This window comes from Alligator mississippiensis, chromosome 15 (assembly GCF_030867095.1).
Source record: "Alligator mississippiensis isolate rAllMis1 chromosome 15, rAllMis1, whole genome shotgun sequence".
NCBI lineage: Eukaryota > Metazoa > Chordata > Crocodylia > Alligatoridae > Alligator > Alligator mississippiensis.
This window is the reverse complement of record NC_081838.1, coordinates 27,644,298-27,713,617: the sequence shown is the minus strand read 5'-3', so window position 1 is coordinate 27,713,617 and position 69,320 is coordinate 27,644,298. Positions and strand designations below refer to the sequence as shown.

At 53.2% G+C, this 69,320-nt stretch overlaps 2 protein-coding genes and 2 pseudogenes across 5 annotated transcripts; 2 read left to right on the top strand and 2 right to left on the bottom strand.

The window, feature by feature from the left end:
- Positions 1-4,560: 4,560 nt before the first annotated feature.
- LOC132245835 (zinc finger protein 24-like) lies at positions 4,561-12,274 on the bottom strand. Of its 3 annotated transcripts, XM_059718945.1 has the most exons (7): positions 11,100-12,274; positions 10,329-10,724; positions 8,210-8,427; positions 6,903-7,592; positions 6,568-6,778; positions 6,034-6,218; positions 4,561-5,542 (listed from the first exon to the last, which is right to left on the bottom strand). In XM_059718945.1, exons 4-7 carry the CDS (start codon positions 7,254-7,256, stop codon positions 4,829-4,831), a joined length of 1,464 nt encoding a protein of 487 aa, XP_059574928.1. In that variant the 5' UTR covers positions 7,257-7,592; positions 8,210-8,427; positions 10,329-10,724; positions 11,100-12,274; the 3' UTR covers positions 4,561-4,828. The 3 variants fall into 3 exon arrangements, with proteins under 3 accessions (XP_059574928.1, XP_059574929.1, XP_059574930.1); XM_059718946.1 differs by lacking the exon at positions 10,329-10,724; XM_059718947.1 differs by lacking the exons at positions 8,210-8,427; positions 10,329-10,724; positions 11,100-12,274 and adding an exon at positions 7,812-8,198.
- A 120-nt stretch (positions 12,275-12,394) lies between these two features.
- Positions 12,395-30,409, top strand: LOC132245825 (zinc finger protein 883-like; annotated as a pseudogene).
- Positions 30,410-37,512: 7,103 nt separating this feature from the next.
- Positions 37,513-48,227, bottom strand: LOC132245838 (zinc finger protein 391-like). Of its 2 annotated transcripts, XM_059718953.1 has the most exons (7): positions 47,076-48,227; positions 42,270-42,487; positions 41,781-41,876; positions 40,869-41,561; positions 40,534-40,744; positions 40,000-40,184; positions 37,513-39,508 (listed from the first exon to the last, which is right to left on the bottom strand). In XM_059718953.1, the coding sequence occupies exons 4-7, from the start codon at positions 41,223-41,225 to the stop codon at positions 38,894-38,896; spliced, it is 1,368 nt and encodes a 455-aa protein (XP_059574936.1). In that variant the 5' UTR covers positions 41,226-41,561; positions 41,781-41,876; positions 42,270-42,487; positions 47,076-48,227; the 3' UTR covers positions 37,513-38,893. The 2 variants fall into 2 exon arrangements, with proteins under 2 accessions (XP_059574936.1, XP_059574935.1); XM_059718952.1 differs by lacking the exons at positions 41,781-41,876; positions 47,076-48,227 and having other exon boundaries at positions 42,270-43,089.
- A 97-nt stretch (positions 48,228-48,324) lies between these two features.
- Positions 48,325-64,095, top strand: LOC132245828 (zinc finger protein 708-like; annotated as a pseudogene).
- The last annotated feature ends 5,225 nt before the right edge of the window (positions 64,096-69,320 follow it).

The window sequence follows — 69,320 nt, the reverse complement described above, 5'->3', positions numbered from 1 at the left end:
AAAATCAGCAGCTATAGTGTTAGGGTCTCCCCTTACCCTTGCTGTTCCCCATGCTGTCTCTGCCTTGTTAAATCACAGGAAAACTCAACACTTGTCCTCTCAAAGGTTATCTTCTTATGAACGCACTATTCTAGCTGCCGATAATGTTACTATTGTTCGTTGTAATGTTTTAAGCCCTTCTTCTCTTTTACCTTTACCGCACAATGGAGATACTCACTTGTTAAATCATGACTGCATTACTCAGACAGATCAGGTATTTACCCCAAGTCCAGATCTCACAGATACACCTCTAGTTAACCCTGATTGTATTTTTTTCGTAGACGGCTTATGCAAAAGAGACACGACTGGGCAACTTTGTGCTGGTTTTGCCGTATGTTCACCACATGCAGCCATTGAAGCTCACAGTCTTCCTGGTATCCAGAGTGCGCAACCCGCTGAACTAATAGCATTAACCCGTGCTTGTATTCTAGCTGAAAATAAGTCTGTTAATATTTATACTGATTCCCATTATGCCTTTAAAGTGTGCCATTCCACAGGTCAGATTTGGAAGCATCGTGGATTCCTTACCTCTTCTGGGTCTCCTATTTCTCATGCTCCTTTAATGAATGCCTTGCTGGATGCTATTTTACTCCCTAAACAGATTTCCGTTATGCACTGTAAAGCTCATACAGGAGGTTCTGATGCTGTGAGCCAAGGAAATGCTTGTGCAGATAAACATGCGCAGCATGCAGCCCTTGATGGTACCCCACTTGCCATTCCCTTTTGTCCAGTCCTTGATCTCTCAACCTCTAACATTTCTCTTCTCCAGGATGCAGCTCCAGAATCCAAAAAACGTGCGTGGCTTTCTGCCGGCTGTACCTTACATTCTGATACCTTGTGGAAGTCTCCTGACGGGAGCATCATTGCCCCTAAAACCCTTGTCCCTCATCTTGCACGCGCATCCCATGAAATAGGACATGCGTGCAAAAGGGGGGTAGCAGAAAACATTTTAAGATACTGGTATGCACCCACTATACATGCAGAAGCGAAAAGGATCCCACAAACTTGTGCGATATGCTTGCAACATGGAATTAGCAAACCCACATATGTCCAGGCTAGTGCCACTCCCTGGTCTTATGGACCAATTCAAAACTTTAGATTTCATTGATTTACCGCCTAGCAAAGGGTTTAAGCATGTCCTGTCATCGTGTGTCACTTCAGTGGGTGGACAGAAGCTTACCCCACTAGAAGAGCAGATGCAGTCTCTGTAGCAAAGAAATTAATGACCGAATTGATTCCACGATTTGGCATACCACTTACATTAGATTCAGATCAGGGACCGCATTTTACTTCTCAAATCCAAAAGGTTCTTAGTAAAGCTTTAGGATTTTCATGGAAATTTCATACAGCCTATCATCCAGCAAGCTCAGGGAAGGTAGAATGCATTAACCGAGATATTAAATCAAAATTACCCAAACTTCGTAAACAAACTGGACTTTCTTGGCCTGACATTCTTCCGATTGTGCTAATGCACCTCAGGAACATGCCTAATAGAAAACATGGACTTATGCCATATGAAATTTTATTTGGTAGACCTATGGACGTGGGTTTAAACCATGTCAAAGAGATTAAAGCAGTAGATCTGTTAGAAGGTCATGAAAGTGTGTTAAGTTATTGCAAAGGACTCATAAAGACTCTCAAAGCTTTATTTCCACAGGTCAGTGCAGCTTTACCCATTCCAACTGATGTACCCTGCCATGCTTTGAAACCTGGTGATTGGGTCCTAGTAAAGGAATTTCGCCAAAAAGACTGCCTGCAACCTAGGTGGAACAGACCCTATCAAGTCCTGCTAACCACTCATATGGCCATAAAGGTTGATGGAAAGTCTGCCTGGATCCACGCATCTCATTGCAAAAGGACATTAACGCCAAAGAAAGAAGAACAAATCAACCCAGAACCAGCCCAGTTGGAATTAGATCCCACTCAAACAGAAACTGAGGAAGAAGGTCTCCAAGAAACGAGTGCGGATACCCCTCACCTTGCTGAGCCCCCTCACAACTATAACCTTCGGCCTAGAAGACAAGCCAAGAAAAGGTAACTGCTCAGTGCTATTAACACCAAGGTGAACTCCTAGACAACGAAACCCAGAAAAATTGCCTGCAGAGGCAAGCCAAACAATACTTGCCAACATGACTGCTAAGTTTATTATGGCTACAGTGCTACTTAATTTAGCTGTATTAGGTGCCCCTAACGCATGCCTTGGTCTGCTACAGAAGGTATCAATAGCCCTAAACGTCTCAGATTGCTGGGCGTGTGGTCTTAGTTCTAGGGCTTATAGTGAAGGATTTCTTATGATACCTCGCCCCTTGAGTTTAGAAAATGTAACTGTGCGGTGGGCAGACCCAAATAATGCCACTTGGACTGATGCAAGGTACCTTAGGGTGATTCCTTTACAGGGAGAAATGTGTTGGGTACGCAACTACTCCCAATAAAATTTTTATTCAGTGGGAAATAGTAGTTGTAAACATTATGATATGGGAAAAGGAGTGTGGATGAACAGTCATACTAAAGAGAGAACATGGTGCCAAAGTTTTAATGGATGGTATAACCCATATAACCAGACTAGTGGAACTGGCACAATATCTCGCAAACCAATTAAGTGGTCACATATCACCATATGGGAATGTTCTACTTTAGGAGGGCATTGCTATAGAGATGGCACCATAAAGTCAGCATCTCCTGACAGTTTGGGAAGGCCATCTCCTATTGGAGGTCGGTTTACCCTAGACTGGCATGAAGGCTCTTTTAGTAATAGCCAGGCCCTGCAAGGAACCTACTGGGTATGCGGGACTAAAGCCTACCATCAACTACCGCCAAACTGGTTTGGATCTTGTTATCTAGCCTGGCTAACCCCTCCAGTCAGAGCTACAAAGGTTCTGCCTCCAGGGCATCACCGAAATAAAAGAGAGAGCCCCGAGCAAGCAGATTGAGAACAAGATGCGATAGCTACCCTTGAAACTTATAAAAACCCTTTAACCATGGGAAAATTAATTGGGTGTTCTGTAGCAGGAATAATTCCACTAATTACTGGTCCAGCTAGCTCCTGTTTGGGAAGATATACCCTGCGACTACAAGCGGTAGTTGAAATATTGGCCCAAGAAACTGAAACTGCCATAGCCAGTCTGGGAAACACTATAAAGATCATAGCCCGAAATCAAGATAATTTACGACTAATGGTTATGCAGAACCGATTAGCCTTTGACTATGTTTTGGCATCTGTCGTGGGAGAAAACTCCCTGGTGTTCGTTGCCTAGCTGGCTTAGAGACCAGACAACGCGGGTGAAGGGGTAACTGCAGTTTATTTACTCGAGTAAAGGCCATAAAAGAGCAAAGAGGCAAAATGGCCCCGACTTAAGGGTGAGGCTGTCTTTTATACCTTTTCTAACAAAGAAAACTACAAGGTTATTGAATATGCAATACTTATGGTAATCATCTCCTTACATGGTGCATTACAAATCTCAGTACTTTTCCAAAAGAAAAAAGTTAGTGTTATCTTACACATTCCAATCTGTTTTCCTGTACTCCGCTGTACCATCTTCTTCCCTCTGGGCCCCCCTTATCTTATCTCACTCCTAGCTGCAGCTGGTACTCAGTACACAGACTTAATTTCTGCTTTTTTTCTAACAAAATGGTTAAGGCACTTGACACAAGAAAATGGCTGGCTTAGCTATCATTCTGTCTTGTGGTCAGCAACATTGCTAGGCCACAGGTCATGCCTTGTGTTTAGCTACAAAGCTAATACTATTTAATAATCTAAATTATTGTTAACTTAACAGTATGCTACAGAAAACTCTTTTATTTCAGGGTAAAAACAAACTTGCCCATCACAATCTGAAGGGGGTGCCTGCGCTGTAATAGGCCAAGAGTGTTGCACTTATGTAAATAGTACTTTTGAATGAGTAGAAAACCAAGTTCATAATGCGATGGTTCATGCTGCAAAAGCTGCTGAAGCAGCCTTCGATCCCAAAGATTCTTCAGTAGATTGGTTTGCTTGGTTAGATCCTAGGGGATTATTCAAAGGTCTGCTTGGGAAAATAATGTCTGCTTTGTGTATGGTTTTAATTTTAGGGTTAAGTTTGTATGTGATTGTGCAGCTAGTTTTAAGTTGCACAAAGTTGTGTGTTAAAAAGGCTGAACAAACTATCTCATGTATTTCCAAAGAAACGGTTAAAAACATGGTGTTAGAACTAAGAAATAATGAAATAGAGCTAGAGAAACTATGGACAGACGTGTGCCGAATAGAAATAGAGTGGTCCTCCTTCGGAAGGATCAAAGGGGGGAAATGAAGAGGAAAAACAAAATGGTTCCAGTCTGCCATTTTGTTTGTGAGCGAGTCATGTAGCCTCAGGTATGACTAGATCCTGCTCCTGAGGGTTAGGAACAACCCCTGGATTGGGGTAAATCCTCTGGAAAGGGAGCAGGCTGGGAAATCACAGAGATCGGCCATGGACAGTGTTCTGGGACGCAGACTTCAACCCTTTCACAGCTCTGGAGAGGACATAGAGACCAACCACAGGGATATCATGTTAAGTTATGAGGCTTTATTAGCAAGGAATCTGTTATGGAGAATGGGATGCAGGGAAGGAGGGCCGGGGTGGTTGTGATGAGGGGATGAGAAGCAAAACTTGCCAAACTGGACTCATGGGCTGGCAGCAGCAGCTTCTTGCAGACCCCGATGGGCATGTGCAGACTTGGGAGAGGGGTGATGTGATGGGGAGGAAAGGTGAGGTCAGGGAATGATTCCCTGACAATAAATGCCCTCCTTCCTGCAAATCAGGAGCCTCACATATCAGAATCCTGGGACTAGGAGGGAGGGCAAAACTGGGGTTGGCCAAGGAGAGTCCCTGGGTTTCACTTGGAAACAGTTGTCTTGGGGAGGGCACCTATTGTGAAGGCACTGGCTTTTAGAGAAGGATGCGGATGGCACAGGCTCCGAGGCTGATGCAAAGATCATCTCCTCACACATCCGGAGCATAGATGTGGCCTCTCTTCTGTGTGGATGAGCTGGTGCTGGATGAGGTGGGAGAATTGCATAAAGCTCTTCCCACCCTCTGATCACTGATGTGGCTCCTTTCTTGCGTGTATAAACTGGTGCCGGGCCAGGCTGAAGAACTGGGTGAACCTCTTTCCACACTCCAGGCACCGATGTGGCTTCTCCCCTGTGTGAATACGCTTGTGCTGAGTCAGGCTGGAGGGGTGAGTGGAAGTCTCCCCGCACTCTAAGCACCGATGTGGCTTCTCCCTCTTGTGGATAAGCTGGTGTTTGGCCAGGATGGAGGACAGGTTGAAGCGCTTCCCACACTCTGAGCACTGATGTGGCTTCTCCCGTGTGTGCATGAACAAGTGCCTGGCCAGCATTGAAGCTCTTCCCACACCTGGTGCAAAGGTATGGCTGCTCCCCACTCTGCACATACTGGTGCTGGGACAGGTCTTGCACGCAGCTGAAGTTCTTCCTGCACTTGTTGCAGCGGTGTGTCTTCCTCCCTGGGTGGATATGACGTTGCTGAGACAAGGAGAAGAAATGGGTGAAGGTCTTATCACACATGGCACAGCAGTAGTGATTCTTCCCCCTCTGCACATGTAGGTGCTTGACCAGGCCTGAGGGCCACAAAAAGCTCTTCCCCATTTGGTGAAGCAGTGGGGGAACTCCCCAGACTAGATGTGGAGGTGAGCAACCAGGGGAGAGAGGCAGCTAGTGCTCTTCCTACACTTAGTGCATACATGGGGCTTATCTCCCTGTGCTTATCTATGAAGAGCCAGAAGTGATGGGAAGTTAAAAGCTTTTCTGACCTTGGGGCTGGGATAGGCTCTGCCTCTGTTCTTGGTAGAGAGCGCCTGCTTCCAGATGAAGCTCTCCCCACTTCCTGGGCTGGGATGCAGTGCACCTTTCCAGCGGCTCTTTAGGTCTCTCAGCACCACAACTTCTTCCCTGCACCCAAGGCTCTTTCTAGGCTCTGCCCCTTCTCCACTGGCACACCCAACTGCAGATGGTACCTTGTTCACCGCTACATTCTCCTTCTGCTTTCGGGGCTTTCCCTGACTCTTATGCCGTGGCTCCTTCTCAGGTCTCAGGGAGTCCATCTCGCCCAAACTCCCTGGGGAAGTCTGCGCTGGCTCCAGGTCTGCAGGCTCTTCCACAGGAGGTTTCTCCTCACCTCTGCTCAGCAGCCAGGCACCTCCTGCATGGGGAAGAGAAACTCCAGATCAGTGCCCAGGCTGGCAACTACTGCAGAGTTTAAAACAAAGTTCCCGGGAATCATGGATGTGGTTGGTCACAGGATGAACATGAACCACCAGTGCGATACTGTAGTCAACAGAGCTAATAGCAAACTGGGGTGCATTAGCTGATGCATCGCAAGCAGGGCTAAGGAAGTGATACTTCCTCTCTAATTGGTGCTGGGGACACCTCAGCTGGAGTACCGTGTCCAGTTCTGGGTGCTGAACTTCCAAAAACACATTCAAACCTCTCCCTCTGCACACAGGACAGACACCCAAATCCACAGCCAGGCCTTGCATCTGGTAGCTCACCTGAGTACTGGTGAGACTGAGGATCCTCTTTGGAGACCTGAAGTGGCTTGTCCAGGGGCCCCGGTGTTTCCCTCTCTCCTGAGTCCTCCAAAGGCCTGTCCACACATTCGGCCTTTGGCTGCACTGGCCAGGAATCACCAGGTTCCTGTGATGCCGCAGCGGGATGCATATTGTCTGAGGACACCTCCTCGGCTTTTACACTCACTATGACCTGGAGACGAGATAAATATATCACTGGGAAGCCGGGATATGGGAGAGACGGGGCTGGGAAGGAACATCCCCCAAGCACATAGGGATGGGGACTGCAGCATCCATGATCAGGGTCAAACACTCACCTGCAGCTTCTCCTCCTTCTGCCCCAGCTTAAACCCCTTGGCCAGGGTCACGGCCTCAGCGCAGGTCTCCACACCATGCCCCCACTGCCAGCTCTGCATCTCCCGGGGCAGGATGGCCAGGAACTGCTCCAGCACCACCAGCTCCAGCATCTGCTCCTTGCTGCGGCGCTGGGGCTCCAGCCAGCGCAGGGCGAACTCCCACAGGCGGCTGCAAACCTCCTGCGGCCCCATGGTTTCCATGTAGCAGAAGCCCCGGAAACGCTGGCGCCAGGTCTCTGGGGTGGGGAGGTCGTACCCCAGCTGTGGGGTCTCTAAGGGAATCTTGGTCTCAGGCGGGGGCCGCATGGCCTGCATCACCTCCTGTCCCTGGATCTCCTGGCGTTGGACCGACTCCTCCTGCTTTATTGGCCAAGGTGCTGACCACCTTGGGGAAACCCTCCTCACCCTGGTCCCAGTCTGGACCACAAAAGGGATTTGCTCTCCCCCTCAGCTCCTGCCTGGAGATCTCCTGGGTCCTGCTCCTTCAGCTTCACTTCAGGCTGCGCAGGGAAGGCCCACGGCTGCCACGGGCTCCAGCACAGCATCCACCGTCTCCCCAGGAAAGGCCTCACTCCAGCCGGGGGCCTGGGCTCTTGCTCTCCCTGCACTCACTCACGGTGCCTCCCGACAGCATCCAGGCTCCAGGGCCGCCTGTGGGAAAGGAGAAAGCACAGATTGCACCGTGTGATGGGAGGCAGGGACTGAGACCCTGCCCCAGCCCCGAGGTCTGCCCAGCCCTGATGCCTCGACAGTCCCCTACTCAGAGCAGCCTTAGGGTCATTCTTGCTTCTCCTCTTGCCCTGCACAGGATGCAGGGACCAGGATGGATCCAGAAATGCCCCAACCACAGCTCCCTGTCTATCCCCTGACCTGACTTCTGCCTTTGGCTTCTGTGAGTCCTGCAGACCGGAGGGGGATCATCCAGAAAACATCCGTTCTGGGGATGCATCTTTTCCCAGTCAGACCCTGATGGCAAGAGATTGGGACTGCCCTGGCGCTGGCTGGGCTGCACAAACCCTCTGGAGTCCCACTGCGCACACCCTGTGTGCTTCCCAGGCCTGGCTGTGCTGACCTACCCAGATGGGCTTTCTATTTGGATCCCAAACCTTAACATGCTCTGTTTGAGCTTCCCTTGAAGCCAGCCCAGACATCGGGGAGCCTTCGCATTTCGGGCTCTGACCCAGCCCTTGCAGTCCCACCCTCCCGGCTCTCTGCATTCCCACTGCCCAGGGTCTCTCTTTCACTTGTCTCCCAGAAAGGGACTTTACCTCTCTTGCAGATGAACTCTGGGCACCGGGAGTCCTATGCAGCAAAGCAGGACGATCCTGCCCAACACAAGAGCAGGTAGAGGTCTCCTCTGCTTCTGCCTTCTGCTTTCCCCCTGGTGTCCCTGGGAGTGTCTTTTCCAACAGTCCCTCCTGGGTGTGCCGGAGAGGGCAGGGCTCTCCAGGTGCTGGGGCTCCTCCTCAGTGCTGCTCTGCTGTGTCTTCATATGCAAACCAGCCCACTGTAATCTTGGTGGCCCCTTCCCCAGGAGCTGAGTTACCCCTCCCTTTCCTTCCCCGGGTAAGTCACATCAGCCTTAACCCATTCTTTCCCATGGTGACAGCAGAGGGCACAAGAAAGGGAAACTGAGGCAGGGAACACCAACGTGAAAACCCCACAATGCACCCAACAGATGATAAGAGCAACCTCTAGTGTGGGACAGGCCCAGGGGGTTTCCTGTCTATTCATGTCTACTAAAGCCCTCCTTTAGTCCAGGCGGATATAGCCTTCCATGCTTGGTGGGGGGTGATTTTTTAAAGAAATGTTTCGTGCTCCAATCCAAAAGAGCCCAATGAAGTCCAAATCCATGAGTCGGTCCAGAACCATAAGAGGGGGTGGGGGGGGGGGGTGTGCTGTCAGCCCCAGGAGCACATCGCAGCTGGGAGCAGGGCAGGGGGTCGGGCAGGGGTGCCCCTCTGCGGGCAAGTGACACGGGGTGGTGGTGCCCCCATGTGCGGGCCGCACGCATGCCCCTGCCCGGGGGAGGCTGGCACCGCTCCGCGCCCGACGCGCAGCCAGGGCAGGGAGGGGGCGCGGGCTCGCACGTGGCCGCTGCTGCCGCTTGCCCGGCGGGCCGGGACGGCCGCATCCTCCGCAACCTCCCGCTGCGGGCGCGGAGCTGTGCTCGGCGCTGTGCCAGCGGCCGCGGCAGCATGGTGGCAGCCATCCCCGCCACCCCACGCCCAGCACTGCTCCGCAGCGGGAGGTTGCGGAGGCTGCGGCCGTCCCGGCCCGCTGAGTAAGCGCTTGGCAGCGGCGGCCTCGTGCGGGCTCGCGCCCCCTCCCTGCCCTGGCTGCAGCGTGGGGCGTCGAGCCGCGCTCTGGCCGCATGCCAGCCTCCCCCTGCCCCTGGCTTTTATCCTTCTTGTGGGCTCCGAGGGGGCTGTGAAGCTTTGCTGGCCTGTCCTGCCAATAGCCCACACCCAGACTCACTCTGCCTCATGCCTTGCTATGGGGAGCAGGGAGTCTCCACACCCGCAAATGGCCCATTCATCAACTGGCCCATTGTCAGGTGCTGGAGAGCCTGCCTGGGTGGGGACCAGAGCCAGGGGTGGGGATTGCTCCTGCCCTCTCCTGACCAAGTGGCTCAAGCTTCTTTTTAAAGAAATGTTTCCTGTCCCCAGCCAAATCGAGTCCAAATCCATGAGTCAGTCCAGACTCATAAGTGGCCCTACACCCGGCAAACATCTTCCACTCCTCACCGGGGGCTTCAGATACTTCCAAAGTCTTTTGGCAGCATCCTGGGTGCAGGCCCGAACCCACATTCCCCAGGTCTCCCATGGAGCAGCAAGGTGCCGAGCCCCCCCACTTGCAGCCGGGCTCAGCTTTTCTTGCCATCTCCAGCAGGTAGTTGCTGCTGTCTTGCGAGAGACAGCCCTGAATTGGGCGTTTGCGTTCTGTCTCCCCCACTTTTGTTGTCCCCAAAGGACAGTGAGTTCGTGCCCAGTGCACTTGTGCCAATAAACACACAGGGGTGAAGGATCCAACTTAATCTTTATTTCTGCTCAGAAAGTGGTGCTTGGCAATCGTTCGCAAAGCAAGCACCCCCACCCAAGTGGGCATCAGCCTTACATAGCTACGTGACAGGTTAAACTTGCTGATGTGATAAATTGTGCAGCAAGCCCAGCAAGTAACCCCCCTTCCAACTCCCCCCCAAGTAACCCCCCTTCCAACTCCACCAGGAGCCTCGCTGATATGGCCTCTCCTTCTAGCAAGGCCAGCTATTAAGCAACTATGCAACAAGCGATCTCCCCCAGCCTAAACAACCTACTCTATGACCTTGGTTAGATAAAATACTTTTTCAAAACATACAGCTGTTCCCAAAGTATAAAAAAAACCTACTATAGTTTCAAGGGTACTCATCACTTTCTTGCCCTCTCGCTCCGAGTGCTTCTGCACCTTGGACTCTGGGATGGTTTTGCTGGTGGTGGAACTGCCCGGGGCTCCGGCATTTGTCCTGGCAGCACTCCCCACCACCGAGACCTTCAGCACAAGTGTGGGGAGGCTTCCAGCGGGAGAGGAGGGTGCCCTGGACGCCCCGACCCACTTCCAGTGCTGCACCGGAGGAAATGTGGCCACAGCTCTCAAGGGGCAAGCCACCAGAGCACGAGCAGCCAAGCTGCTGGTGTTGCTAAGCTTGCTGGAGGAGGCTGGCATGCAGAAGTGTGAGTGGCCAGCCAAAAGCAAGTGCCAGGGGATGGATTTGGACCCACGCTTCCAGACAGACACCAGAACTCCCTAAACAAGGGGAAAGACCTTATCTGAGCCTAGTGCCTTAGATGTCTTGGGCACCCTGACAGCATAAGAAGCTTTAGGTTTGCTTTGCCTTGAATTGTCCTGCTTGTCACGAATAGGGGGTTGATTCCCCCTTCTCCCTGTTCTGTGCCCCCTGGCAACATATAGGGGGTGCACTTCCACCCCCCAAGATTGGCTGTGCACCCCTGGAAGCACCAACCCCAAAACCGGAACTGCCGGCGGAAGTGCCCCTCCTTGACATGCACACACATTGTGATCTAGGAATAAGATAAGTGTGTCACTGCGGCATCAGGATCTGGGAGCGAGGGGGCTGGGAGGGAACGCTGCCCGAGGTCATGGAGGTGGGAACGCTCTCACCTGGGGTTTTTCAATCTTCCTCCTCAGCCAGGGCCTCGGCCTCGGTGCAGGTCTCCACACCGTGCCCTGACTCCCAGCTCCGCATCTCCCGGGGCAGGATGGCCAGGAACTGCTCCAGCACCACCAACTCCAGCATCTGCTCCTTGCTGCGGCGCTGCGGCTCCAGCCAGCGCTGGCCGAGCTCTTGCAGGAGGCTGAAAACCTCCGGCGGCCCCTCGGCTTCCAGGCTGCAAAGGCCCCTGAAGCCTTGATGCCAGCTGGGTCTCTGGGGTGGGGAGGTCGTGCCCCGATGCCAGCTGTGGGGTCTTTGTGGGAAACTCGGTCTCAGGCGGGAGCTGCATGGCCTGCATCACCTCCTGCCCCCGGATCTCCTGGCGTTGGACTGGTTCCTCTTGCGCGGCGTCCAGATCCCTGGAGGAGGCAAGGAAGAGACCAGGGTCCCGGCCTACATGGATGACTTGAACGTCCTGTGCCAGAATAAGTGTTCAGGAGGAAGATCCCTGTGGCACACACAGGTCTACGAAGCGGCAGCAGGGGCCAAGCTCAATGTGAGCAAAAGCACCTGCCTGGCCACGGGCGAGCTCGGGGGCCTGGAGTCCCCGGGGGGCTCGGTCCCCTGCGAGGGGGTCAAGGTCCTTGGGCTGGAGGTTGACGCAGAGCTGAGCGGAAGAAGAGCCCGGGAGAAGGAGGCCGAGGGGAAGTAGGGGGTGCAGGGCCTTGGGGGGCCCTCCCCAGAGCCAGGAGCCGAGGGACCCCGAAACCCAAAGACAGGTGGCAGCTTGGGGGACCCCGAGACCCCCAGAACTGCACGTGGGGGGACCCCGAGACCCAACCGGAGCGGGCAGCATCACGGACCCGACACCCCCTGACCTGAGCCCCGCCGGGGCCGACACTGGGGAGCCCGACACCCCCAGGGCCGGACCCGACACCCCCAGGGCCAGCAGCACCGCGGCCCCCTCGCCCCGACCCGCACCCCGTCCCCCAGCTCGGGCCGGGGCGCTCGGGTGCCGCCCCCCGCACGGGGCAGGGCGCGGGGGGCCCGGTCCTGGGGCACGAGAGAAGGAGGTGCCCGGGCCCCGCTCCTGCCCCGGCCGCCACCCCGGCCCGGGCGGCACAGCGGGGTCGCGGGGCACCGGAGGGGGGGCGGGCCGGCGAGCGCGGCAAGGGGTGCGGGGCCTGGCAGCAAAGGGTTAACGGGGGGGGTCTGCGCTCCGCTCCCAGCAGCCCCCGCGGCGGGTGTGTGTGTGCCGCGGGGCGGGGCGGGGCGGGGCGGGGCGCGGAGTGGGCGGGGCGGGGGAGGTGTGCGGCCGGCGGCGGGAGCTGTGCCGGGGCTGGCTGGAGCCGCGGCAAGGAGCAGACCTGGCGCTGGTGGTGCTGGAGCAGTTCCTGGCCGCCTGCTGTGGTGAGCAAAGACCCTTTTCCCTGAAACAAGCTAGTCTGTCTGTTCAGAAGATGTCCCGGACCAGAGGCCCTTGTTCAAAACCCGAGGTCGTGCCCTCGGTAAATGCGTGTTATTGCCAGACAGCGGTCATGTGCTCCGCAAATGTCTGTAACTCTGCTGTTTTGCTCCCCAACGCTTTAACGGCTGCTTAGCTTCCGCAAAAAGTTTTAAAATCAGCTAGTCCAAAACTGATTGTGTTAAGGCAGCATTGTAATTCTGTTGCTTACGGAAAAGGACCAGACTAAGTAAAAGCACACACCTGTCAAGTTTTCCCCGCCTTTTCCCCTCGTAGGGCAGTGCTCTGTATCACTGCTGCCTTATCTTCTGAAAAAGTATAAGAAGGTCCTGTAGTCTTTGTTTGGGGCCATTTTTTGCCTCTTTGTTGGCTATGGGCATTTGCTCGAGCAAATACACTGCAGTAAAAGCCTTTATCCGTGTTGCCTGGGTCCTACGCAGCTAGACAGTGGACTCCGGGGAGTTTTCTCCCACGACACTGCCACGGGAGATGCGGAGCTGGGAGTGAGGCTGCGGCATGACCGGGGCCGAGGGGTTTCACCTGGGGCAGCAGGAAGAGACGCTCCCTGTGAAAACGTTTCACCCTGATGCTGCTGTGCCCGTCTCCGTGTGTTTGGGGGATGTTCCCTCCCAGATCCCAGCTCCCCGGTGACATATTTATCCCGTCCCCAGGTCACGCCGAGTGTGAAGGTCGAGGACGTGTCGTCGGACACGATGCAGCCCACAGGGGCACCGCAGGAGCCTGGTGAGTCCTGGCCGGAGCAGCCATGGGCCTGTCCTGCTGCAGAGTCCCCTGGACCCGAGGAGACCGGGGAGGTGTCAGCAGACAACAGCTGCTCAGGCTGGTGCCCCAGACGAGGCCCTTCCCCAGGAGCAGGGAAGGAGCGCTGGCTCGACCCTTTCCCGCAGCCGGAGGCAGCGTCCCTCCGTGGAGAAATCTCTCTGCTGCAACATTTTGATGGGGTCAGCGCTCCAACACATCAGCGGTTCTTGTTCTCCAGGAAACATTTCACGTGCCCTCTAGAAAACTGGCCTTGCATTTCCCCTCCCCCTCCTTAAACGTGCACGCTGATAAACCCTCAGGCATCCCTCGAGCTTCTTTCCCAGGGAGCAATTTCCCAGCAGGCTCTGACGTGGTGTGTTCACCACCCCACGCTGGGACAGAGCTGTTGGGGCTCATCTCCAGTGTCATCCCATGGAGGTCTGTTAGGAAGACCTATGGGATGTTGTGTCTTTCTTCTCCCCCTTCTTCCACACTCTGAAGTCTACATTTTCCTTAGTCCCAGGCCAGTCCAGGAGACGAGCAGGGCTTTCCCGGTGCCAGCAGCACCAGGGCTAACCTGTGCACTCTCTTCCCACCCGCAGGTGCTTGCACCCTGAGCAGAGCAGAGCAGCAGCCTCCTGAGGCGGGGCCTGGAAACCTGGAGCTGCAGAGGACTTCCCCAGGGAGACTGGAGGAGAGGAGGTCCCTGACACCTGAGCCGGGCCAAGTGCAGAGGGGGCAGGGCAGGCCTCCAAAGCAGGAGGAGAGCTGGGAGGTGAGCAGGGCACCTGGTTCAGTCGTGGGTGGGAGCACAGCTGGGGCAGAGCCCAGGACGAGCCAGGGGTGCTGTAAGGAATGTGAGGAGTGGAGAAGACCTGAAGAGAGACAAGCCTGCGGTAGTGGAGGTTGCAAATGCACAAAGCTGGCATTGGCGCAGGAGTGGGTACAGTAGCCGATCCAGTCGGCAGCTGGACTCCATTTCCCAGCAGCCCCTGCCCACATGGCTGGGGCTGGTCTCCATGGCGACCCTGGCCCCAGCTGTGCTGTGAGAGTTCAAGGGTGGGGTTGCCATGGAGACAAGCCCCAGTTGTACTGGCAGGCATCAGGGCAGAGCAGGGCAGCTTGCTCTGGAGCCAAGGCAGGGTCTTGATCTGTAGCCTGCGTGCTCCAGGCAGCGGCGCACAGGCAGGGGATTGAGCTCTGCCCTTGCTGCAGGCCAGGCTGTCACCCCTGCAGGGAGCCGGGGCAGAGCCGCGATCCCCTGTCCGCACGCCCAAGCAAACAGAACGTGATGAGCTGGGCTGAAGCCAACACGTGAACTCGTGTGTCCACAGCGACATCCACATCACGTTTCAGCTGAAGACTGGGGAATGGTGTACCCGTACCTGTCATGGCTAAGATTGCAATTAGTTGTAGCACAGAGTGATTGCAGAGAGGGCTGTGGGGGCTGGAGGCAGGTGGGACGGGAGACACTGATGGTGTAATGCTTGTGACTGCAGGTCCGGGAGGTGTTTGAGGACGTGGCCGTGTATTTCACGCGGAGGGAGTGGGAGCTGCTGGAAGATGACGACAAGGTGCTCTACCAGGACCAGATGCTGAAGAATTTCAACACCCTCGTTTCCCTGGGTAAAGCTCTGGTTCTTGTTTCTCCTTGGAGCTATGTGAGCTCTGGAGTTTTGTAATTGTCTCCCTGTGTTTCAACAGTCTCATCCTCATGAACCTTTGGCTGGAGGTTTCTATCCACTTCGTCCCCACTGCTCTGTCAGTGATCAGGCTGGTTTCACATTTCAACCTGATATATCCACCTTCATTTGATCCAGCCGCCTTCACTTGCGTCTTCCCCATTCTTATAACTCCTGGTTCTTCCATATGCAGCAGTTTCTTGCCAGCGTGATTTCCCTTTGCCGTTTCAGTGTGTGCATATCCTCTCCAGTTGCTGTTTCTTGGAGAATTATTCTGATTTCCTCCCTGCCTGGCCTAGCCTGTCCTCTCCAAGCACATTTAACAATCCTAGCATGCTCAGTTCTGTGAGATCTAAATCCCCTTTCTGCTCTCGTTATGACCCAGCAGAAGTTAACAGAAAGTCTTATTGGCCCCTGTTGCTACAGCAGTGGCTGGTGCATTTCCTCAATTCTTCCTCTAGTGACATATGTACGTGTGATGTAACTGAAGTATTTCTACCGGGGGGTCACTGGAATTGTCTGTCCACATCCCTTCCTAACATGTTCATCTCCATAGACCAGACTGTCTGGCTTTGCTGTGTTTCTGTTAAGATCTGTGCTCTCCAGCCCTCTCTGCCATTCTCAAAAGTTTTCTTGTACTCACGCTGAAAACCCTCTGCAGACCAGATGCCCATCATTGTGATTAAAAAAAACTGGGCTATCTGCAAGACCTAGTAAAAATCATTTTCGTTTCCAGAGTATCTCTAATACAGGGGCTTGTTCTGGATTGTGCGCAGGGTTGAGATACTTACCTTTTATTAGGTCAGTTTGCTTTTCTGATACCTCCTTTTCTGAATTGGTCCCTCTTCCCAAAGAAGTCGCATTGTCAGCCACTTGTCCTGTATGCTTTCACTGGCTCCAGTCTCATTTTAAACCTTCACTCAGCTCATTTTCACTCCTTTTGCTGGAATTACACTGGTAGCATTTTTTAAATCTAATATAATAAAGGGCTTAGTCCGTCTGTCCGTCCGTCTGTCCGTGAGGGTCTTGGAGCACTCTGAAACAACCAGTCAGAATGCTCCAAGAGCGTTATGGACAGAGGGGATGGAGCGGGGGCCCTGCTCCTGGGAGGTGGCGGCAGTGCGGGCTGGTGGGTGGAAGCGCTCCGTCCCCACCCCCATCATTGTTGACGGCCAATTCGCTCATCTATCCATACATAAGTGTGTTCAATGTCTCTTCTTTTTGGTACCTTGAAAGTGTAAAAGCTTTATCGTTCTGCTCCCTAGTACATCACGGATCACGACATCCATTTGCCTGTCCCTGGTGACCCTGTCAGTTTTAATGCCCTTTCTAAACCAGGAGTGATTGGTGCTTTGTTTCCTATGACAATCCCTCCACCACCTGGGTGACAAGCAACATCATCTGTTGAAGGCTTCTGCCTGTAGTGGCTTGTCTTTCACCTTAAATGCCCATTTTCCCATGTCCATCAAGGCCCTAATAGAAACGTTATGTTCATCAGATCGATTCCCCAAATCCCAGCTGGTTATTCTGCATCCAGTATCCAGTCACAAACCCTCTTTAACCACTGCCCCAAACAGGATATCGAGGTCCTGCACCTGACTTAATCTGCAGCATCCAGCAAGGACAAGTGGAGCTCTGGGTCTGTGATGATGAGGACTGTGGGGAAATCTCAGGATCAGACGACCTGCTAGCAGGTGAGTTGTGGCCCTCCTCCCTACTCCCCTCTCAGTAATGCTCCATGCCCAGAGCCCCAGGGGATCCTGGAAAGTGCAGACCTGCCCTGTGCTACCATTCCAGGGTGCTGACCTCAAACACAGTATATTATGGTGTAATGTGTCCAGGCAGGTGTTATTCCCACTTCCTGAAATTCAGCAATGTGGAGACAAGTAACTGTTACTTTCTTCTCCCTCTAATGACAGATTTTAGGGGACAGTCAGGTTTGCTGTCTTGATTTTTTCGACTCAGATTTGGTTTCCCTGGGCTCCTACAATGTTAAGTTTCCATTTTCAGTCAACAACGTAAGAGTTGATTCCCCAGATCCAGGTAGCCATACCTGTGTAACAGGATCTCCCAGAGCATGATGGGATTTGTAGTCCCACATGGAAACCAGCATGGTATGCAGAGGCTCTGTGTAGCCATTAGTGCGGGGCAAGAAAGAAGCTGATGCTTTCCCTGGCTTCCCCTGGTGAGGTTGACCTAGTACCCAGGAAGTGTTTCATCATGGTCTCAGGCTGCATGAAATGGCTCCATGGCACGGGTGAGATACAGAAGCTTTCAAGTTGTGGGTGGAAGTGAATCCCCCATGGTTTGCACCAAAATTGCCACCTTTCAGTTTAATCTCTGGAGCCCTGAGTGTCATGAAGCCCAAAACTCAGCACTGAGTCCAGGCTTGGGTTCATGTCAAGGCCTTAGACCCGGTGCAGACTCCTGTGACATGGAGGCCACCTGAGACCTGTCAGTGGAGGAAAGGTCCATGGGCTCATTCCCTGCACCAGACCTTGCTCTGGAAGCAGGCAGGAAGTATAGCCCTGCTCCTTTCAGAAGAGAGCAACAGCTGTAAGTCCTCCCCTCCTCCTCAGGCTGTTAGAGCAAGGCGCTATTCAGGCACTGTCCTGACGCACATGTCCTGTACGTACTTGTGCTAGCAGGGTCTGAGGTAAGAGGCCTGAGAGCTGGGCCAGAAACCCTGAGAGTCCAGCTCTGAACTCCACCGAGTAGGGAACATTAGCTGGGCACAGGGACCTGCCCCTCCCTCGCCCCCAGCACTTGGGGTTTTGGCAGGAAGACCTTGTTTTCTTGAGGGAACCCAAGCGCTAGGTCCAGGCCTGCTGTGAGGTCCATCCCAGCAGAAGACATAGCAGTGTTTGCCCTTTGCCAGCAGGGCACTGTCTAATCTGGAGCTTTACTTCCCCGTGCAGGAGGTGCCTGGCTGCTGAGCAGAGCTGAGGAGCAGCCTCCTGTGGAAGGGCCTGCAGACCTGGAGCCAGCATGGACTTCCCTAGGGAGTTTGGGTGAGGTTGGCTCCTGGAGACCTGAAAAGGAGCAGTGGCACACGAGTCAGGGGAGGCCACAAAACCAGCAGGAGAATGTGGCAGTGAACCAGGTACCATCTGCACTGGAGCATGAGAGTGGAGAAGGGGCAGAGCCTAGAAAAAGGCCTGGGTGCAGGGAACACTTTGTGGAGCTGAAAGACCTAAAGACCTGCTGGAAAGATGCACTGCATCCCAGCCAAGGCATTGGGAAGTGGCTCAGAGGAAAGCAGGAGCTCCCTGCCAAGCAGAGGGGCAGAGCCTACCCCTGCCCCAAGGTCAGGAAAACCTTTAACTGTTCATCATTCTTGGCTCTTCACAAGATAAGAAACCAGGGAAAAACCCCCTGCATGCACCAAGTGTGGAAAGAGCTTCACCTGCCTCTCTACCCTGGCTGCTCACTGTCAGTCCTACGTGAGGTTATTCTGGGATGCTTCAGGCTGAAAGACACCCAGAAATATTACCATTGGGCAAAGCACACCCAAGGCTTGCAGGGTCTGTGTGCCTTGGTCTGCACAGACCCCATCAGAGACCAGTGCTGGGATGGTGGCAACGTTACCCCAGGCTTGCGGGTGTTCCCCAGGAAGCAGGACATCCAGCTGTAGGCATCCCATGTGAGACTGCTGAAGCTCGGTTTTTGGGTTGGCACAATGAGGAGGGTGGCTCTGAGTAGTAGCACGCTCTACTGTGCCGCCACAGCCGTCACCCATTTTTTCTCCCTGTCTTTGCACCAGCACATCCACCTGGGCAAGAAGACACACTGCTGCACTGCGTGCTGGAAGAACTTCATTTGCTGGCAAGACCTGTCCCAGCACCAGTGTGTGCAGCACTGCTGCACCAAGTGTGGGAAGAGATTCAGGCAGCTGTCCAGCCTGGCCAGGCACTGGTGCACACACACAAGGGAGAAACCACATCAGTGCTCGGAGTGTGGGAAGAGCTTCACTCACTCCTCTGGCTTGGCTCAACACCAGCGTATCCACACAGGGGAGAAGATGTATCATTGCTCAGAGTGTGGGAAGAGGTTCACTCAGTCCTCCAGCCTGACCAAGCATCAGCTCATCCACACGGGGGAAAAGCCACATCAGTGCTCAGAGCGTGGGAAAAACTTCACCCAATCCTCCCACCTGACCAACCACCAGCTCATCCACATCGGGGAAAAGCCACATCAGTGCTCAGAGTGTGGGAAGAGCTTCACCCAACTCTCCCACCTGGCCCAGCACCAGCGTATCCACACAGGGGAGAAACCACATAAATGCTCAGAGTGTGGGAAGAGCTACGCTAGGTCCTATGGCCTGGCTCAGCACCAGCGTATCCACACAAGGGAAAAGCCCCATCAGTGCTCAGAGTGTGGGAAGAGCTTCACTCGCTCCTCCATCCTTGCTCAGCACCTGCGTATCCACACGGGAGAAGCCAATTCGGTGCTTGGAGTGTGGGAAGAGCTTCACTCAGCGCTCCCACCTGGCCCGGCACCGGCGCATCCACACAGGGGAGAAGCCATATCAGTGCTCAGAGTGTGGCAAAAGCTTCAGCCGGTCCTCCCACCTGGCCCGGCACCAGATTATTCACATGACGGAGAAGCCATATCAGTGCTCTGATTGTGGAAAGGGCTTCACCCGATCCTCCTACCTGACCCAGCACCAGCTCAGCCACACGGGGGAAAAGCCACATCAGTGCTCAGAGTGTGGGAAGAGCTTCACCCAGTTCTCCAGCCTGGCCCAGCACCAGCTTATTCACACAGGGGAGAAAGCACATCAGTGCTCAGACTGTGGGAAGAGCTTCATTTATTTCTCGTACCTGACCAGACACCGGCTCATCCACACAGGGGAAAAACCACATTGGTGCTCGGACTCTGGGAAGAGATTCACCCGATTCTCCCACCTGGTCCAGCACCAGCGTATCCACACGGGAGAAACCACATAAATGCTCAGAGTGTGGGAAGAGCTTCAGTGGGTCCTCCCACCTGGCCCAGCACCAGATTATTCACGTGAGGGAGAAGCCATATCAGTGCTCAGAGTGCGGGAAGAGCTTCAGCCAGTACTCCCAACTGGCCCAGCACCAGCTTATCCACACAGGGGTGAAGGCACATCACTGTTTGGAGTGTGGGAAGAGGTTCACGTCCTCCTCCAGCCTGGCTCGGCACCGGCTCATCCACACGGGGGAGAAGCCACATGGTTGCTTCGAGTGTGGGAAGAGCTTCAGTCAGTCCTGCAACCTGGCCAAACACCTGCTTATTCACACGAAGGAGAAGGCACATTAGTGCCCACAGTGTGGGAAGAGCTTCCCCCACTCTTCTACTGTTGTTGTCTCCAAAGGACAGTGTGAGTTCGTGCCTGGTGCCACCAAGTCCCCTCTGAGTCATCTTTTCTCCAGGCTGAACAGTCCCAAGTCTTTCAGCCTCTCTCACATGACCTGGTCTCTAGGCCTCTAATCCTGCACGTGGCCCTCCTTCGAACTCTCTCGAGCTTCTCCACATCCTTCCTCAAGTGCAGCGCCTATAACTGGATGCAGTTCTCCAGCTGCGGTCTCACTAAGGCCAAGTAGAGCGGAAGGATGACGTCTTTAGACTTGCTCGAGATGCCTCAGGAGATGCATGGGAGTGTTTGATTAGCTCTGCCAGCTACAGCATCACACTGGTGTCTCATGTTCATGTTGTCTGTCATGACACCCAAGTCCCGTTCAGTTGTGGTGCCGGCAAGCGTAGCACTGCCATGCCTGTAAGTGTGTTGTGGATTATTTCTCCCCAGATGAAGCTGTAAAGGAACCCGTTTTTTCTTGGTGGCCTCCCTTCTTGGAGTCTGCCCAGCCCCACCTCTGGTTTCCAACTCTGGCTGCTGGATCCACCTGGTCTCCTAGGTGATGCCAGTGGGAGCGGGGGACTCGGTCTTCCTTTGTTCCAGCTTCCTGCCCAGATACTTGGGAGGCACTGGTGTCTCCGCCGGGGTGGGGGCATTGCTGATGTTGCTCCAGCTAACTAGCCTGCATCAGCCGTGCTCTGAGGATCCTGGTTTTTGGTTGGAGCTTAGTGATGAGGTCAGAAAAGTGATAAAAAGAGGTCGCTGTCTCTTGGGAGAGGCAGACATTTTTGGGGATGCTGAAACAACCAGAAGGACTCCAGACCTCCATCAGTCTGTGGATGGACATGTAAGTAACTTACCTGAAATTTAGCCAGTAATTTAGGATTAAGTGAACTAGACATGTATCAAACGGGCCAACGAGCCCATTCTGTTTTGCTCAAGGTGTTGTTTTTCTAATACTCTTCTATCCTGTACTCCTTCCCCAGTCTCCCTCGCTCAGATTCATGAAAGCTATCTGTTCTAGCACACCTAGCTGCGAATGCTTGAGAGGAGGGACAGGCCTTTACACTCCTAGCACAGCTCGGTGGATTATTACCTGAAACCATTCTGGGTGGCTCCAGGCTATACCAGCTATACTACCAGTGGGAAAAGCACCCCCAAGGTCTGCAGGGTCTGTCTACCCCAGGCGGCACAGAGTCCTAACGGAGCCCAGAGCCTAGGGGATGGCAGTTATTACCCCAGGCTTGCAGCTATGGAGTTGGTTGGATGTAAGCACCCCAGGGGAGACACCTGAAGCATGGTTTTGCTTAGGCACGTGAGGTGGGTGGCTCAGCGTAGTAGCACCTCCTACTATCCCACCACAAGAGTACTTTGCATTTCTCTGTATTAAACAACAGCAGGTTGAGGTCTGCCCACTTCACAAGCCTGTCCAGGTTGACCTGTAGTTCCAATCTGTCCTGGGCCATGACCACACTCCCCCATAGGTTGGTATCGTCAGCGAACTTTGCCAGTTTCTTTTAATACCCAACTTGAAATCATTGCTGAGCATGTTGAAAAGCACTGGTCCGAGTACTGAGCCCTGAGGGACACCACCGGTCACCTTCCAAAGTCCTTTTTGAAATCCAAGCATATGGCATCAACCTCATTTCCTGTATGCAGTGGAGAGTTACCTGATCATAGAAGGAAATGAGGTTGGTCTGGCACAACCTGCCTGTGACAAAGCCATGTTGGCTGCCATTTGGAATACTACTTTCTGTTAGCCTGTTAGTGATGGGCTCTTTGATAATTTTCTCCAGGATTTTACTGGGGATTGAGGTCAACCTGATTTGCCTGCAATTTCCTGGGTCCTCCTTTCTTCCTTTCTTAAAAATAGGCACCACGCTGGCCTTCTTCCAGTCTCCTGGGACCTCTCCCAAGCACCATGAGTCTTCAAATAACTTAGCCATAGGTCATGCAATGACATCGGCCAGTTCTTTTAGCACTCTTGGGTGTAGTTCATCTGGTCCTGCTTACTTGTAGGTATTTAGCCTTTGTAGGTGCTTCTGCACAAGATGTATGGCAAGTAGGGGAGGGTGATCACCCCCACCATGATCATGCTGTATCCTGTCAAGCAGGCTAACACCTTGGACTTGTGGCATACCGACATGAAGTATTCATTCAGGAGTTTGGTTTTGTCCTGAGTGTCGGTTATCAGCCGTCCCATTTCATTTATCAGGGGCCCTGTGCTTCCCTTGGGGTTTTTTTTTTGCTGTTTGTTTGTTTTTTTCACTTCCTACATATCTAAAGAAGGACTTCTTGTTGTCCTTGATTCTGGTTGCCAATTTGTATTCAGTTTGTGATTTTGCTGTCCTGATCTGCTCCCTACAGATGTGGGCTGTTGCTGAATATTCCTCTTTGGTAGTTATTGCAGACTTACATCCTCTGTAGGCTTCTCATTTTAATTTCAGGACGTCTGTGACTTCCCTGTTGAGCTCTTCTGCTGCCTTTCTTACAACTTCCATTGAGCTTTTAGGATTAATTCCTTGAGGAAGAGCCACTCTTCTTGTACTCCCTTCCTCATCAGACCATAGTCCCGCAGGGCCTCGCCAACCAGTCTCCTGAGCTTGTGAAAATCAGCTTTTCTAAAATCAAGGATTTCTACCCTACTGGTCGATTTCCTTGACTTATGGTACATGGAGAAAGTGATTATCTCATGGTCACTGTCGTCCAGTTTCCCCTTGATCCTCAGGTTACTCGGTAGATCATCTCATATGGCCAGAACCAAGTCTAGGACTGCCTTGCCCCTCATCTACCTGTAGACTTCCTGACTTAGATAGTAAGCGTGAGAACGCTCAGCCAGATCCGATTGCTTATAAATCTTTCATTTCACGAGATGTCTGGGTAGTTGAAGTTACACACGATGACCGTGCTCTGAGAGCATGCAACCTCTGCCAGTTCTCTAGAGAATTCATGGTCGAGATGTTCCTCTTGGTTCGGAGGTCTGTAATAAATTCCTGAGAAGGCTCAGCCAGATCCAAACAACTCCTCCACCCTTCTTCCCAACATCATCCTTCCTGTACAGGGTGTATCCCCCTTTGTGTGTGGTCCAGTCATAGGTGGAGTCCCACCAGGTCTTTGTAGTCCCTATGAGGTCATATTGATTGTTGGTTAGCAGGAGGGCTAGTTCCTCCTGCTTGTTTCCCATGCTTCTCGTGTTAGTGTACAGGCAACAAAGCCTGCCAGTGGAGGCCCTAGGCTTCCTGATGAGCTGTGGGATAGTCTGTCCATTGGCCAGTGTCAGAGAATGTTTCCTATTGTACCCTGAGACGTTGGTTTTGAGGTTGCCATTTCTCATGCTTGTGCTAGTAGCTGCCGGTCTGTCCCCCAGTGATCCCAGTTTAAAGCCCTTTCCAGGAGGTCCGTCATTCTAGCCAAGAAAAGCTGCTTCTCCTTCGGCACGAGGTGGATGCCATCTCTTCCCAACAAGCCGCAGTCCCTGAGGTGCATGCCATGGTTGAAGTAACCGAAGCCCTCACACTAACCCCATCGCCGGAGTCTTCTCTTTACTTCTCTGCATCTATCCCTCCTGTATCTGTGGGCCACCACTGGGAGGACTGAGGAGAAAACTACCTGTGCCCCCGACCCCTTCAGCCAAGCCCCCAGAGCCCTGTGCTGTCTCATGACCCAGGGTTGTTCCTGGCTGTCATCCGTGCCCATGTGGATGAGGAGCATGGGGTAGTGGTCGGAGGGCCAAGCAAGTTCTGGGATCCTTTCAGCCACATCCTGGATGCGAGCCCCTGGGAGGCAGCAGACCTCACAGGTTAGGGGGTAGAGACCTCATTAGGGGGTGTACTGTATATAGACGGGACTGCATAATAACTCAAAAATAAAGCCTCACTCCTTTATAGTGTGTGTGCGTGTGCGTGTGTGTGTGTAGGTTTGTGAGGAGGTGTGGCTGTGTGGGGGGCATAGGGTATGTTGTGGGGTTGTATACGTGGAGGGGTTGGGGGTCAGGGTATGTGTGTGTGTAAGGTATGTGGAGTGTGAGGGAAAGTGGGAGTGGGGTGTGAGGACCTCCACACACTCCCCACATGGTGTGTAGCTCCCGCTGCCTGGAGCAGCAGGTGGTGGGTGGGGAGCCCAGGGAGCTTGTGCCCCACGCAGGCACTGGCACCTGGAGGGCCACGGCTCTGGTCACCTCTGCAGCTGGGGGTCAAGAAGTGCACCTTGCCCAGCTGCCTCTATCACGGGCTCCACGCTGTGCACCTGCAGCTCCTGCACTCGCAGCAGGGAAGCCCCGCACTAGACTCTAGAAGGGAGCAAGGGGCAGGGCTCCGTCTACTGGTGGGGTCCACTGACCCACACAGATGGAGGTAGGAGAGGCAGCTGCGTCCAGCGTGGGAGCTGCAGGCACGTGGACCGCTATAGTGGGGGCAGCATTCTGCGGTCCCAGCATTGCAGCTGGAAACCACACGCAATGGCATGGAGGGGGCCAGCCCGGCCAGGCACCTCGGCAGAGCACAGGTCCCAGCTGCAATGCCAGGACTGCAGAACGCAGCAGGAGCCAGCCCGGTCCCTGTGGTTCCCAATTTGCTCCTGCTGCTACCGGCCCTGAGACCGGGGATCCCACGCTTTGGCTCACTGCCACTGTCTCCCACTCCCACCCCCACCCCCCCTGCCACTGCTGCCTTTCCCTGCCACTTCCCTTTCTTCCCTGCCCACCACCACCACTCAAATCCCCTGCCCGCCTGCCCACCACTCCACCGCCTGCCTTCCTCCCTCTTCGGCAGCACGTGGATCCCAGCTGAAGGGCAGGGATCGAATGGCACAACAGGAGCCAGCTGAGAAACCTGTGCCAGGCTGGCTTCTGCTGCACCAGCGACCCTCCCTTGCCCTCCACCCCTTCTTTTCTGATGCAACAATCTCCAGGGAGGGATCCAGGAGAGCCTGCTCCTAACCAGACACTCAGACCCCACAGTCGAGCCCTGTGTTCAAATTGGACTAAGTGAAATGTACTGGTACTGCAGGAAGACAGAAGAGGATGGCTGGAAAGAAATGGCAGACCTCATCTGATGGAGAGGGGTCTGGCATAGACTTTTTCTGGAGTAGACCCTCTGAGGAGGGCAGTGGGTGGGGATATGGGTATGAGGGTCCACAGTTGCACAGTGCTGTAACCAGTTGGGTATGAGGGTCCGCAGTTGTGCACTGTGTAACCAGTTTTTTAGTGTGCTTTGATGTGCCAAATGAATCACAAGGGCTACTTGAAAGTGTTGGAGATATCTATCTATCTATCTATCTATCTATCTATCTATCTATCTATCTATCTATCTATCTATCTTTGCAAAAAAAAAGGAAAATCACAAGATATATGTCAAGATTTCAAAGAGGAAAGAAGTGTGAAGAAACATGCTCACCTGTGTCAGACTTTCTTACTTCTTTGCATCAACCATGGTAAACACGTTTAAAAAAAAAAAGTTTGATTGTCAGTAAAAACCTTACAATAAAAAAAATTGTTGAGTTGGCAACCCTGCTTGACAGCAACAATGGTTTTACACTGCTGTCCCCTCCAACGAGGGGTCCCCTACTTATCCCTACCCCCTGATGTTCTGGACTTCACCCTGTACCATACTGTCTAACTCAGCTCAGCCCCCACCCTACCCCAATGTCTGTGCACCACTGCCCGGGCACAGACACCCCAAAGCAGCTTACCTGCAACCCAACCATACTACAAGCATCCTGGGACACTGCAGCAGGAGCACTTGGCTGAGAGAGCATTCCCTGCAGGGTGCTGTGCTCCCACTCAGACACCAGGTACCACTTCAGTTTTCTGTCGGTGGGAGCTCTAGTCAAGCTGCAGCTGTTTATTGTTTTTACTGAGAGCTACAGTGTTTTTCCTGACTTTACTGACTGTCATTCTTAGCCCTATTTTTTAATGGCAGTCAGTATACTTTGTGACAGTTTGCAACGCTGAGCAGGACTCAGCACAGCCTTACCCTGCACCTGAACAGCACTAACTGCAGATAAAAGCCCAGGGCAATAGGAAGGTGAGAGAGGATTAGAGCTCTTGCATGCACAGAGCTACCATGCACACCCCACCACACCTACAAACCATCCCCCACAAGCCCCACTACTGTGCCCACCCTCCCCCAAAGACAATTACACACCCCATACACACTGCAGCCACCCACACTCACCCACAAACCCCACACTCACACCCACACACCTCTGGGGGAAACCCCACTCACTGCTATATTCACATACCCCACCACACGCACGCACCCATACACACACTGCCAGCCACCCTCCCCTTCCACACACCCCACAAACCCCATACCCATCAACAACCCCCCCAAGCCCACCCACCCACATCCACATATACCCCCACACCCCATATCCACACATCCACAACCCCTATAAACCCCCTACCCACCCCCACACTCACCTACCCACACATTCCCATACTCCCCCCACCCCACACCCCCAGTATGCAAAAGACTTGATTTGGGGCTATTATGCAATCACCTGTCTATATACACAGCACAAAAATAAGGACTTAAAAAAAATAAAATTAAAATATGTTATTGTGGCTGTTTGAGATTTGTATATAATTTCCCTCCCCCGTTCCAAGATGGTAAACCCCCTTCCCAAAAGGAGTACTGGGGGCAACGGGAGGGACTTCCCAGGGCAAAGGTCAGGGGTTAGGGGGCAGGACTTCTGGTCCCAAGATGGTGACCAGGGGGCAGGGTGTTTGTCAAGGAGTGGGGCCACCCTGGCGGCTCTCAACAGCTCACCAAACCTCATTCAGCGGCCCTCCAGCCAAAATAATTGCCCATCTCTGCTCCAAACTCTGTATCCCTCTGACACAACCAGCTGTGGGAAACATGAAACATTTGAACCCCACAGTCTGTGGCAGTCCGGTACCTACCTGCAGACTTTGGCACCATCTCCCCACACCGCTCCCACAAGTCTTGTCCCCTCTCCCCAGTCAGTCCCAGGTCTCCTCTCTCTCTCTGTCCCAAGCTTCGCTGCTTCCAGGCAGCTGCCCCTGCTCCATCCCTGCTCCAGTCACCAGTTCCCTGAACCATGCAGCATTCCCTTCCTTAGGCAGCCACTGAGATGCAAGGACCTTTCTCAGTGCACCTGGCTTTGGGCTGAGCCTGGCCACCATGGCCAGGCAACTCCAATTACCGAGGGAGATAGACAGCCCACTGCTCCTGTCCAAATCACCAGACTGCCTCCCAACAAGACCCTGCCTAGCCCCCTACTGCTGCACCTGGAGGAGACCCAGCTCATCACATTCCCCGTTTCTGCCTGCACTGATGCGTTCTTCTCTACTGGTGCATCTTCGTGAGACATTTACTGTGGAGTTGACTAGTTAGTTGTGCAGTAAAGGTCTCCCATCTACACATAAACCCCTATTAGGCTGGAGTAAGTTGACTGACTCTGGAGCGGAGTAGTACTTGTAAATATTAGTACTATTCTGCTGCAGAGTTTTTTACTCTGCGGCAGCGCATGTGTAGAAACTCCCATGGCTGGTCGGGGAAAGAAAGTGCTTCAGTGTGGGGGCTGCTGTTGGCTTATTCCACGATGAATCACCCTCGTGCCCCAGTCAGCCCCTCTGCAGCGTGCTGAGCCAGGCGGAGCATCCCCAGGCTCGCAGGCTGATGCTTGGGGGCCTCTGGCAGCTAGGGCTGCTCCGACCTGGCTCAACATGCAGTGGTCCCACGTGCACAGTCAAGCAGTGCACCTGGGAGCAATAAACGCCAGAGCAACACGCTCCGTAGTTTATTGCTTCACATTTATTACGCGTGTAGATGCGCCTTGTTTGTCTGGCTTTAAAGGGGTGAAATAACAAGTGTGAAGGTAAAACTGGGCCCAGTCCGACAGGGGCCAGAGCTTTCCCCAAGTCTCAGCTGTGTCAAGAAGTCCTCTGAAGTGGGCTGGGAGAGGCACACACCATATGTGGGTGCTACAATACTCCTAGCGAATGCCCATCGCAGGGGCATGGCACTGAGGCAGAGGGCACTGGTATAGGGAGCGCAGGGCACCAGGTAATGTTCAGAGCTGTGCCCACTCAGGGCACTTTCCCTAGCCCAGGGCGTACTGGACAGTTTCTCTGGCTCTTGGCTGGGAGGGGAGAACGGTGCCACACCTCCCCTGCCCGCTCTTTGCTAGCACTGCACCGGTTCAGATCCTCCGACTGCCGGCCACTGTTTCGGGACCAATACCGAGAGGCAGCGCCGGACATTGGTGCATTTCCCAGTTGTGGGGTGCTTCTCAACTCTTAAAACCCACTGATTTTGAGTTGAGATTTGGAAATGGGCTAACGTCTGAACGTCATCGTTTCACAGATGTTATGGTTGGAAGGGACCTATTCAACCATCGAGTCTGACTCCCTGCCCTGGGCAGGAATGAGTGCTCAGGTCAGACGACCCCAGCCAGGTGTCTGTCCAATCTCCTTGTAACACCTCCAAGGAAGGGGACAGCACCACCTCCCTTATTTCATGTTTTGGCAACCCTCACTGTAAAGAATTTTTTCCTGATGTCCAATCTGAATTTGCTCTCTTCCAGTTTGTGGCCATTATTTCTAGTTACCCCAACAGGCGCCCGGGTAAACACTGGATCCCTTACTTCTTGCTGCCTGTCCCCGCCCCTCAATGAGTTTCTAGGCAGGCACAAGATCACCTCTCAGCTTTCTCTTGCGGAGACTGAGGAGGTTCAGGTCTCCCACGCAGTCCTCATAGGGTTTTTTCTGTAGGCCTTTAACCAGACAAGTGGCCCTCCTCTGGACCCTCTCCAGGCCATCCACATCCCTCCTGAAGTGTGGAGCCCCAAACTGGATGCAGTCCTCCAGCTGTGGCCTGACCAGTGCTGCACAGAGGGGAAGTATCACCTCCCTAGACCTGTTTGTGATGCTCCTACTTACACAAGACTTCCTATCCCAGCTATTCCTCACCTGTCCAAGTGTGATGCCGTCACCCGGACCGAAGCACAATACAAGCAGTCCACAACTTACAACATTTCAAGTTACAACATTTGGCACTTACAAGATTGACACCGTCTTAACTTTCTGACATCAGTTTTGACTTTACAACCTTTGATCCGACACCAGCCACGCCAACAAGTTCACTGCGTCGCCCATCTCCCTGGAGAACGTGTCCAAACTTCCTTGAACACTTTCTTTAAGAAAGCAGACAAGCCTCCAGACAAACCTGCAGCCAAGACTCCTGAGAAGACTCCACCCAACAATCCTTCAACAAGTCCAGCAAAGTCACCTCAAAGAAGTCCTTCCAAATCAATATGCTTGCTATTTACCATATAAATACATTAATGTAATGATATAACTCATCTATAATTGACTGAGTACAAAATTCTGGGTTATTTTTAGTGAAAATAGGGTATTGGGCCTTGGTTCAGGAACCAATCCTCCATTTATAACATTTTTTCCTATGGAAAAATCTGTTCCGAGTTTCAGCTTTTCGACTTAAGACACGGTTTTCAGGAACCAATTGTGTCGTAAGTGCAAGGACTGCCTGTACTATCATGTAAGACAGTGATTGATTAGGTAGGTATTTAATATTAGAGAGTTGTGGAAATCTCAATTATGCAATTATGTAGGGTGAGAAGTGTGGAATCAAAAAAAAATATGGCTTAAACTTTGATTATTTGAGTTATAAGATGACATAACCACTTTGTGGAGAATTGCTGGCTCTGTACAGTAGAACAGATAAGGGAAAGTGTTTGTTCTTTGTAACTCCTCTGCAACTGCTTCGCTCACCGCGGCCTTGAAGATAGCAAAAAGTATGTACAACTCTGATTTCCAGGTGCAAGAAGGAGGTTTGTGAACTAACCTCGCCTCCCCCATTAGTTCCCATCCTGATTACAGCAAAGAAATAATGAAGTCATATTATAGCCGCTTTTCATGCTAATTTCACTATATGATGACGTGAGTTGTAAGCGACTATTAAAAAGTATATAAGCCTCCTGATTTTGCTCTTGGGGGGTGGGGGACCCCTTCCAAGTGCTTGGGAAATCCATGTCACTTTGGAGTCCCCCCTACAGCTGTAGTTTCTTTTGAATAAAAGCTTCTGCTGACCTGACCCAAAAGTACTCTCGTGTGTTTCCACGACAGAAAAAAGAAAAATTTCTTTCATTCATCCTTTCTTTCACAGAAAGCAGGGGCACATTAGTACTTAGGAGGCGTCGTAATGATTTCCAGTTTGTATTTTTGACAGAAGTGAAAACGAGGATCTCGAGTGATTGGATGAGGGACCATTGTTCTGGGCTTGATTATGTTAATGACTGCTGTTGTTGTTTGTTTGTTGTTACAACTGCGTAAATAAAAGCGTTGGTATTGCACAGAACACTAGTGTGTGCTGCAGACACCCTTTGGTGCTGGTGGGATGGTGCATTGCAAGAGAGGATTGCAAGAGGTGTGGGCATGGCAGGGCAGGGCAGGGTGACATGGGTGGGGAGGGTGACATGGGTGGACCACCGGTTTGTGGGTTTACAAAGGGCCAATTCGAAGTGCAGAGACTGGACAAGAAGTGCGGACAAGTGCTTCTGGCTGGGGCTGGGGCTGAGAAGCTGTTGGGTGGGGGGACGGGGGGACGGGGAAATGAAAGTCTTTTCTCCTGCTGGGACCTTGGTGCTCCCCTGGGTGGGCATCCCGCAAAGTCCACCAAGTGTCCCAGTGCTGTGAGCTTCCCCCTGATTTGAAGACTGAAAGAAATGTCTGGCTGCTGGGCAAAGCGACTTTGGATGCTTGCAAAGAAAGCTAACATTGCAGGGAGCCAGTGGGACACCCCACATCTGTGAGGGAGAAAGATTGTCTAGTGCTGACAGAAGTTTGTGGTGGGGGGGGACTTGGTTTCAAAGAGATACTTGGCAAAAGGTTGGTGATGCCCTGGGTGGGCACCCCCGAAAGTCCCACCCATGCCCCAGTGGTGTGTGCTTGCCCCAACAGTGCCCTGAACCGATGAGCTGTCAGCAAAGAGTGGCCTTCAGAGGTAGGAGCCAGGGAGGCTGGGGCTAGGAAGCAAAGCTGGGGGGCTTGAAGGGGCTTCAGGGAGCACCTCGGTTTTCCGCTCCTGTGAAAGGGGCGCAGGCAGGGGCAAAGGGTCTAAGGGCTTCATAGGATGCCTCAGTTTTCCCTACTTGTAAAATGGATGCAGCAGCCTTTGTGCTTCAGGGGGCACCTCAGTTTCCCCACCTGTGATAGGGGTACAGGCAGGGGCAAAGGGTCTAAGGACTTCATGGGAAGCTTCAGTTTTTCTCACTTGTGAAATGGTCACAGGTGGGGACAATGGGGTTATGGGCTTCAGGCGATATCTTGGTTTTTCCTACCTGTGAAATGGATGCAAGCAGGGGCAAAGGTTATGTGGGCTACATGGGGCTCCTTGTTTTCCCCACATGTGAAGTGGGTGCAGGCAGGGGTAAAGGGGTTTGTGGGGTACCTCAGTTTTCCCCAGTTGTGAAATGCACACAGGCAGGGGCAAAGGTTGCATGGGCTTTCGGGAGCACCTCAGTTTCCCCACCCATGAAAGGGGTGCAGGCAGGGACAAAGTGTCTAAGGGCTTCATGCGGCACTTCGCTTTTCCCCACTTGTCAAATGGATGCAGGCAGGGGCAATGGGTTTATGGGTTTCATGGAGTGCCTTGGTTTCCCCACCTGTGAAAGGGGCACAGGCAGGGGCAAAGGGTTTATGGGCTTCATGGGGCACCTCGGTTTCCCCAACATGTGAAATGGGTGCAGCCATGGACAAAGGGTCTCAGGGCAAGGGGCATCTGGCTTTGGGAAAGAGCAGGGTGGGGTCAGCACTGGGGTAGGCCGGATGGCCCGGGAGCACCCGTAACCCTGCGTGCTGCAACGCTGTGGTGCATACCCCACATCTGGTGTAGGCTAGAGAGCCTTGACCTTCCCAGGCTGGCTGTGTAAGCAGGTGGCTTGGGACCCACTGGAGTCTGGGCCCTGCGGGCGAGTAGCTTCTTGACTGCTCGCCTGTTCCCCAGGGGCAGAGACACGCTACACCCTCGAGCCCCAGCATCGCCCCGTCTCCCGTGCCTCTTACCTACCGCCGAATGGCCTGAGACGTCTCTGGAGCCCGGCACTGTCACATCGGGGAGCTCTCCCATCAGTAGCTCCTGCCAGTTTCTCAGAGGTACCAGATGCAGGGCCCCAAAATCAGGGTCTGTTTCTGCCCCCCGGATGGGTGACCTGCAGCCATCTCTGGGCTGGAGGAAATTTTATCTTGGGAAAATCGAGTGGACACCCATCCCGATGGGATCTTCACGACACAAGCCTAAATGACAAGGGGCCCCCACACCAGTGTCCCAGTGATGCGTGCTTGCCCCAACAGTGCCCTGCCCTGAAGTGGTGAGCTGCCAGCAAAGAGCAGGGTGTCTTGTCTCCTGCAGGGACCTTGGTGGTCCCCTGGGTGAGCCCCTGCCGAAGTCCCTCTAGCGCCCCAGTGTTGTGTGCTAACAGGAAATGTACTCACTGGAAAAGGTTTCAGTCCAACAAAAAGCATTTTTAATTAACCTGATTTATGAACACAACAATTTTGATCCTTTCCATCTGGTGTGCAGTGGCCACATTGCAATAGAAATTGCAAGGATTTCTGAATGAACCCAAGGGGCACCTGGTGGACAAACTGCGGCAGACCAGGGACGATGGCGATTTTGCCTGTGTGAGAATACAGGTTGCAAAACTACTGCGATAAAAATAATCCCGCCAGAGCAATTGGCCACTCAAAAAATAAAACATTCATAGATCCATAGATGCTAGGGTGGGAAGGGACCTCAACAGATCATTGAGTCTGGCCCCCTGATCCCTTGGACGCAGTACTCCAACTGTGGTCTGAGCAATGCTGCACGGAGGGGAAGTATCACCTCCTTGGATCTAGTTGTCATCCATCTCCTGATTCATGATAAAGTGCAGTTAGCTTTGCTGGTGATTTTGTCACACTGACGACTCATGTTCATCTTGGAGTCCCCTATGACTCCGAGATCCCTGTCCACTTCCATGCTGCTGAGAGGTAGGGTCACTCCCAGCCAGTAGATGTGCCGGATATTTTTGCACCCTAGATGCAGCACTCTGCACCAGTCCTTGTTGTACTGCATCCTATTGTGTACCGCCCACTTTTCTAACCTGTCCAGGTCTGCCTGCAGTCATTCCCGACCCTCCAGAGTGTGCACTTCACCCCACAATTTAGTATCGTCTGCAGACGTGGACAGAGTACACGCCCCCCCCACATCCAAGTCACTGATGAAGATATTGAAGAGTACAGGTCCAAGGACTGAGCCCTGCAGGACCCCACTACCCACATCCTTCCAGGCCGATATCGACCCATCTACCACCACTCTCTGAGTGTGACCCCAAGCCAATTTGCCACCCACCGGACCCCGTAAACATTTATGTCACAGCCTCTTAATTTATTATGAGAATGGGATGAGATACCATATCGAAGGCCTTGCTAAAGTCCAAGAAAATGACATCCAAGTCTACTTCTGCGTCTAAGTGTTTTGTGACCCTGTCATAAAACAAAACCAGATTGCTCAGGCATCATCTACCTGCTACAAATCCATGCTGGTTTCCCTGCTGCATTATTTTTCCTGCTGGACTCCCCTGCACGTGTACCCCCTGAGCATGGCGGTGCACCTCCTATGAAAAGGTGCTGCCGACGCTGCCGGTGGTGCCTGCAGTTGGTCGCTGCTCGCCACCCCCCACCTGCGAGCAGTCCACGATCGCCACTGGCAGCATCTGTGGGTGGTCACTGGTTGGCACTCGCCATCCCCCACATCCTTGACACCCACAGTGGTGCAGCCGCCTGTGAGAGCTCCCTGCTTACTGCCACCATGCTCCCACCCTGACAGCGCCACCACCGCCAGCGACTAACCTTCCCCCCCAGCCTCCAGGGCACGCGGCATTCATGGTGTCATCTGTCTGCAGGCAGATCCAGGCTCAGCAGGGCTCCAGCGCACACTTCTCCCTCCTGCAGCAGAGTCAGTGCCTGGGGATGGGCTGTGGGACAATCCCACCTTCTTCTTCCCTGGGCCCATGGAGGTCTGCATAGTGCCTGAATTGATACGGATCTGGGGGCAGCCCAGGGCACAGCCATCCTGGAGCAGACACACAAGAGCCCGAGGAACTGAATTGATGGATCTGCACCTGGGGGTGTTCAAAACGTGGAGCGGTCTGTCATTCAAGGGGCCGGGGAGCGCTGTCCAGGTTGCAGAGGCTCCAGCCTGGCGGCCACCAGGAGCCCTGATCACAGGCTGCTCAGGAGCACGGAGCCAGCTGCGGGAGATGAGCAGTGGTTGCAGGAAGCCAAATGGCTCCCAGGGAGGGGAAGCCAGAGGGAGACTTCCCAAATGGATCCGAGGGAGAGCCTGCCTGGGGGAAGAAGCCAGGGAGCAGAGCTGGGCCCTGGGGGGAAGGAGCCAGAAGGAGAGGAAGGGTTGGATGCAATTGGGAGCAATGAGGCTCCCCAGAGGGAGACCTGAGAGAGGGACCCGAGCAATGGAGAGAGACGGGGGAGAACAGGGGCAAGGTCCTGAGACCTGGAAGCCAGAAACGCTGAGCTGCGAGCTGGGAATGGGGCTGCAGACCCTGGCGAAGCAGGAGGACGGTCCGGGCGGAGCAGCAGTGAGCCCGAGGCTCCGTCTCAGGGGCTGGGAAAGACTCGGGACCGAGTTAATACTTGAGGTCCTGGGTGGGTGGATGATGGTGAGTGTGGACTGGGTTGTGTTGCAGGGTTGCCTATAGGGCAAGCGTTCCTGGGCAACAAGGGTGTGAGTTGCAGTTGAAGACTGTTTGGGCTGGCATTGTCCCGAACGTGGCACAGGATCTCGCAGGTGCGGATGGTGAATTTAGTCCGGGGCTAAGGTTTGGGTGCAGCCCCAGAGCCTTGGAGCTTTCTCCTAGCCCCAGAGATGAGCCCTGCCTCAGAGGCACCAACCAGAGCGGGGAGCCCCATCTCCATGAGGCCCTCAGCTGGTCTCTTCACAAAGACTACATGCACCCGTGGGTGTTGATGGTCCCATAGCTCCTGCTGCGCCCCATGGCCCCCGTATCTCCCCGCACACCCCTTGGGGCTGGGCAGAGCTGGGGCTGGGAGTCTCCCCTGGATGCTGACGTGGACGGAGCTCCTCTGCACTCCCAGCGGTCACGAGGCAGCCTCAGAGCTGTGGTAGGGCTGAGACGGGGGCACTGGTGGTTTCAACAGGCCCAGGAGCAGAGCCGAGGTGTGTCCAGAGTGGGCTCAGGCCCAGGAGCAGGGCATATTGAATGATAATGTCTGGAAGGGACGGGAGTGGTGAAAGGGGCACTTGGAGCCCTGTAATAAAATGCCAAGCGCTGATACCTGAACAGCAGCGCGGGGTCAGGGATCCCTGAGGCAGGCTTTCTTTCCAGGGATCGAATAAGAACACAGTATGGCAGGCAAAGTGAAAGGGTGCTAGCCCGAGAAGCAAGGGTAGACAAGGCGCCCGGCGGCCCCCACTGGAGCCAGCACATCCTGCACAAATGGTCCAGAGAGAGGCACGGGGCAGGAAGGGATTTGGTCACTGGACCCAGAATGGACCCGGAGCCTACAAGACAGGAAAGGACGAGCGTCCCATTGCGATTGGAGGTGGGGGGGCGCAGGGGATGGGGTGAGTTTATTGTAACAGGAAGCTCAGGTTTTTTAATGCAGTTTTAAGATGTGCGATGGAAAGCTTATGGTAGAGGATGTATACATATAACTCTCTCTGTATATATATAGAAATATAATCTAATTAAAAAAAAGAGTGTCCCATTCCCTGCCCCTCATGTTAGCACAGCGAGGGGCACTGACATGCAGCCTCAGGGGGTGCCAGGGGCTGGGCAGCTTGCCCCTGCAGGACAGGACGTAGCACACGGTCCAGTGATGTAAAGGGCATCGATGGAAACAGAACAAGCTCAGCAAGTGCTGCTGAAACCTTACCCCAGAGAGGGCAGCAGGCCGGGACTCGTTGCCTGCCCCAAAGGGATGTGCCCTCCGGGGTCACAACTCCCAGCTCAGCCCTTGGGCTATAGTTGGCAGACTAGTCCAAGGGCTCCCCTGGCTCGTAGCAGCCTTGGCACTGCCCCTGCTGTCTCCTTAGGCTGAGATGCCCACACTCCTGTATTCGCCTCCTTTCTGTGGCACTTTCTGGGGAGCACTCGTACCTTCAGAGAAGTCCCTCTCCCCAAACCCCTCTCAGCTGTCTCTCATCTGGCCACCAAGAACGAGCTGGTTATGTCACAAGTGCCTCTTTTTATTCCCAATTGACTCTGTTTCACCAGAATCGCTCAGGCCTCGTCAGCTCGTAGCAGAGGATTTTTTTGCTGATGTTGGGAGTCCCACCTTTCACGGTGCTTGTGCTGTAGCTGCCCTCCCCTGCAGAAGAGGCTGCCGGGATGCCCCAAGTGCTCTGCTCTCACGCTTACCGCGCACCCCCAATAAGGCACAGGCTCTGGAAGACTGTCCAAGGGCACGCAGAAATAAAGGACTCCAGGCCACAAGTCTGGGAAAGATCTGCCAGGCTGGCCAGTGCAGACAACGTTGTGAACACCCAGGGACACGCGGCCTGGATTGCCATGAGCAGCTCTGCGACAACCGCAGATTATCGCCTGCACGTTCAACACGCACACAGCTCCTGCACTCAGGGGCTGATGTCCTCAAAAGCCAGCTCAGAGCCCTCAGGGCAGGGCCGCAGGGACTGCCTCTGTCTGCTCGGGGCTGCCATGAGCAGGGCCAAGACAGCTCCTGGGCTGTGGGCTGCGCCTCATGGGGAAGGCTCACCGAGTTCCTGCAGGGAGCACGTGTGAATCCCGGCAGGACTGGGTAGAGACCCGTGGTGCGAATCTGGGCAGATACTGGGGTGGGTGCAGTTCTTCAGACCCAAACCTCTCTCCCCCATCCTGCAGGGGCAGGGGCAGGGGCAGCCCCTTCCTGAGAGATCAGAGCTCCTGCCCTCGCCCGGAGGCATGGAGCAGACCCCATCAGGGACCCCACATCCCACATGAAAAGCTCACATCCCGGTCTCACCCAAACAGGGCTGAACGTAGTGGGTCACCGTGTGCATGCACCGATATTCCCTTGAAACAGGTTCACTACTGTGTGCGTTGGTCTCTTTTTACAGAGGATGTTCATGTGTGATCAGCTCTAGCCTGGTACACTTGTGCAAGCCATGGTGTCAGCTAGGAAGGTATTTTCGGGTGTTTTTATTCGAACCCAAAATAGAAAGGGAAGCATCAGCAGAATCGAGTGTCAGGAACACCCCAAGACCAGACCCGGGCTATGCACATTTTGGAGGAGCCCTGGCTGTCAAATGGGCACTTCCCTTGTTGACATGCCACACTTGTCTTTTCTCTTAAAATTGAAACTTGAAAACGTAGGGACTAGGGGGAGAGGGATGTCTACAGTGAGAAACCTGATTCGGAACTGTGTGATTAAAAGAGAATAGACACTGGCTTTTCTCTCACACTGCTGGACACAGAGCTTGTCTGCACCTCCATGCAAAATTCAAATGACTAAATTATAATATCAGTGCCCTTTTGCACAAGAAGGCAAACTCATGACTGGGGCCACCTGAAACATAACAATACAGTTAATCTCATCTTTGGCTTTGGTATCAAGTACACCCTGAGCCCAACTACTCTAAATTGATTATGAGTAAGCTCCCTTTTCCAAGTGATTGCCTCTCCCTTGTTATCAGATCCCTCGCCAATCGAGGTGTCTGTGCCAGTTGGAAAATATTTTGAGTTCTGCCCTGTTATCACAGCAGCCTATACAGTGCCTTACAATTCGTGGGCTAAGGTGCTCAATTCAAGTAATCGAGCTCTACTGCAGTTAATCAAGTAGTATACCCTGGTTTAGGGTGTCGGGTTCCAGCAATCAAGCCACACTATAATTAAGCAAATGAGAAGCCTTCAGAGCATTGAGGGGTTTTTGTGCATGTCGGTTTTCCTTACAGCAGCCAGAGATGGATGCAAAAGGCTAACGTTTACAACACAACCAAAGGACAATGACCCTCCACCCTGTCACCTTTATCCAGGCCATGTTCTTCAACCCACCAAGAAAATATGCTGAAAAAAACCCAGTATAGAAACTCAGCAGGTTTGTCAGCAAGGCGTGCGCAGTCCAGACCAGAACCTATCCTGCCACCCAGCCTCCACGTGAAGGACCCAGGCTTTGAGGCTGTACAAGAACGGCCTCCTGCCTGCATCAGGTAAAGATCTCCGTGCTGCAAAGATAACACTAAGGGCTAATAGCTTCTTTTATATTGGGAAAGAGTCTTGTACTGTAACTTAGTGTTGTAGCTTGTTAGCAGTGATTAAAACAAGCCTTTCTGCTATCCACCGACCAGGTGTTGTGTTAATTCCCAGAGCACTTGGTTAAAAATTCGGTTTCTAACTGCAACACATACCACAGGCACATTTCCTCAAAAAAATATAAAAAATGGGGATGCTGGTAATTTCAGTGAGAATAATAGCTGAGAAATATGGTGATGTGGCCTCTCTTCTGTGTGGATGAGCTGGGTGGGAGAATTTCATAAAGCTCTTCTCACCCTCTGATCACTGATGTGGCTACTTCCTTGCGTGTATAAACTGGTGCCGGGCCAGGCTGAAGAACTGGGTGAACCTCTTTCCACACTCTGAGCACTGATGTGGCTTCTCCCCTGTGTGTATGAGCTGGTGTGTGGTCAGGCTGGAGGACAGGGTGAAGCTCTTCCCACACTCCAAGCACTGATGTGGCTTCTCCCCTGTGTGGGTGAGCCCGTGCCGGGCCAAACTAGAGGAACGGGAGAAGCTCTTCCCACACTCCAGGCACCGATGTGGCTTCTCCCCTGTGTGAATACGCTTGTGCTGAGTCAGGCTGGAGGGGTGAGTGAAAGTGTCCCCGCACTCTGAGCACCGATGTGGCTTCTCCCTCTTGTGGATAAGCTGGTGTTTGGCCAGGATGGAGGACAGGTTGAAGCGCTTCCCACACTCTGAGCATTGATGTGGCTTCTCCCGTGTGTGCATGAACAAGTGCCTGGCCAGCATGGAGGGCTGCTTGAAGCTCTTCCCACACCTGGTGCAAAGGTATGGCTGCTCCCCACTCTGCACACACTGGTGCTGGGACAGGTCTTGCACGCAGCTGAAGTTCTTCCTGCACTTGTTGCAGCGGTGTGTCTTCCTCCCTGGGTGGATATGACGTTGCTGAGACAAGGAGAAGAAATGGGTGAAGGTCTTATCACACATGGCACAGCAGTACTGATTCTTCCCCCTCTGCACATGTAGGTGCTTGACCAGGCCTGAGGGCCACAAAAAGCTCTTCCCCATTTGGTGAAGCAGTGGGGGAACTCCCCAGACTAGATGTGGAGGTGAGCAACCAGGGCAGAGAGGCAGCTAATGCTCTTCCTACACTTAGTGCATACATGGGGCTTATCTCCCTGTGCTTATCTATGAAGAGCCAGAAGTGATGGGAAGTTAAAAGCTTTTCTGACCTTGGGGCTGGGATGGGCTCTGCCTCTGTTCTTGGTAGTGAGCGCCTGCTTCCAGATGAAGCTCTCCCCACTTCCTGGGCTGGGATGCAGTGCACCTTTCCAGCGGCTCTTTAGGTCTCTCAGCACCACAACTTCTTCCCTGCACCCAAGGCTCTTTCTAGGCTCTGCCCCTTCTCCACTGGCACACCCAACTGCAGATGGTACCTTGTTCACCGCTACATTCTCCTTCTGCTTTCGGGGCTTTCCCTGACTCTTATGCCGTGGCTCCTTCTCAGGTCTCAGGGAGTCCATCTCGCCCAAACTCCCTGGGGAAGTCTGCGCTGGCTCCAGGTCTGCAGGCTCTTCCACAGGAGGTTTCTCCTCACCTCTGCTCAGCAGCCAGGCACCTCCTGCATGGGGAAGAGAAACTCCAGATTAGTGCCCAGGCTGGCAACTACTGCAGAGTTTAAAACAAAGTTCCCGGGAATCATGGATGTGGTTGGTCACAGGATGAACATGAACCACCAGTGCGATACTGTAGTCAACAGAGCTAATAGCAAACTGGGGTGCATTAGCTGATGCATCGCAAGCAGGGCTAAGGAAGTGATACTTCCTCTCTAATTGGTGCTGGGGACACCTCAGCTGGAGTACCGTGTCCAGTTCTGGGTGCTGGACTTCCAAAAACACATTCAAACCTCTCCCTCTGCACACAGGACAGACACCCAAATCCACACCCAGGCCTTGCATCTGGTACCTCACCTGAGTCCTGGTGAGGCTGAGGATCCTCTTTGGAGACCTGAAGTGGCTTGTCCAGAGGCCCCGGTGTTTCCCTCTCTCCTGAGTCCTCCAAAGGCCTGTCCACACATTCGGCCTTTGGCTGCACTGGCCAGGAATCACCAGGTTCCTGTGATGCCGCAGCGGGATGCATATTGTCTGAGGACACCTCCTCGGCTTTTACACTCACTATGACCTGGAGACGAGACAACTATATCACTGGGAAGCCGGGATATGGGAGAGACGGGGCTGGGAAGGAACATCCCCCAAGCACATGGGGATGGGGACTGCAGCATCCATGATCAGGGTGAAACACTCACCTGCAGCTTCTCCTCCTCCTCCTGCCCCAGCTTAAACCCCTCAGCCAGGGTCACGGCCTCAGCGCAGGTCTCCACACCATGCCCCCACTGCCAGCTCTGCATCTCCCGGGGCAGGATGGCCAGGAACTGCTCCAGCACCACCAGCTCCAGCATCTGCTCCTTGCTGCGGCGCTGGGGCTCCAGCCAGCGCAGGGCAAACTCCCACAGGCGGCTGCACACCTCCTGCGGCCCCATGGTTTCCATGTAGCAGAAGCCCTGGAAACGCTGGCGCCAGGTCTCTGGGGTGGGGAGGTCGTACGCCAGCTGTGGGGTCTCTAAGGGAATCTTGGTCTCAGGCGGGGGCCGCATGGCCTGCATCACCTCCTGCCCCTGGATCTCCTGGCGTTGGACCGACTCCTCCTGCTTTATTGGCCAAGGTGCTGACCACCTTGGGGAAACCCTCCTCACCCTGGTCCCAGTCTGGACCACAAAAGGGATTTGCTCTCCCCCTCAGCTCCTGCCTGGAGATCTCCTGGGTCCTGCTCCTTCAGCTTCACTTCAGGCTGCGCAGGGAAGGCCCACGGCTGCCACGGGCTCCAGCACAGCATCCACCGTCTCCCCAGGAAAGGCCTCACTCCAGCCGGGGGCCTGGGCTCTTGCTCTCCCTGCACTCACTCACGGTGCCTCCTGACAGCATCCAGGCTCCAGGGCCGCCTGTGGGAAAGGAGAAAGCACAGATCGCACCGTGTAATGGGAGGCAGGGACTGAGACCCTGCCCCAGCCCCGAGGTCTGCCCAGCCCTGATGCCTCGACAGTCCCCTACTCAGAGCAGCCTTAGGGTCATTCTTGCTTCTCCTCTTGCCCTGCACAGGATGCGGGGACCAGGATGGATCCAGAAATGCCCCAACCACAGCTCCCTGTCTATCCCCTGACCTGACTTCTGCCTTTGGCTTCTGTGAGTCCTGCAGACCGGAGGGGGATCATCCAGAAAACATCTGTTCTGGGGATGCATCTTTTTCCAGTCAGACCCTGAAGGCAAGAGATTGGGACTGGGATATACTTCAAGTGTGGGTTGCTCTCACACAGGCTTTTCCTCCAGCAGTCAAGCAGCAAACTCTCAGCAAACAGCCTGCTCCTGAGGCTGCCCTGGCGCTGGCTGGGCTGCACCAACCCTCTGGAGTCCCACCGCGCACACCCTGTGTGCTTCCCAGACCTGGCTGTGCTGACCTACCCAGATGGGCTTTCTATTTGGATCCCAAACCTTAACATGCTCTGTTTGAGCTTCCCTTGAAGCCAGCCCAGACATCGGGGAGCCTTCGCATTTCGGGCTCTGACCCAGCCCTTGCAGTCCCACCCTCCCGGCTCTCTGCATTCCCACTGCCCAGGGTCTCTCTTTCACTTCTCTCCCAGAGAGGGACTTACCTCTCTTGCAGATGAACTCTGGGCACCGGGAGTCCTATGCAGCAAAGCAGGAGGATCCTGCCCAACACAAGAGCAGGTAGAGGTCTCCTCTGCTTCTGCCTTCTGCTTTCCCCCTGGTGTCCCTGGGAGTGTCTTTTCCAACAGTCCCTCCTGGGTGTGCCGGAGAGGGCAGGGCTCTCCAGGTGCTGGGGCTCCTCCTCAGTGCTGCTCTGCTGTGTCTTCATATGCAAACCAGCCCACTGTAATCTTGGTGGCCCCTTCCCCAGGAGCTGAGTTACCCCTCCCTTTCCTTCCCCGGGTAAGTCACATCAGCCTTAACCCATTCTTTCCCATGGTGACAGCAGAGGGCACAAGAAAGGGAAACTGAGGCAGGGAACACCAACGTGAAAACCCCACAATGCACCCAACAGATGATAAGAGCAACCTCTAGTGTGGGACAGGCCCAGGGGGTTTCCTGTCTATTCATGACATAGGGGGATCTTCCTGCCCAAGTCGTCCTTGAGCCCAGGCAGATATAGCCTTCTATGCTTGGTGGGGGTTGATTTTTTTAAAGAAATGTTTCGTGCTCCAATCCAAAAGAGCCCAATGAAGTCCAAATCCATGAGTCGGTCCAGAACCATAAGAGGGGGTGGGGGGGGGGGGTGTGCTGTCAGCCCCAGGAGCACATCGCAGCTGGGAGCAGGGCAGGGGGTCGGGCAGGGGTGCCCCTCTGCGGGCAAGTGACACGGGGTGGTGGTGCCCCCATGTGCGGGCCGCACGCATGCCCCTGCCCGGGGGAGGCTGGCACCGCTCCGCGCCCGACGCGCAGCCAGGGCAGGGAGGGGGCGCGGGCTCGCACGTGGCCGCCGCTGCCGCTTGCCCGGCGGGCCGGGACGGCCGCAGCCTCCGCAACCTTCCGCTGCGGGCGCGGAGCCGTGCTCGGCGCTGTGCGGGCGGCCGCGGCAGCGCGGTGGTGGCCGGGCAGCACGCAGCCATCCCCGCGCCCAGCACCGCTCCGCGGCCGCAGCGGGAGGATGCGGAGGCTGCGGCCGTCCCGGCCCGCTGAGTAAGCGCTTGGCAGCGGCGGCCCCGTGCAAGCCCGCGGCCCCTCCCTGCCCTGGCTGCGCGGCCGGCACCGCTCCGCGCTCCGGCCGCATGCCAGCCCCCCCTGCCCCGGGTTTTTGCGTTCTACAGCACCACTTGATTGTGGATGGTAACTGCAGTGTAGGTGTTGCTGTATATTGAGTGCTTGACAAATGTTTTTTATTATTTGTTCTGTGAAATGGGTGCCGCGGTCGCTATCTAGTGTGAGGGGCAACCCAAATCTAGGGATGATTTCTTTTAGCAATTTTTTTTGCTACAGTGATAGGATCAGCACGTATGCATGGGTAGGCTTCTACCCATCCAGAGAACATATCAATAATAACAAGAATATACTCATAAGAACAGCACTTAGGTAGCTGTACAAAATCAATTTGCAGATTTACAAACGGTCCCCATGGAGGGGGATGGGCTGCGGGTGTCGTTTTCACCCGTTGCCCAATGTTGTGAGCTAGACAGATGGGACAGGAGCTACAGTACTGTTGTGCCATGGAAGGAAAATTTGGGGCAAACCAATTTTTCTTTACTGTAGCAATTATTCCCCCCTTGCTCATATGGGCCACAGAGTGGGTCAAACGGGCAAGATGTGGCAAAAGCTCTTTAGGCGCCACTAGGCGGCCGTCCGGGGAGCGCCAGACAGAGTCGGGGTGCAGTGAACATCTTGCACGCAGCCAGTTATTTATTTCTTTTTTGGGGCCTGATTTTGAAGAAGGGCTAGACTTGAAAGGCTAGCCAATGGAGACTGGTCTGCTGAAAAACAAACAAAAACAGAGTTAGGAGCCTGTGGGCCAGAAAGGGCCACGTTTCTGGCAGAACCGTCTGCCAGATCATTTCCTCGTGTGACACCATTAAAGGGTTTTTCGCAAGCTTTGTATTTAACAATAGCAATAGCAGAGGGCAGTTGAACAGTTTTTAAGAGTGCCTTTACATAACAACTATGACTGATTTGGGTCCCTGATGAAGTAAGGAACCCTCTTTGTTTCTAAATTTGTCCAAAATCATAAACAACACCAAAAGCATATTTAGAGTCAGTATAAATGGTTGCGGTTTGATTTTTTGCAAGAATACAAGCACGTGTCAAAGCGATGAGTTCAGCAACTTGAGCAGAACGAGCTTGGGGTAAAGAATACGTCCCTAAAACAGCATACTGAGTGCATACTGCATAACCTGTAACTAATTCGCCTACATTATTTCTAAGACAGGAACCATCAACAAACAAAACAAGGTCAGAGTTTGGGATAGGAATATTCTTGAGGTCAGTTCGAGGGGTTAACAATTGAGTTGTGACAGACAGACAATCATGAGGCTCACCATCAGAGGCAATAGGCAGAAGTGATGCAGGATTCAGAACTGAGCAAGGATTTAAGGTTACATTTGTAGCTGACAGTAGAATTTTTTCATATTCAGTAAGACGAGAATTAGAAATGTGCTGGGTCTTGCCTTTGAGGAGAAGGGCCATTACAGCGTGTGGAACTGCGACGGTTAAAGAGTGTCCCAAGACTAGAGATTTTGTCTTTTTAACCAACAAGGCAGCAGCTGCAACTGAACGGAGGCACGGAAGGAGTCCCGCAGCTACTGGATCGAAGGCAGAGCTGTAATATGCAGTTGGGCGATGTTTCCCGCCATGTAGCTGAGTGAGTACTCCTAAAGCAATTCCTTCCCGTTCATGACAAAACAAGGTAAAAGGTTTCTTATAATTAGGAAGTTCGAGAGCGGGAGCAAGGGTGAGGGCTTGCTTTAGGGCTGTAAATGCCTGTTCGGCCTTTGGAGTCCGGCCTGTTGGAGGGGTTCCGGGGTAGTATTATGAGTGAATGCTTGCAAGGTTTGGTAAGAGCAGCATACCCCAGAATCCACTGTCTACAATAACTTGTTGCACCTAAGAATCCCCTCATGTTTTTTGTTATTGGTTTGGGAATGTTGAGGATAGCTTCAACTCTACTAGGGGAAAGGTGTCGTTCTCCTGCCGAGACATCGTGCCCCAGGTAATGTACCTTAGGTTTACAGAGCTGTAATTTAGATTTTGAGGCCTTGTGGCCTTATTGAGCTAATGCTGTGAGGAGTGTCAAAGTATCTTGCTTACAGGCCTCAAAAGAGGGCGAGGCTAGCAGTAGATCATCAACATACTGAACAAGAGTGGACCCCCCTTTGAACGTGATAGGGTCCAAATCCTTTTTTAGGATTTGGGAAAACAGGGTTGGGGATTCTGTACATCCCTGAGGCGGTCTTGTTCAAGTATATTGGAATCCCTGATAAGTAAATGCAAATAAATACTGGCTATCCTTGTACGTAATGTATAAGTTCTTATACATTTCAGTTGCATGAGATCATCTTTACATAACCAATCACGATATCGGTTCCACCCAAAGATTTAGGTACTTTCCACACAGTCTTGCAACTAACAGTTGAAAATTGCAAAATTAGCAAAAGCATCAGCTTTTTCATGAATTATATTTTAAGCAATCTTATCACTTCCTTTATCTGCTAACTGTACTTGAACAATATTTTACTTCCCCTTTTTATTTTCCTCCATACTTCCTATGGGGAGCACGGAGTCTCCACACCCAGCAAATGGCCCATTCATCAAATGGCCCATTGTCAGGTGCTGGAGAGCCTGCCTGGGTGGGGATTGCTCCTGCCCTCTCCTGACCAAGTGGCTCAAGCTTCTTTTTAAAGAATTGTTTCCTGTTCCCAGCCAAATCAAGTCCAAATCCATGAGTCAGTCCAGACTCATAAGTGGCCCTACACCCGGCAAACCTCTTCCACTCCTCACCGGGGGCTTCAGATACTTCCAAAGTCTTTTGGCAGCATCCTGGGTGCAGGCCCGAACCCACATTCCCCAGGTCTCCCATAGAGCAGTAAGGCGCCGAGCCCCCGCACTTGCAGCCGGGCTCAGCTTCCCTTGCCACCTCCGGCAGGTAGTTGCTGCTGTCTTGCGAGAGAGAGCCCCGAAGCTGGGCGTCTGCGTTCTGTCTCCCCCACTTTCTTGCCCTCTCGCTCCGAGTGCTTCTGTGCCTTGGACTCTGGGATGGTTTTGCTGGTGGTGGAACTGCCCGGGGCTCCGGCATTTGTCCTGGCAGCACTCCCCACCACCGAGACCTTCAGAACAAGTGTGGGGAGGCTTGCAGCGGGAGAGGAGGGTGCCCTGGACGCCCCGACCCACTTCCAGTGCTGCACCGGAGGAAATGTGGCCACAGCTCTCAAGGGGCAAGCCACCAGAGCACGAGCAGCCAAGCTGCTGGTGTTGCTAAGCTTGCTGGAGGAGGCTGGCATGCAGAAGTGTGAGTGGCCAGCCAAAAGCAAGTGCCAGGGGATGGATTTGGACCCACGCTTCCAGACAGACACCAGAACTCCCTAAACAAGGGGAAAGACCTTATCTGAGCCTAGTGCCTTAGATGTCTTGGGCACCCTGACAGCATAAGAAGCTTTAGGTTTGCTTTGCCTTGAATTGTCCTGCTTGTCACGAATAGGGGGTTGATTCCCCCTTCTCCCTGTTCTGTGCCCACTGGCAACATATAGGGGGTGCACTTCCACCCCCCAAGATTGGCTGTGCACCCCTGGAAGCACCAACCCCAAAACCGGAACTGCCGGCGGAAGTGCCCCTCCTTGACATGCACACACATTGTGATCTAGGAATAAGATAAGTGTGTCACCGCGGCATCAGGATCTGGGAGCGAGGGGGCGGGGAGGGAACGCTGCCCGAGGTCATGGAGGTGGGAACACTCTCACCTGGGGTTTTTCAATCTTCCTCCTCAGCCAGGGCCACGGCCTCGGTGCAGGTCTCCACACCGTGCCCTGACTCCCAGCTCCGCATCTCCCGGGGCAGGAGGGCCAGGAACTGCTCCAGCACCACCAGCTCCAGCATCTGCTCCTTGCTGCGGCGCTGCGGCTCCAGCCAGCGCTGGCCGAGCTCTTGCAGGAGGCTGAAAACCTCCCGCGGCCCCTCGGCTTCCAGGCAGCAAAGGCCCCTGAAGCCTTGATGCCAGCTGGGTCTCTGGGGTGGGGAGGTCGTGCCCCGATGCCAGCTGTGGGGTCTTTGTGGGAAACTGGGTCTGAGGCGGGAGCTGCATGGCCTGCATCACCTCCTGCCCCCGGATCTCCTGGCGTTGGACTGGTTCCTCTTGCGCGGCGTCCAGATCCCTGGAGGAGGCAAGGAAGAGACCAGGGTCCCGGCCTACATGGATGACTTGAACGTCCTGTGCCAGAATAAGTGTTCAGGAGGAAGATCCCTGTGGCACACACAGGTCTACGAAGCGGCAGCAGGGGCCAAGCTCAATGTGAGCAAAAGCACCTGCCTGGCCACGGGCGAGCTCGGGGGCCTGGAGTCCCCGGGGGGCTCGGTCCCCTGCGAGGGGGTCAAGGTCCTTGGGCTGGAGGTTGATGCAGAGCTGAGCGGAAGAAGAGCCCGGGAGAAGGAGGCCGAGGGGAAGTAGGGGGTGCAGGGCCTTGGGGGGCCCTCCCCAGAGCCAGGAGCCGAGGGACCCCGAAACCCAAAGACAGGTGGCAGCTTGGGGGACCCCGAGACCCCCAGAACTGCACGTGGGGGGACCCCGAGACCCAACCGGAGCGGGCAGCATCACGGACCCGACACCCCCAGGGCCGGACCCGACACCCCCAGGGCCAGCAGCACCGCGGCCCCCTCGCCCCGACCCGCACCCCGTCCCCCAGCTCGGGCCGGGGCGCTCGGGTGCCGCCCCCCGCACGGGGCAGGGCGCGGGGGGCCCGGTCCTGGGGCACGAGAGAAGGAGGTGCCCGGGCCCCGCTCCTGCCCCGGCCGCCACCCCGGCCCGGGCGGCACAGCGGGGTCGCGGGGCACCGGAGGGGGGGCGGGCCGGCGAGCGCGGCTCGGGGTGGGGGCCTGCCAGCAAAGGGTTAACGGGGGGGGGGTCTGCGCTCCGCTCCCAGCAGCCCCCGCGGCGGGTGTGTGTGTGCCGCGGGGCGGGGCGGGGCGGGGCGGGGCGCGGAGTGGGCGGGGCGGGGGAGGTGTGCGGCCGGCGGCGGGAGCTGTGCCGGGGCTGGCTGGAGCCGCGGCAAGGAGCAGACCTGGCGCTGGTGGTGCTGGAGCAGTTCCTGGCCGCCTGCTGTGGTGAGCAAAGACCCTTTTCCCTGAAACAAGCTAGTCTGTCTGTTCAGAAGATGTCCCGGACCAGAGGCCCTTGTTCAAAACCCGAGGTCGTGCCCTCGGTAAATGCGTGTTATTGCCAGACAGCGGTCATGTGCTCCGCAAATGTCTGTAACTCTGCTGTTTTGCTCCCCAACGCTTTAACGGCTGCTTAGCTTCCGCAAAAAGTTTTAAAATCAGCTAGTCCAAAACTGATTGTGTTAAGGCAGCATTGTAATTCTGTTGCTTACGGAAAAGGACCAGACTAAGTAAAAGCACACACCTGTCAAGTTTTCCCCGCCTTTTCCCCTCGTAGGGCAGTGCTCTGTATCTCTGCTGCCTTATCTTCTGAAAAAGTATAAGAAGGTCCTGTAGTCTTTGTTTGGGGCCATTTTTTGCCTCTTTGTTGGCTATGGGCATTTGCTCGAGCAAATACACTGCAGTAAAAGCCTTTATCCGTGTTGCCTGGGTCCTACGCAGCTAGACAGTGGACTCCGGGGAGTTTTCTCCCACGACACTGCCACGGGAGATGCGGAGCTGGGAGTGAGGCTGCGGCATGACCGGGGCCGAGGGGTTTCACCTGGGGCAGCAGGAAGAGACGCTCCCTGTGAAAACGTTTCACCCTGATGCTGCTGTGCCCGTCTCCGTGTGTTTGGGGGATGTTCCCTCCCAGATCCCAGCTCCCCGGTGACATATTTATCCCGTCCCCAGGTCACGCCGAGTGTGAAGGTCGAGGACGTGTCGTCGGACACGATGCAGCCCACAGGGGCACCGCAGGAGCCTGGTGAGTCCTGGCCGGAGCAGCCATGGGCCTGTCCTGCTGCAGAGTCCCCTGGACCCGAGGAGACCGGGGAGGTGTCAGCAGACAACAGCTGCTCAGGCTGGTGCCCCAGACGAGGCCCTTCCCCAGGAGCAGGGAAGGAGCGCTGGCTCGACCCTTTCCCGCAGCAGGAGGCAGCGTCCCTCCGTGGAGAAATCTCTCTGCTGCAACATTTTGATGGCGTCAGCGCTCCAACACATCAGCGGTTCTTGTTCTCCAGGAAACATTTCACGTGCCCTCTAGAAAACTGGCCTTGCATTTCCCCTCCCCCTCCTTAAACGTGCACGCTGATAAAACCTCAGGCATCCCTCGAGCTTCTTTCCCAGGGAGCAATTTCCCAGCAGGCTCTGACGTGGTGTGTTCACCACCCCACGCTGGGACAGAGCTGTTGGGGCTCATCTCCAGTGTCATCCCATGGAGGTCTGTTAGGAAGACCTATGGGATTTTGTGTCTGTCTTGTCCCCCTTCTTCCACACTCTGAAGTCTACATTTTCCTTAGTCCCAGGCCAGTCCAGGAGACGAGCAGGGCTTTCCCGGTGCCAGCAGCACCAGGGCTAACCTGTGCACTCTCTTCCCACCCGCAGGTGCTGGCACCCTGAGCAGAGCGGAGCAGCAGCCTCCTGAGGCGGGGCCTGGAAACCTGGAGCTGCAGAGGACTTCCCCAGGGAGACTGGAGGAGAGGAGCTCCCTGACACCTGAGCCGGGCCAAGTGCAGAGGGGGCAGGGCAGGCCTCCAAAGCAGGAGGAGAGTTGGGAGGTGAGCAGGGCACCTGGTTCAGTCGTGGGTGGGAGCACAGCTGGGGCAGAGCCCAGGAGGAGCCAGGGGTGCTGTAAGGAATGTGAGGAGTGGAGAAGACCTGAAGAGAGACAAGCCTGCGGTAGTGGAGGTTGCAAATGCACAAAGCTGGCATTGGCGCAGGAGTGGGTACAGTAGCCGATCCAGTCGGCAGCTGGACTCCATTTCCCAGCAGCCCCTGCCCACATGGCTGGGGCTGGTATCCATGGCGACCCCGGCCCCAGCTGTGCTGTGAGAGTTCAAGGGTGGGGTTGCCATGGAGACAAGCCCCAGTTGTACTGGCAGGCATCAGGGCAGAGCAGGGCAGCTTGCTCTGGAGCCAAGGCAGGGTCTTGATCTGTAGCCTGCGTGCTCCAGGCAGCGGCGCACAGGCAGGGGATTGAGCTCTGCCCTTGCTGCAGGCCAGGCTGTCACCCCTGCAGGGAGCCGGGGCAGAGCCGCGATCCCCTGTCAGCACGCCCAAGCAAACAGAACGTGATGAGCTGGGCTGAAGCCAACACGTGAACTCGTGTGTCCACAGCGGCATCCACATCACCTTTCAGCTGAAGACTGGGGAATGGTGTACCCGTACCTGTCATGGCTAAGATTGCAATTAGTTGTAGCACAGAGTGATTGCAGAGAGGGCTGTGGGGGCTGGAGGCAGGTGGGACGGGAGACACTGATGGTGTAATGCTTGTGACTGCAGGTCCGGGAGGTGTTTGAGGACGTGGCCGTGTATTTCACGCGGAGGGAGTGGGAGCTGCTGGAAGATGACGACAAGGTGCTCTACCAGGACCAGATGCTGAAGAATTTCAACACCCTCATTTCCCTGGGTAAAGCTCTGGTTCTTGTTTCTCCTTGGAGATATGTGAGCTCTGGAGTTTTGTAATTGTCTCCCTGTGTTTCAACAGTCTCATCCTCATGAACCTTTCTATCCACTTCGTCCCCACTGCTCTGTCAGTGATCAGGCTGGTTTCACATTTCAACCTGATATATCCACCTTCATTTGATCCAGCCGCCTTCACTTGCGTCTGCCCCATTCTTATAACTCCTGGTTCTTCCATATGCAGCAGTTTCTTGCCAGCGTGATTTCCCTTTGCCGTTTCAGTGTGTGCATATCCTCTCCAGTTGCTGTTTCTTGGAGAATTATTCTGATTTCCTCCCTGCCTGGCCTAGCGTGTCCTCTCCAAGCACATTTAACAATCCTAGCATGCTCAGTTCTGTGAGATCTAAATCCCCTTTCTGCTCTCGTTATGACCCAGCAGAAGTTAACAGAAAGTCTTATTGGCCCCTGTTGCTACAGCAGTGGCTGGTGCATTTCCTGAATTCTTCCTCTAGTGACATATGTACGCGTGATGTAACTGAAGTATTTCTACCGGGGGGTCACTGGAATCATCTGTCCACATCCCTTCCTAACATCTTCATCTCCATAGACCAGACTCTCTGGCTTTGCTGTGTTTCTGTTAAGACCTGTGCTCCGCAGCCCTCTCTGCCATTCTCAAAAGTTTTCTTGTACTCATGCTGAAAACCCTCTGCAGACCAGATGCCCATCATTGTGATTAAAAAAAATGTGCTATCTGCAAGACCTAGTAAAAACCATTTTCATTTCCAGAGTATCTCTAATACAGGGGCTTGTTCTGGGTTGTGCGCAGGGTTGAGGTACTTACCTTTTACTAGGTCAGTTTGCTTTTCTGATGCGTCCTTTTCTGAATGGGTCCCTCTTCCCAAAGAAGTCGCATTGTCAGCCACTTGTCCTGTATGCTTTCACTGGCTCCAGTCTCATTTTAAACCTTCACTCAGCTCATTTTCACTCCTTTTGCTGGAATTACACTGGTAGCATTTTTTAAATCTAATATAATAAAGGGCTTAGTCCGTCTGTCCGTCCGTCTGTCCGTGAGGGTCTTGGAGCACTCTGAAACAACCAGTCAGAATGCTCCAAGAGCGTTATGGACAGAGGGGATGGAGCGGGGGCCCTGCTCCTGGGAGGTGGCGGCAGTGCGGGCTGGTGGGTGGAAGCGCTCCGTCCCCACCCCCATCATTGTTGACGGCCAATTCGCTCGTGTGTCCATACATAAGTGTGTTCAATGTCTCTTCTTTTTGGTACCTTGAAAGTGTAAAAGCTTTATCTTTCTGCTCCCTAGTACATCACGGATCACGACATCCATTTGCCTGTCCCTGGTGACCCTGTCAGTTTTAATGCCCTTTCTAAACCAGGAGTGATTGGTGCTTTGTTTCCTATGACAATCCCTCCACCACCTGGGTGACAAGCAACATCATCTGTTGAAGGCTTCTCCCTGTAGTGGCTTGTCTTTCACCTTAAATGCCCATTTTCCCATGTCCATCAAGGCCCTAATAGAAACGTTATGTTCATCAGATCGATTCCCCAAATCCCAGCTGGTTATTCTGCATGCAGTATCCAGTCACAAACCCTCTTTAACCACTGCCCCAAACAGGATATCGAGGTCCTGCACCTGACTTAATCTGCAGCATCCAGCAAGGACAAGTGGAGCTCTGGGTCTGTGATGATGAGGACTGTGGGGAAATCTCAAGATCTGACGACCTGCTAGCAGGTGAGTTGTGGCCCTCCTCCCTACTCCCCTCTCATTAATGCTCCATGCCCAGAGCCCCAGGGGATCCTGGAAAGTGCAGACCTGCCCTGTGCTACCATTCCAGGGTGCTGACCTCCAACACAGTATATTATGGTGTAATGTGTCCAGGCAGATGTTATTCCCACTTCCTGAAATTCAGCAATGTGGAGACAAGTAACTGTTACTTTCTTCTCCCTCTAATGACAGATTTTAGGGGACAGTCAGGTTTGCTGTCTTGATTTTTTCGACTCAGATCTGGTTTCCCTGAGCTGCTATGATAATAAGTTTCCATTTTCACTCAACAACGTAAGAGTTGATTCCCCAGATCCAGGTAGCCATACCTGTGTAACAGGATCTCCCAGAGCATGATGGGATTTGTAGTCCCACATGGAAACCAGCATGGTATGCAGAGGCTCTGTGTAGCCATTAGTGTGGGGCAAGAAAGAAGCTGATACTTTCCCTGGCTTCCCCGGTCAGGTTGACCTAGTACCCAGGAAGTGTTTCATCATGGTCTCAGGCTGCATGAAATGGCTCCATGGCACGGGTGAGATTCAGAAGCTTTCAAGTTGTGGGTGGAAGTGAATCCCCCATGGTTTGCACCAAAATTGCCACCTTTCAGTTTAATCTCTGGAGCCCTGAGTGTCATGAAGCCCAAAACTCAGCACTGAGTCCAGGTTTGGGTTCATGTCAAGGCCTTAGACCCGGTGCAGACTCCTGTGACATGGAGGCCACCTGAGACCTGTCAGTGGAGGAAAGGTCCATGGGCTCATTCCCTGCACCAGACCTTGCTCTGGAAGCAGGCAGGAAGTATAGCCCTGCTCCTTTCAGAAGAGAGCAACAGCTGTAAGTCCTCCCCTCCTCCTCAGGCTGTTAGAGCAAGGCGCTATTCAGGCACTGTCCTGACGCACATGTCCTGTACATACTTGTGCTAGCAGGGTCTGAGGTAAGAGGCCTGAGAGCGGGGCCAGAAACCCTGAGAGTCCAGCTCTGAACTCCACCGAGTAGGGAACATTAGCTGGGCACAGGGACCTGCCCCTCCCTTGCCCCCAGCACTTGGGGTTTTGGCAGGAAGACCTTGTTTTCTTGAGGGAACCCAAGCGCTAGGTCCAGGCCTGCTGTGAGGTCCATCCCAGCAGAAGACATAGCAGTGTTTGCCCTTTGCCAGCAGGGCACTGTCTAATCTGGAGCTTTACTTCCCCGTGCAGGAGGTGCCTGGCTGCTGAGCAGAGCTGAGGAGCAGCCTCCTGTGGAAGGGCCTGCAGACCTGGAGCCAGCATGGACTTCCCTAGGGAGTTTGGGTGAGGTTGGCTCCTGGAGACCTGAAAAGGAGCAGTGGCACACGAGTCAGGGGAGGCCACAAAACCAGCAGGAGAATGTGGCAGTGAACCAGGTACCATCTGCACTGGAGCATGAGAGTGGAGAAGGGGCAGAGCCTAGAAAGAGCCCTGGGTGCAGGGAACACTTTGTGGAGCTGAAAGACCTAAAGACCTGCTGGAAAGATGCACTGCATCCCAGCCAAGGCATTGGGAAGTGGCTCAGAGGAAAGCAGGAGTGTTACCAAATTTAACCATTACTTTGGGGTGTGCTCATTTATTAGGGATAGTTTCTAGGGTCTTAGTGATTCTGTCAATGTGCTGCTTGTGTTACTATACGGAGCTGTATTTCTCCCTTCTGCAAGCCCTCACCCCCAGTGGAGCTATCTTGCAGGACTCAATCTCAATGGGACTGGGTTCCTCCAGTCACCAAATCAGTCATACACACAAACACACACACAAGTTAACGTGACACGCCTGATCTGGCCAGGCTGATCAGCATGGACAGGCTGACACCCTCATATGCCAAGAATCAGTTCATAAGAGCAACAATAAAATGCAGTCAGACACAAGCACACAGGTAAACAGAATCCCTCTGAATCCGGCTGGGTGTCCAGCTGACACCCTCATGGGCCAGCATTCAGTTCATAAGGGCACGTCTGAGTCAAACTGGGTCAATCAGCCTGTACAAGCTGATCCCCTTATGTGTTTCAAACTCAGCACGTCCAAATCTTTGGCCTCTTGATGAGCAGACCCCACAATAATTTGGGCTTCACAGGGATCTTTAGCATAGGTAAAAGAAGCGTTGCTGCAGAGCACAGGAGGAAAAAGAAGCAGAGAAGGAAAAATATACCCAATTACTACCAGTTTGCCTATAAAAGTTATTTATTGCTAAGCATATGAAATATATAATAGTACTAGTAGTAATAGACATGCAAAAGAAAAACAAACACAAACAATGACAATACTACCCTGGTTTCACTAAGTATTTGGGGAAACTTAGCTCAAGCTTAACTGATACAGTTCAGGTTCAGAAGTTTATGCCTAGAAAGAAGAGAGAACGCTGGGAATCTCACCGAGTCCACGGTACCCAGGCTGCAAAGCTGACAGGCACAGTCCGTAGCACAATCCTTGAAGAGAGAGATGATCTGTTCTTCCAGCGTCCCAAGAACGACAGGGGATGGTATCAGCACAGGAGTTTTCTTCTTCTTTCTTTCTCCTTTTCTTTCTCCCTGCTTCTTCTTTCTTCTCTTTCAAGCACACACACTTACAGATTTTTATACCCTCAGTTCAGCTGCTTTGAAGCACCCTCAGTAGTGTAAATCATTGTCTTTTCTATTGACAAGGGGTTATCTGGTTTGGACCATCTCAGGAAACTGATTGATAATCAGGAAACACAAGATTAGGGAGTAACCCAAATACTTGGGAGCCAGCTTGAGATTCCTATGGATGGCAGATATCCTGATGGGATATCTCATGGTTTCTTCAGGAACAATAGATAGCTTGCAGCATCAGGATTTGGGATTTTTACTTGTTGTGCACAAGCCTCAGTTTAGCATGACTTTTCCAGATTTTACTATAGTCTTTTAACAGACTTAAAGCAATTATTGGGGTGCTCATAACCTTTTGTGGAGAGGACTCCCACCAGTCATCTCGGGAAAGATACGACAACACCTGGGATTAGGGCTCCAGCAGGCTGGATGCTGTGATGAACCCTTAACCACTGTTCAAATGTTGTCCGTACCCCCTCGGACTCGGTCTCTTGCCTCAGCATTCCCTAACCCGGCAACTGAGTTTTAGTCAATCAAGTTTAAATAGGCCTCCCATAGTGGGACCGGGGAATGTACGGCCCGAGATGCCTATTAAACTTAGAGCTGTGTGTGTGTGTCTGGGGGGAGAAAAGTCCTTAGCAAATCCAGATTAGAACTGGTCTGATAAATGCTGAGCTGGGTGTGTGTGAACATGGGTTAATTAACATTGGAAGCACAGATTCCCCATCATGCAGCGCTCTCCTGCTTCTCTGGTCCCAGAATTCTCTGCAATCTCTGCTTCAGGCTTTCTGTTTTCCATCTCTCATGTAAATGAATGGTCATCTGGTTCCATCTCGGATGTAAATGAGACGTAGGGCAGTTGTTTCACTCTTATCACCCTTATCTGGAGAGTTTTAGGTGCGTCTCTCACTGCATCTTAATCAGTTTCGTTTATGTAGAGGAGGGGAGGGGGGGGGGGTTGAGTCCTTTGTGAGTCAGACAAACTGCATCCTGTGCCAGGGTTGCCCAAGAATACAGAGCTGAGGCCTAACAGGAGCTCCCTGCCAAGCAGAGGGGCAGAGCCTACCCCTGCCCCAAGGTCAGGAAAACCTTTAACTGTTCATCATTCTTGGCTCTTCACAAGATAAGAAACCAGGGAAAAACCCCCTGCATGCACCAAGTGTGGAAAGAGCTTCACCTGCCTCTCTACCCTGGCTGCTCACTGTCAGTCCTACGTGAGGTTATCCTGGGATGCTTCAGGCTGAAAGACACCCAGAAATATTACCAGTGGGCAAAGCACTCCCAAGGCTTGCAGGGTCTGTGTGCCTTGGTCTGCACAGACCCCATCAGAGACCAGTGCTGGGATGGTGGCAACGTTACCCCAGGCTTGCGGGTGTTCCCCAGGAAGCAGGACATCCAGCTGTAGGCATCCCATGTGAGACTGCTGAAGCTAGGTTTTTGGGTTAGCACAATGAGGAGGGTGGCTCTGAGTAGTAGTGCGCCCTACTGTGCCGACACAGCCGTCACCCATTTTTTCTCCCTGTTTTTGCACCAGCACATCCACCTGGGCAAGAAGACACACCGCTGCACTGCGTGCTGGAAGAACTTCATTTGCTGGCAAGACCTGTCCCAGCACCAGTGTGTGCAGCACTGCTGCACCAAGTGTGGGAAGACATTCAGGCAGCTTTCAAGCCTGTCCAGGCACTGGTGCATGCACACAAGGGAGAAACCACATCAGTGCTCAGAGTGTGGGAAGAGCTTCACTCAGTCCTCCAGCCTGACCAAGCATCAGCTCATCCACACGGGGGAAAAGCCACATCAGTGCTCAGATCGTGGGAAAAACTTCACCCAATCCTCCCACCTGACCAACCACCAGCTCATCCACATCGGGGAAAAGCCACATCAGTGCTCAGAGTGTGGGAAGAGCTTCACCCAATTCTCCCACCTGGCCCAGCACCAGCTTATCCACACAGGGAAGAAGCCACATAAGTGCTCAGAGTGTGGGAAGAGCTTCACCCAATCCTCCCACCTGACCCAGCACCAGCTCAGCCACACGGGGGAAAAGCCACATCAGTGCTCGGAGTGTGGGAAGGGCTTCAGCCGGTCCTCCCACCTGGTCCGGCACCAGCTCAGCCACACGGGGGAAAAGCCACATCAGTGCTCAGAGTGTGGGAAGGGCTTCAGCCGGTCCTCCCACCTGGCCCGTCACCAGCTTGTCCACACGGGGGAAAAGCCACATCAGTGCTCGGAGTGTGGGAAGGGCTTCACCCAATCCTCCCACCTAACCCAGCACCAGCTCAGCCACACGGGGGAAAAGCCACATAAGTGCTCGGAGTGTGGGAAGGGCTTCATTTGTTTCTCCTACCTGACCATACACCGGCTCATCCACACGGGGGAAAAACCACATAAGTGCTCAGAGTGTGGGAAGAGCTTCACGTCCTCCTCCATGTTGTCTCGGCACCGGCTCATCCACACGGGGGAGAAGCCACATCATTGCTCCGAGTGTGGGAAGAGCTTCAGCCAGTCCTGCAACCTGGCCAAACACCGGCTCATTCACACGAAGGAGCAGGCACATTAGTGCTCAGAGTGTGGGAAGAGCTTTAGTTGATCTTTGCACCTGGCCCGGCATCAGCTCATCCACATGGGAGACAAGCCACATCAGTGCTCGGATTGCGGAAAGCGCTTCAATCAATTTTCCGACCTAGCCCGGCACCAGCTCATCCACACAGGGAAAAAACCACATCAGTGCTTGGAGTGTGGGAAAGGCTTCACCCAGTCATCCAGCCTGGTTAAGCACCAGCGCATCCACACATGGGAGAAGCCACATCAGTGCTCGGAGTGTGGGAGGAGCTTCACTCAATCCTCCCACCTGGCCCGGCACAAGCTTGTCCACATAGAGAAGAAACTATATCAGTGCTCAGAGTGTGGGAAGTGCTTCCCCCCACTCTTCTACTGTGGCCCAGCACCAGTGCATCCACATCCAGGATCATCCATAATTGTGCCAGCAAAGTAGGCAGGGCTTTGGGATGTCTGCCCGCTCAGCACCTGCCAGTGTCTGTAGCCAGGCAAGCAGCCTCATGCTGGTGGACTGCAGCAAGAGTTCCCCCATGATTCCCCTCTGCTAGGGCCCTGCAGAGCCCAAAGGGCACAAATTCTGTCTCTGAAGACTTGATGAGGGGAAGGGGTTAAGAGGAAACATCTCAGCTAGATGCCAGCCCAGATGCCGGGGAAACCTGTGAGAAGATGATCTTTGCATCTGCCTTGGAGCCTGTGCCATCCCCATCTTTCTCTAAAAGCAGCCAGTGCTTCCAGGGTCAGGTGAAGTGCCTTCACGATAGGATGCCCTCCTGTAGACAACTGGGTCCAAGTGCCACCCGGGTCCAAATGCCACCCAGGGACAGGGACTGTTCGACTGCCTCCCAGCTTTGTCCTCCTGCTCCCAGGGTTGTGGTGTGTGAGGCTCTTGCGTTGCAAGAAGGAAGCCGTTTATGGCTGGGGAAGCATTTCCTGCCTTCCACCTTGACCTTCCCTTTCCTCCCAAGCACATCACTCTGCTCCCAGGCCTGCATATGCCCTTTGGAGTCTGCAGGAAGCTGCTACTGTCACCCCATGAGCCCAGTTCGGCAGTTTTGCTTCTCAGCCCCTTGTCACAACTCTGCAGCACCATTTGCCAGCTGCCCCCGCCCTCCTTCCTTTCTCTATAACAGAGTCCTTTCTAATCAAGCCCCACAAGTAACAGATTCATAGTTAGGGGCTGGAAGGGACCTGACAGATTTTTGGGTCCAGCCCCCCTTTGCTTGGGCAGGAAAGACCGCTGGGGTCAAATGACCCCAGCAGGATGGGCATCAAGACACTTTTTGAAGATCACCTTTAGGGAGAGCCTGTTTCAAACCCCAAAGAAGGTTTTTCTATGTCCAGTCTGAAGTGATCTTCAATCAGCTTGTGCCCATTATTTCTAGTCCTCCCCTGGGGGGCCTTGGTGAAGAGATGCTCCCCCCAGGCCCTGATGTACTCCCGTGATATATTTATAGGCTGCCACCAAGTCCCCTCTGAGTCATCTTTTCTCCAGGCTAAACAGTCCCAAGTCTTTCAGCCTCTCTCACGTGACCTGGTCTCTAGGCCTCTAATCCTGAACGTGGCCCTCCTTCGGACTCTCTCGAGCTTCTCCACATCCTTCCTGAAGTGCAGCGCCTGTAACTGGATGCAGTCCTCCAGCTGCGGTCTCACCAAGGCCAAGTAGAGCGGGAGGATGACGTCTTTAGACTTGCTCGAGATGCCTCAGGAGATGCATGGGAGTGTTTGATTAGCTCTGCCAGCTACAGCATCACATTGGTGTGTCATGTTCATGTTGTCTGTCATGACACCCAAGTCCCGTTCAGTTGTGGTGCTGGCAAGCTTCTCAAGTCTTAAAACCCACTGATTTTGAGTTGAGATTTGGAAATGGGCTAACGTCTGAACGTCATCGTTTCACAGATGTTATGGTTGGAAGGGACCTATTCAACCATCGAGTCTGACTCCCTGCCCTGGGCAGGAATGAGTGCTCGGGTCAGACGACCCCAGCCAGGTGTCTGTCCAATCTCCTTGTAACACCTCCAAGGAAGGGGACAGCACCACCTCCCTTATTTCATGTTTTGGCAACCCTCACTGTAAAGAATTTTTCCTGATGTCCAATCTGAATTTGCTCTCTTCCAGTTTGTGGCCATTATTTCTAGTTACCCCAACAGGCGCCCTGGTAAACACTGGATCCCTTACTTCTTGCTGCCTGTCCCCGCCCCCCAATGAGTTTCTAGGCAGGCACAAGATCACCTCTCAGCTTTCTCTTGCGGAGACTGAGGAGGTTCAGGTCTCCCACGCAGTCCTCATAGGGTTTTTTCTGTAGGCCTTTAACCAGACAAGTGGCCCTCCTCTGGACCCTCTCCAGGCCATCTACATCCCTCCTGAAGCGTGGAGCCCCAAACTGGATGCAGTCCTCCAGCTGTGGCCTGACCAGTGCTGCAGAGAGGGGAAGTATCACCTCCCTAGACCCATTTGTGATGCACCTACTTACACAAGATTTCCCATCCCAGCTATTCCTCACCTGTCCAAGTGTGATGCCGTCACCCGGACTGGAGCACAATACAAGCAGTCCTCAACTTACAACATTTCAAGTTACAACATTTGGCACGTACAAAATTGACACCGTCTTAACTTTCTGACATCAGTTTTGACTTTACAACCTTTGATCCGACACCAGCCACGCCAACAAGTTCACTGAATCGCCCATCTCCCTGGAGAACATCTGTCCAAACTTCCTTGAACACTTTCTTTAAGAAAGCAGACAAGCCTCCAGACAAACCTGCAGCCAAGACTCCTGAGAAGACTCCAGCCAACAACCCTTCAACAAGTCCAGCAAAGTCACCTCAGAGAAGTCCTTCTAAATCAATATGATTGCTATTTACAATATAAATACATTAATGTAATGATATTACTCATCTATAATTGACTGAGTACAAAATTCTGGGTTATTTTTGGTGAAAATAGGGTATTGGGCCTTGGTTCAGGAACCAATCCCCCATTTATAACATTTTTTCCTATGGAAAAATCAGTTCCGAGTTTCAGCGTTTCGACTTAAGACACGGTTTTCAGGAACCAATTGTGTCATAAGTGCAAGGACTGCCTGTACTATCATGTAAGACAGTGATTGATTAGGTAGGTATTTAATATTAGAGAGTTGTGGAAATCTCAATTATGCAATTATGTAGGGTGAGAAGCGTGGAATCAAAAAAAATATATGGCTTAAACTTTGATTATTTGAGTTATAAGATGACATAACCACTTTGTGGAGAATTGCTGGCTCTGTACAGTAGAACAGATAAGGGAAAGTGTTTGTTCTTTGTAACTCCTCTGCAACTGCTTCGCTCACCGCGGCCTTGAAGATAGCAAAAAGTATGTACAACTCTGATTTCCAGGTGCAAGAAGGAGGTTTGTGAACTAACCTCGCCTCCTCCATTAGTTCCCATCCTGATTACAGCAAAGAAATAATGGAGTCATATTATAGCCGCTTTTCATGCTAATATCACTATATGATCACGTGAGTTGTAAGCGACTGTTAAAAAGTATATAAGCCTCCTGATTTTGCTCTTGGGGGGGGGGGGGGGACCCCTTCCAAGTGCTTGGGAAATCTATGTCACTTTGGAGTCCCCCCTACAGCTGTAGTTTCTTTTGAATAAAAGCTTCTGCTGACCTGACCCAAAAGTATGCTGGGTGTGTTTCCACGACAATTCCTGGTGCCGTGACTCGGATCCAGTACACGTGCTGAGGAAGGAGGACCGCAGACTGCCCCCCCCCCCCCGAACCCTAAGGCGCCAAACTTGAGAGGTAAAAGACCTAATTCAAAATCTCTATTGGGGTTTCGGAGGAGGACTGCCTGTAGGCTCCCAACTTGGCCGTGGTAACTGAATCTGAACCTTGTTAAAACAGGTCAGTCTAAACCTTGCTGCCGGCTAAAATTTTCTGTCTGGTAAAGGATCCAATTTTGCGTCTGGTAACGTACGTTTTATTCAGGGAGAAACTGTTTGAAGCACCTTCATCCAACAGCACATCGGGCTTGTAGTTAATTAACTCAGGCGGTGTGGGGGAGGAGGTCTGGCTGACTGAATGAATGCGCGTGTGTGTATTTAGAAATATGAGCCACTGACCAGGTCTGAGACTACGGTTGGGTTCAGCCGCCCCAATTCTGCCTGACAGGGCAGTTTGGAAAGCAAGGAGGCCCAACTGGAACCTCGTGACCCAGTGGACAGGGCTTCCCAGTGCTTTGGTCTTTTTCTATCTGGCTCTGGAATGAATGTGTGTGTGTGTATTTTAGAAAAATGAGCCATTGACCAGGTCTGGGACTACGGCTGGGTCTAGCCGCTCCGATTCTGCCTACAAAAGTAGCGTCGAAAGCAAGGGGCCCAGCTGGAACCTCGTGACCCAGTGGACAGGGCGTCTGAGTGATTTTGTCTTTTCCAAACCCCTTGTCCCAGTAGCTTCTGCCGAGAGCAGGAGTGAAAGGATCCTTCTTGTGTTTCCCTCCCCATTTCCATTTTATGAGCCGGTGTCGGGTCAGAAGCCTTTTGTCTGGGCAGTGAAAAACTGCCCGCGGGGCAAGGCACTGAGCGACCCAGACATCCTAAATAAGCCTCTCCTACGTCTCCCTGTGTGACTGAAAATGGGAACAAGTCAGTCTAAACAAGTTCCCGTCCCCCCTAAGGGGACTCCGGCGTACTTCATGTACACACACTATTCTCCCGAGCCTCGCAAGTACCTGGATAAGTGGAACTGGGATACTAGGGATGATCCCGTGCAGCATTTTCCACAGGAAGGAACATTTGATCAGGATAAAATAGTGCACTTAAGAGGGGCTTTAGAGTCCCGTGGATCCAAAACACCACAATACCAGTGGTACTTCTATTGGTATGATGAAATGTCCAAAAGGTGGACAGAATCTCAAACTAGAAGTCTAAAAGACTCTCAAGAACAATTAAAACAGCAAGAGAAGGTTGAGAGGCGACCTTGTGGCTGCCTATAAGTTCATCACAGGGCCACAGAACAGTATTGGTGAGTATTTATTCACCAAGGTGCCCCCGGGGGTTACAAGAAACAATGGCTACAAGCTAGCAGAGAGCAGATTTAGATTGGACATTAGGAAGAACTTCTTCACAGTTCGAGTGGCCAAGGTCTGGAACGGGCTCCCAAGGGACGTGGTGCTCTCCCCTACCCTGGGGGCTTCAAGAGGAGGTTAGATGAGCATCTAGCTGGGGTCATCTAGACCCAGCACTCTCTCCTGCTTATGCAGGGGGTCGGACTCGATGATCTATTGAGGTCCCTTCCGACCCTAACATCTATGAATCTATGAATCTATAAAACCCACTCATTTTGAGTTGAGATTTGGAAATGGGCTAACGTCTGAACGTCATCGTTTCACAGATGTTATGGTTGGAAGGGACCTATTAGATCATTGAGTCTGACTCCCTGCCCTGGGCAGGAATGAGTGCTCAGGTCAGACGACCCCAGCCAGGTGTCTGTCCAATCTCCTTGTAAAACAGTTAAAAGCAGTTCGGGAGAAATTGGCTGCTCCTCCAAATTATGCGCTGGCCACCGCTCCGATGTATCCAGCATTGCCCGGGGCGCCCCCACCGCCAGAGCCAGCAGAGGATATCCTTGACCTTTGTTCGAACCCTGCTCTCCTGAGACTCCCACATCAGCAACAACCGGTTCAACATCAGGCTGCAGCCCAGGTCCAAGAAGCCTTACCTCGACCACCGGATGTTCCCTCTCACAACCTCAAAGCAGGAGATTGGGTCTATGTAAAGGTCTATCAACGGAAAAACGCACTTCAGCCCAGATGGAAGGGACCTTTCCAGGTACTTCTGACCACTAATTCTGCTGTTTGTTGCCAAGGTCACCAAATGTGGACTCACGCCTCGCACTGCAAGAAGGTATCACCTCCATTGGACCCCGAAGCAGCTGAATTCCAACCCAGGTTGGGACCTTTCCATGAGGCCAAGGACAAAGACCCTCAGGACCTCACTCAGGCAAGTGAGGAGCATCAAGGTGCAAGTGCTAGTAACCTCTCCCCTGAACCCAACACCTCAGCCCAGCCGGATTCATCAATTGAAGAACAAAGATATCATCTCCGGCCTCGAAGAAAGTGAATGTTCCCACTCGGAAGATCACCACCTCGATCAAGACCAGGAGGCGACGTTCTCAGTCCTTTAGGTAACCTGAGCCCAGAGGACAGAAGTTTTGACAGAAGTGAAAACGAGGATCTCGAGTGATTGGATGAGGGACCATTGTTCTGGGTTTGATTATGTTAATGGCTGTTGTTGTTGTTTGTTTGTTGTTACAACTGCGTAAATAAAAGCGTTGGTATTGCACAGTACAGTAGTGTGTGCTGCAGACACCCTTCGGTACTGGTGGGATGGTGCATTGCAGGAGAGGATTGCAAGAGGTGTGGGCAGGGCAGGGCAGGGCAGGGTGACATGGGTGGGGAGGGTGACATGGGTGGACTACCGGTTTGTGGGTTTACGAAGGGCCAATTCGAAGTGCAGAGACGGGACAAGAAGTGCGGACAAGTGCTTCTGGCTGGGGCTGGGGCTGAGAAGCTGTTGGGTGGGGGGGCGGGGGGACGGGGAAATGAAAGTCTTTTCTCCTGCTGGGACCTTGGTGCTCCCCTGGGTGGGCATCCCGCAAAGTCCACCAAGTGTCCCAGTGCTGTGAGCTTCCCCCTGATTTGAAGACTGAAAGAAATGGCTGGCTGCTGGGCAAAGCGACTTTGGATGCTTGCAAAGAAAGCCAACATTGCAGGGAGCCAGTGGGACACCCCACATCTGTGAGGGAGAAAGATTGTCTAGTGCTGACAGAAGTTTGTGGTGGGGGGGGACTTGGTTTCAAAGAGATACTTGGGAAAAGGTTGGTGGTACCCTGGGTGGGCACCCCCGAAAGTCCCACCCATGCCCCAGTGGTGTGTGCTTGCCCCAACAGTGCCCTGAACCGATGAGCTGTCAGCAAAGAGTGGCCTTCAGAGGTAGGGGCCAGGGAGGTTGGGGCTAGGAAGCAAAGCTGGGGGGCTTAAGGGGGCTTCTGGGGGCACCTCGGTTTTCCGCTCCTGTGAAAGGGGCGCAGGCAAGGGCAAAGGGTCTAAGGGCTTCATGGGATGCCTCAGTTTTCCCTACTTGTAAAATGGATGCAGCAGCCTTTTGGCTTCAGGGGGCACCTCTGTTTCCCCACCTGTGATAGGGGTACAGGCAGGGGCAAAGGGTCTAAGGACTTCATGGGAAGCTTCAGTTTTTCTCACTTGTGAAATGGTCACAGGTGGGGACAATGGGGTTATGGGTTCAGGCGATATCTTGGTTTTTCCTACCTGTGAAATGCATGCAAGCAGGGGCAAAGGTTATGTGGGTTACATAGGGCTCCTTGTTTTCCCCACATAGATTCATAGATTCATAGATGTTAGGGTCGGAAGGGACCTCAATAGATCATTGAGTCCGACCCCCTGCATAGGCAGGAAAGAGTGCTGGGTCTAGATGACCCCAGCTAGATACTCGTCTAACCTCCTCTTGAAGACCCCCAGGGGAGGGGAGAGCACCACCTCCCTTGGGAGCCCATTCCAGACCTTGGCCACTCGAACTGTGAAGAAGTTCTTCCTAATGTCCAGTCTAAATCGGCTCTCTGCTAGCTTGTGGCCATTCTTTCTTGTAACCCCCGGGGGCACCTTGGTGAATAAATCCTCACCAATTCCCTTCTGTGCCCCCGTGATGAACTTATAGGCAGCCACAAGGTCGCCTCTCAACCTTCTCTTGCGGAGGCTGAAAAGGTCCAGTTTCTCTAGTCTCTCCTCGTAGGGCTTGGTCTGCAGGCCCTTGACCATACGAGTTGCCCTTCTCTGGACCCTCTCCAGGTTATCCTCATCCTTCTTGAAGTGTGGCGCCCAGAATTGCACGCAGTACTCCAACTGCGGTCTGACCAACGCCCTATAGAGGGGAAGTATCACCTCCCTGGACCTATTCGTCATGCATCTGCTGATGCACGATAAAGTGCCATTGGCTTTTCTGATGGCTTTGTCACACTGCCGGCTCATGTTCATCTTGGAGTCCACTAGGACTCCAAGATCCCTTCCCACCTCTGTGCCACCCAGCAGGTCATTCCCTAGGCTGTAGGTGTGCTGGACATTTTTCCTCCCTAGGTGCAGCACTTTGCATTTCTCCTTGTTGAACTGCATCCTGTTGTTTTCTGCCCACTTGTGCAACCTGTCCAGATCTGCTTGTAGTTGTTCCCTGCCCTCCGGCGTGTCCACTTCTCCCCATAGCTTTGTGTCATCTGCAAACGTGGACAGAGTACACTTCACTCCCTCGTCCAAGTCGCTGATAAAGACATTAAAGAGTATCGGTCCCAGGACCGAGCCCTGGGGGACCCCACTGCCCACACCCTTCCAGGTCAAGACCGACCCATCTACCACGACTCTTTGGGTGCGACCCTCCAGCCAATTCGCCACCCACCGGACATGTGAAGTGGGTGCAGGCAGGGGTAAAGGGGTTTGTGGGGTACCTCAGTTTTCCCCAGTTGTGAAATGCACACAGGCAGGGGCAAAGGTTGCATGGGCTTTCGGGAGCACCTCAGTTTCCCCACCCATGAAAGGGGTGCAGGCAGGGACAAAGTGTCTAAGGGCTTCATGCGGCACTTCGCTTTTCCCCACTTGTCAAATGGATGCAGGCAGGGGCAATGGGTTTATGGGTTTCGTGGAGTGCCTTGGTTTCCCCACCTGTGAAAGGGGCACAGGCAGGGGCAAAGGGTCTATGGGCTTCATGGGGCACCTCGGTTTCCCCGACATGTGAAATGGGTGCAGCCATGGACAAAGGGTCTCAGGGCAAGGGGCATCTGGCTTTGGGAAAGACCAGGGTGGGGTCAGCACTGGGGTAGGCCGGATGGCCTGGGGCCACCCGTAACCCTGCGTGCTGCGACGCTGTGGTGCATACCCCACATCTGGTGTAGGCTAGAGAGCCTCGACCTTCCCAGGCTGGCTGTGTAAGCAGGTGGCTTGGGACCCACTGGAGTCTGGGCCCTGCGGGCGAGTAGCTTCTTGACTGCTCGCCTGTTCCCCAGGGGCAGAGACTCGCTACACCCTCGAGCCCCAGCATCGCCCCATCTCCCGTGCCTCTTACCTACCGCCGAATGGCCTGAGACGTCTCTGGAGCCCGGCACTGTCACATCGGGGAGCTCTCCCATCAGTAGCTCCTGCCAGTTTCTCAGAGGTGCCAGACGCTGGGCCCCAAAAATCAGTCTGTTTCTGCCCCCGGATGGGTGACCTGCAGCCATCTCTGGGCTGGAGGAAATTTTATCTTGGGAAAATCGAGTGGACGCCCATCCCGATGGGATCTTCACGAAGTGGTGGGAGAAACCTCCCTAAGGTTTGTTGCTTAGCTGTAATTTGATTGACAGACAACGCGGGTAAAGAAAGACAGCTGTTTATTTGTTTGAGCAAAGACCATAATGCAAGCAAAAGGCAAAATGGCCCCCCCTCAAGGGTGAGGTGATCTTTTATACTTATTACAATAAGGCAAGACTATATGGTTAACAAAAAAAGCAATACTTGGGCGGTGCTTTATAAATCTTTGTAACAGCATATTTTTTTTAAGCTGAACTAGCACTTTTTAAAAGCTAAAAGTTAAGTAACAGTAACATTATAATATGTTAGCAAAACCTTACACAGTAGTAGATACTTTTCAAGGACGCAACCAGTGTACCCAGAACAATGGTTTCCCTGTCTTATCTTACTTCTTGCTGTAGCTGATTTTTCAGCACACAGACACAGATCGACTTTTTAACTCAGAAAATGCTTAATACAGTTAAAATGATTACTTGACACAAGGAAAGGCTTAGCTATCATTTGCCTTGTGGTCAGCTGCATTGCTAGGCTACAGGTCATGCCTTGTGTTCAGCTGTAAAGCTAATACTTCTTAATAATCCAAATTATTGTAAACCTAACAGTATGCTATTGTAGTCAAAAATAGGTTAGACCCCAAGATTTTGTAATAATGCTTAAGCAGCAACTATATAAAAGAAATGTCTGATGACCATCTTATGACCTCTTGAGTAAGATCATGAGGCCACCGACTGAGTTATGGTCTGCTTTACTTTTTGCTTGCCTGGCATAATGAAATCATCTGTGTCTGGTGTTCTAAAATTACACTCAGACACCGGAGTTACTAAAAGATTACTAAACCTTGCCGTAGTTCCTCTTTTCCTCTGCGCATGCGACAGAAGATTTTTGCCGTAGTTCTGCTTTTTGAATGCGCATGCACCAACCCTGATAAGTCACACTAACCAATAACAAGTTAAGTTTAGCCTACAAAATAAGACGTAACAACTAGGAAATTATAATGCTACCAATGAGTGCCTAATACGTCAAGACTATGTTTATGTAAGCTATAAATATGTAATTCTGGGCTGGATGGGTGTTCGGCTCTGCTTTGGCATTAGCCTCTTAGCTGAACCTGTTTACGTAAACAATAAACATGTGATGGACCTAGCCTGTGTGTAAGTGTGACTTACTCCTTGAGGATAATTGGACAAGCCTCCAGGGGAACGAAACTAGCCATTTGGGCAACACTATCAGAAAACTATTTTATTTCAGGGTAATAATAAACCTGCGCACTACAACGACACAAGCCTAAATGACAGGGGGCCCCCACACCAGTGTCCCAGTGATGCGTGCTTGCCCCAACAGTGCCCTGCCCTGAAGTGGTGAGCTGCCAGCAAAGAGCAGGGTGTCTTGTCTCCTGCAGGGACCTTGGTGGTCCCCTGGGTGAGCCCCCGCCGAAGTCCCTCCAGTGCCCCAGTGTCGCATCCTAACAGGAAATGTACTCACTGGAAAAGGTTTCAGTCCAACAAAAATCAGTTTTAATTAACCTGATTTTTGAACACAACAATTTTGATCCTTTCCATCTGGTGTGCAGTGGCCACATTGCAACAGAAATTGCAAGGATTTCTGAATGAACCCAAGGGGCACCTGGTGGACAAACTGCGGCAGACCAGGGACAATGGCAGTTTTCCCTGTGTGAGAATACAGGTCGCAAAACTACCGCAATAAAAATAATCCTACCACTACCCACATCCTTCCAGGTCGATATCGACCCATCTACCACCACTCTCTGAGTGTGACCCCCAAGGCAATTTGTCACCCACTGGACCACGTAAACGTTTATGTCACAGCCTCTTAATTTATTATGAGAATGGGATGAGATACCATATCGAAGGCCTTGCTAAAGTCCAGGAAAATGACATCCAAGTCTACTCCTGCGTCTAAGTGTTTTGTGACCCTGTCATAAAACAAAACCAGATTGCTCAGGCATCATCTACCTGCTACAAATCCATGCTGGTTTCCCTGATGCATTATTTTTCCTGCTGGACTCCCACAAATATGATCCTTCATCATCTTTTAAAAGAGTTTTCCAAGGATGGAGGTGAGACTGACTGGCCTATAATTATTTGGATCCTCCTTCCTTCCCTTCTTGAAAATAGGAATCACATTGCCCCTTTTCTGGTCCTCTGGGTCCTGCCGTGAGCACCACTTGTGCTCGAACAGCCGTGCCAGTGGTTGTGTACTAA

Bases quoted from the DNA above. Each gene is read 5' to 3' on its own strand.
- LOC132245838 (XM_059718953.1), bottom strand. From the start codon at position 41,225: ATGCAGGCCATGCGGCCCCCGCCTGAGACCAAGATTCCCTTAGAGACC. The intron at 40,745-40,868 runs GTGAGTGTTTCA...TCTCGTCTCCAG, and splicing joins AGGAGGAGGAGAAGCTGCAG to GTCATAGTGAGTGTAAAAGC. The intron at 39,509-39,999 runs GTACCATCTGCA...TCCTTGTCTCAG, and splicing joins AGAATGTAGCGGTGAACAAG to CAACGTCATATCCACCCAGG.
- LOC132245835 (XM_059718945.1), bottom strand. From the start codon at position 7,256: ATGCAGGCCATGCGGCCCCCGCCTGAGACCAAGATTCCCTTAGAGACC. The intron at 6,779-6,902 runs GTGAGTGTTTGA...TCTCGTCTCCAG, and splicing joins AGAAGGAGGAGAAGCTGCAG to GTCATAGTGAGTGTAAAAGC. The intron at 5,543-6,033 runs GTACCATCTGCA...TCCTTGTCTCAG, and splicing joins AGAATGTAGCGGTGAACAAG to CAACGTCATATCCACCCAGG.